General features: G+C 39.0%; 1 long non-coding RNA gene across 1 annotated transcript; it reads right to left on the reverse strand.

Annotated features, from left to right (window-relative positions):
* Window positions 1-5887: 5887 nt before the first annotated feature.
* Window positions 5888-35373, reverse strand: LOC140849056 (uncharacterized). The gene is made up of 3 exons (XR_012130539.1): window positions 35291-35373; window positions 12888-13011; window positions 5888-5947 (listed from the first exon to the last, which is right to left on the reverse strand). It is a non-coding gene; the product is annotated as an uncharacterized lncRNA (long non-coding RNA).
* Window positions 35374-72089: the final 36716 nt, after the last annotated feature.

Genomic DNA, 72089 nt, shown 5'->3' on the forward strand with positions numbered 1-72089 from the left:
TTTCATTATAGCATCATTCACAATAGCCAAAAGGTGGATACAATCCAAATATCCATCAAGAGATGAGTGGATAAACAAGGTGTGGTATATGTATATAGTGGAATATTATTCAGTCATAAAAAGGAATGAAGTTCTGTTATATGCTACAATACAGATGAATGTTGAAAACATTACACTAAGTAAAACAAGCCAGAGACACACACAAAAAATACCATATGATTGCTCACAATGAAGTTACCAAGAATAGGCAGTCATAGATTAAATTATTACCAAAGGCAAAGGGAAACAGAAATGGGAGTTATTGCTTAATGGTTATAGAATTTCTGTTTGAGGTAACGAAAAAGTTTTGGAAATAGTTAGTGGTGATGTTTTCACAACATTGTGCATGTAATTAATTTCACCTAGATAATATATGTGCTAAGGATCATGTTTTGAAGGATGTCAGCTATAAACCCACTATAAGTAGACATAAATCAAACCCTAACATAATTTAATTTGCAAAGAGAGAAAGAGTTTGAAGTTTGAGTCCCACCAAATTAAAGGAGCTTGGAAAACATGTTTCTTTTTTTATAGATCTTCCTTAATAAAGTATAATGCTAAGCCTATCCAAGTTCAAGGTTAAACAATTGGCAATCGATCCATCAAACAGAACAAGCATCAGTGCTCCTCAGAGGACATAATAGACTCTGAAGTCCTACAGCATCTACTATACAATAAAAATTAATAATATACAAAAAAAGAAGAGTGAGTATGAACCATAGCCAAGGAAAAAACAGCTGATAGAAACAAATGCAAAAATGGACCAGATATTGGACTGAGCAGATAAAACTTGAAAGCACTTACTATGTTTTAAAAATTAAGGGAAAATACATTCAAATAATTGAAGAAAATATAGTCTCAATAAGTCAGGAAATAAGGAATCTCAGTAAAGAAATGGAGATTATGAAGAAGAACCAAGTAGATACTCTAGGACAGAGAAAGTAAGATGAATAAACATTAAAAACTTTACTAGATGGGCTCAATGGTGGATTGGAGATAACAGAAGAGTCAATGGACTTGAAGATGTCAGTAGAAATTATGTAATCTGAAGGACACGGAAGATTGAAGAAAAGGACCAGTGCCTTGGAACCAGAAGGACCATATCTGTGATAGACACAAAGATGCACTACCCAGATCCCCTTTCAAGAAAGCTCTTTCAACCCAACTACGGAGAATAAAGTTGGCCTACAGTCTCCAGCTGTCAGTGCCTTGAGGGCCTGCCTTATTTGCAGAGAGCTGTCTTGTCCAATGTATTATCATGTGTAGTTTGCATTTCATGACTTAGTAAAGTAGAGGTATGAAGGCTGGTCATTACAGCTTAACATGAGAAATACTAACTCCAGGGTTTTCTTCTGTTCAGACCAAGTGTTGTCAGCCTGCATCACAGCTCAGCTTCTTCTTCTGCACATTTGAGCTTCCTTTCCTTTCACATGGATCAATCCCTAACAAACAGTTTGCATCTCAAACTCTCTCAGCATCTGCTTTCAAAGAACTCAACCTGGGGGGATTTATACTCACAGTGTTCTAAGACAGCAGTTGATAAGATGAGATTTTGGAGGTGAATCACTCATTGCTCAGACGGCAGTGAGGGTGCTAAGCTGATGTCAGTGAAGGGCTGACAACCCTAGACACAGGGAATTCTTCAAATGTTGAGCCTTCACCTATAGTAAATTGGGATGGTCTGTTGTTAGAAGGGAATGCGTGAAATGATGCAATGCATGCATCAGGCTTTTCAGATTCATGGAGAAAATTGATATAAAAATTCAAGATCAGATGGCTATTGCTAAGCGGCACTGAGGCTCTAGAGAAGTATAATCAACATTTGAGGGATCATAACAGGCAATGAGGCCTATTAGAAAGATGCGTTTACCTCCTGCGGTGGCAGGGCAGAGAACATAGAGGATCAAGGCCAGGAATTAAGAGTTCAATTGTTGAACTTTAAAGAATTTTAAACTTCCAACTAAGGTGCCTCTGATAAGCCAAGGTTAGAGCTGTGGTTGTGAAAACTTGGGATCCTGACACAGGATAAATACATCTGGTAGATACTCCCAAGGGTTTTTATTCTCTCAACTCCTTTGAAACTTCTAAATATGCATACATTATCCAGGGCTCCCTAGTTAAGAGTTAGTGCTCTGTCCCACGCTGAAAGATAATGTATAGGCCTCTCTCCTTCAACAGGTGTTTCATTCAGGATCTACCTGTACCTCACACTGTGGCCATTGAGCCTACAGGGTTACATCACAGAAAAGCCTAGCTGGGGACATACTGAGCCTGACAAAGGAAGAAATGGACTCTATTCAAAGGGGCTGAAAGATGTGGCCAGTGTGACTGGCAAGAGCAAGAAAGAGTCTGTGTGGGACTGGATTCTATGGGTGCTGAATATGACCAGGAGAGCTGGCATGGGGGAGTGTGTTGACCTAGGAGTGCCCTCCCGAGACACTGTGTCTTACCACCTGGCAAGGATCATAGGAGATGATGCAAACTGACAGGAAGGATGGCTCTCAGAAGTATGAAAGAAGCAATGGCTCTCATTGGGCAAAGTTTAAATGCCAAAATTCCCATGGAAGTTCATAGGAAAGGGAGTAAGAGAATCGGGGAAGTGGGTTTGCCAAAATGGATTTGACGGAGAGTCGGAAAAATCTCTAGATGGTTAGACCTCACAGAATACACCAGAGGACTCACCGTTCACCAAGGCCAGAAGGGATGTGCTGCTATGAGTGATACCAGTATCACTGGAAGGTCAGTGGTCACTCTCCTTTGCAGGCCAGGGCACAGAAGAACCCTGCTCACTATTGTGAAAGGTTGATAAGACTCGGAAACAGTTAGGGTCAATTGGTGGCACTTAATCACCAGACGCCAAGGGATCACAATTATTGCAATTCCAGGCAAGGTCAGAGTGGCAGCTATGCAGAATTACAGAGATGGCTAATAGGACGTGCCATACTAAGTAAGGAAATCAATAGGCATCTGTCCAGGGTACCACTCAACTTGTGTCAGCAGAAAAAATAAAGGGTGTTTGATTAGGACACTGAGGGAGGGTAGTTACCCCAACAAAACACCATAAACTCTTGCCCAGATTTCAGATTTAAGAGGGTTTTAAGACTCAGGACCCATTAACTAAAGAGGTGTCCAGGTGTCCAGAAGAAAGGGCCCTGAAACACAGTGGCAAATATACATGGTGATTGAGTCCCTAGCCCTTCCTCAAAGGGACCCGCAGTCATTTTTAGGTAAGTGTGCAATGGAAAATGACTGTAAATGGATAAATAGAGCAGCCTCAGACCAAGAAATTCACAGTGCCAGGGGCTCGGATACCCTGGGCGTGAGGAACTGCAGTGGGCAAGCCACTGAGGCCAGCAAGGAGGGAGTGGATCTGACAGGATTCTAGAGCAGAGAATGACGGAGGGGGAAGACGGCCATCAGTGACGGCCTGAGAATAACTGCTGTAGTGGGGAACTACTGTTCCTTCCACTGACTTCCTTTTGCATTTCCCCTCAGGAAGAGAGGCCCGCCAGAAAATTTGAGTAGCTGCTCCCCAAAAGAATATGGCGCATTGGATCCAGTCTTCACGAGGGGCGGACCGGGGTAGGCAAAGCAGAGCTTGCTGCCCAGATGTGGGGAGCTGCTCACAGCTGTTCCCCGGTAGTCAGCTCCTTCAGCCTCTGCCTCCATGGAGAGAGCTGCCTTGTCTAAAGCTGTGTCTTCCTGAAGATGCCTAGGTCAAGTAGCTTAAAAACTAAGGAATTAAGAATCCAACACATAAAAATACTCCTAGAACTTATAAGTTAACTTAGCAAGGTCACACAAAGAAAGTCAAAAATCAAGAAGTATATTTTTACATATTAGCCAAGAACAATTTTAAGAGGAAATTTAAAAGCAATACATTCCCACCCATCCCCATTTGGGACCTGAAAGAGAAGCACCGAGTTCTCAAGGTCTGCTAACATCTGGGGGTTCTGTTTTTGGAACCTGTTTGCTACGTCCCCACCACAGACTCCCAAAAAGAGATCAGAGGAGGAAAAGAGATGTGGAGGAAGGCCAGCAATAAACACGATTCATAAGCAAGATTTTTATCAAGATTTGTGTAGTAAAGAACAAAATAACTATCCTCTGGATTATTGCTAAGACCTTCAATAAAAACCATTTAATAGTAAAAAGCCTTCAAAGCAAATCTGTAAGGTTTTTTACTGTTAATGAGAAAAAGTGAGCAAATCCATAAGGCAGGGTCCAGGAACTGCAAAGGCTGGCCTCAGGAGATGCACGCTCATATTCAGATGGTACATCAGATGCCAAAGTAGCTCCCAGTCGTATCCTTGAGAGATGTTGAAGGCTTCCATTCAAGTAATTACTCTCCAGCCCATGTGCCCGGCTCCCGTCCCTCACTGGCCATCCCCACCAGGTTAGGAGGCTCTCTTATTCTGACCACCCCATTCAGGGGCCTCTGGCAGAAGCACCTGAAGTTTCGAGCAAGAACCTCCAGTGTCTCCCGACCCAGCACTCAGGGCATCCCTCGGCCACCTCTTGTCACTGTTTTCATCTTCTGAATTTTATCAGGGCCATGGTGGACATAGGTGTTTGTTGTTTTTTTATGCCTGACTAGCCATCTTTTTCAAAAAAGAGTATCTGTTATGGACTGAATTGTATTGCATGGCAACATGTTATTTAAATATTGGTAGCAATTACATACCTTTAAGCAAAAAAAATAAAAATTAAAAATTCATATGTTGAAGCCCCAACCCCCAGTGGAACTATATTTGGAGATGGGGCCTTTAAAGAGGTAATTAAGATTGAAAAGGTTATAAGGTTGGGACTCTAATCCTATAGGAGCAGTGGCCTTACAAAAAGAGGAAGAGACACCAAAGACGTATGCACGGAAAAAAAAAGCCTAGTGAGGCCACAGCAAGAAGGCAGCCATGTGCAGGTATAGGAGGGAGGCCTCAGGGGCAGCCACACCTGCCAGCACCTTGATCCGGAGCTTCCAGCCTCCAGAATGTACGAAGATGAATTTCTGTTGTTAAAGCCACCCAGCCTGTACTACTTTGTTATAGCAGCCATAGCAGACTAATACCCAGCTCTGCTCAGATAGGAATGATCCTAACCTTAAGCCTGCAATTCCAACTGTGGGCAGGTGGCCCTTGTCCCCCAGTCATGGGCTCCCACCCTAGCTGCCAGAGATTGGTTCCGGGTCAAGCATTCAACCTAAGCCAAGCCAAGTGGAGTGAGCCCAAGCTTGTGTTTCAGAGCTCTGAGCAAAGGGGCACTCTTTTCTCCTCTGAGCTTGCTTAGCTGACAGAAAGTGAGTCTGCAACTGCTGGACTCGTCTTGTCCACCATGAAGGGAAGGGCTGTCTGAGGATGAAGCCAAGACAGAAAAAGCAGAGTCAGGAGACAGAGAAAGGCAGGTGCCAGGTGTGGTCGTATGAGCACCTGGTGTTCGCCTTGCCTGATATTATCTGCCCCAGACTCGGTGCTGTGTGAGGCAACAACTCCCCTCCAGTGATCAAGAGACTTCACTTAAGCTCCTTTCACTCACAACTAAAAACTCCTGACAGAAGCCAGAGCCTGAGTCTTATCTTACTATGTAAATATTTAATCATGATTTGATACTCTCTAGATAAGCGGCAATGTGTTATTTGAATACTTGTAGCAATTATATGCCTTTATACAAAAAAATTTCTTGAAGATTCATTGTAAACTTTTATCTTTAAAACCCCTCATAAAATAGCAAGTTTTTGCCTAACCCCACAGGATACAATACCATACTATTTATGAAAATTTGCCACATGTAAAGGTGAGGTGCTCAATTTCCCAGAAATCTTCTGACCACATGTCAGAGTTCATCAGCTTCCAGTCCTGCCTCTGCTGCAGCTGCTTCTCTGAGAGGTGCACGGAAGGGTGGGCCACTGGGTTTTCTGAAAAGAAATGTCAAAGATGGTGTATGACTGCACAATAAAGCCATCATCATTTCTCTCTTACTAGTGCCTTAACCAGCCAGATGTTACTTCTTAGTAAAACGCTGATGCTCTTTTTCTTATTTTAAGAAAGAGATTTCATTTGGGGTTCACTTGAAACAAAGAAGGGACACATTTCCAGTAAAATGCTTCAGGGTGGCAATTAGATCCTTCTCTCCTGCTCTTTCCCGTGATGGATTGAAGACATTTCTTGGATGAAGTAAATCTTGGTAGACACCTTTTAAGCTCAACTCTACAGCATTCGGTGAGTATATTTGGGGTCTTCTCTGAGTATAGAGCATGCCCTCCCCTGGCTCATAGTAATGGGCTCCCCAGGCATTTCTTAAGGGGACTTTTGATGCAGGAATGCTTCTTGTACATACTTCATGCTATGGAAGTATAGACTTCCTGAAACAAGGAGGAGCTTGCATTATTAAAATCATTTGTGCCAAAATATGTCAATCATAAATATGTAAAGGACTCCAAAATGACCAGGAAATGTATTACCAGTTGAAGGTTGAATCCCTTAGAACATATTATATTTAAATTCTACTACATAATCTAAAACCACACTCCAAACCCAACCGAGTCATAAGCCATTAAGCAAAAGAAAGACTGGCATAGGACAATGGGGTTTATCTAATTTATTTATTTATATCCTAAAACCTCCTCAATAACTCCACTTTCATGTGTAATAGCTATCTCAGATTTAACATGTCAAAAATTGAACTCCTGATTTCCTCTTGAAAAACAAAAACAAAAACAAAAAACAAACCAAAAAAAAACTTTACATTCTTTCTCATATCAGCAAGTGAAAAATAACCTCTTTTTCCTTCATCCTTCTTTCCTCCTTCCTTCTTTCCTCACCTACTTCCTTTCTACCTGCATGCTCTTTGTCTCTCCTTATAATAATCAGTAGATATTTATCACAGAAAATATAAACAAGTATTTCAGATGTTGAGTTGTTGCATTTGTATGCTTTTAAATTTCCTGATAGTCTGGCTAGATCACTTTCTGATCTAATGTGCCACTTTATATCCCCACCAGCAGTACTCAAGATGATCTATTTTCCTGCACACAGAACAGCACCAGACACTCATTTGTCTTACCTTTTTTATGTCAATAAGCAAAGATTGAAGCAGGACTGAGACCAGAATGAAAAGTGACCTGACTCCAAGACAGGCTCTCTGCCCACTACATCAACTTAAAGGGGGCTATTATTTTGAAATTCTTACAGTGGGATAACAGCTTAGAAAATATTTGCAGTGCTAGGCAATGTGCTTACAGAGAGAGTAGCTCTTCGAGAAGCTGAACAAACGTGGATGGGTCCTCCAAGGAGCAGCACCGGGAACACACAGAAAGCTTCAGGATCATGCCAGGAGTTCAGGGGCATGGTTTTTCAGACACTCCGTAACTATGAGACATTCCTCTCCTGAAAACCTACAGGAGAAAGTCTGCCCTGCTCTGCCACTTGGCTCAGCATCCCAGGACTGTGTGATTAACAGCACGTAAGCAACCCTAGTGTGTTACTGCCCCTTTCAAGACCAGCTCCTGGGCATTTGTAATTTCCCCTCCATTACCATTTCTTTAATTCTTCCAGACAGAGGAAGGAATTCTCCACCCAAACATATCTTCCTGGCTGACTTGGCCTCCTCTTTTTCAATACATTTTCTCACTGGTTTTTATTGGTCTTTAGCAAAGTTTTACCGCGATTGCTTCTACAACAGACCAAGCAGGCACAACCTGTATCTGACAGAGACTGAGATATAAATAAACTTGACTGAAGAGTCTCATGTGTCCTCAGAGAGAGGATCTCTAAGGGATTCTGGGGTGAGACTGAGCCAGCTCACCCCAAGGGGGTACCTGGGCATTTGGCTCTGTCTATGGAGAGCCAGAGAGAGTGAGGCTCTGTCTTTCCAGAGGTTCATATTTTTCAAGATTTGCCAATAACCTTTACCACTTGGTGCTCTGGAAACGCACAGACACAAAGAAGGAGAGTAAAGGCCATTTCAAAGCCACCGACTCCAGGTGAGGCAGTCAGTCCACAGTCTGTGATGCTTTTCTGCAGGAGGCAAGAGACTACAGCAGTCTCACGTTCTTGGCTGCCTGAGATCAGCCTTCTGCAAGCCTCGCACCCATCTCCCAGGCTGCCCCTGCAATACGAGGAGCAGGCAGTCATCACAGCCAGGGCCCCGGATTCCAGGTTGAGTGGATTACCTGCCTTGCCCCAGGTGGTCTGGACAAACCCTCCTACATCTCATCAGTCAGAGAAGCCTGGGCCTCTCTACTCCCTGAACTTACCCATCTTTCTAACCTCCCCTACTTCTGGCCTTGAACTGTGCCCTCTGGGTGCTTATCTTCACGAACTCCAGCATAGTATCTTCAGCTTCTTCTCTGGAGCTTTCCCTCCCTTCCTGCCCTTCTTCTGACATTTCTGATTCCTTTGCCAGCCCCTCCAGAGGGCGCTGCTCCCTGGCTTTTCCTGCCTTACAACATGAGCTGTTCATCGTGGCTGTTAATGTCTTTCAAGGCCTGAAGGTGAGTCAGGTTTCCTCCCTGCTCTCCATTCTGTTTCCAATCATCTCACTTCTCCTTATTCCAAACCTTGTGCTGCCTGGGAAGTTCACACCCTCTGATGGTGCCACTCAGTCACGTCTACCACCATCCTCCTAGTCACACCCTTTGCTCTACGGTGATGGCTACAGCGCTGTGTCACTGCCTTTATTTCCACTCCTACTCCTTCCTCATTTTCTTTGGCTGCAGTATTTATATAAATGATCCCCCAACAGTTTGCCTCTGCCTGTGAGCTCCTCACCTCCAGGGATCTCATTCTCCACCTCCCATTAGCAATCTGAGTCAGCTGCCCAACCTCATCGTCTCTCATGATTGCATTTCTTGAAATCCTCAGGTTCAAGATTCCCGCTCAGCCGTAACCCCATTCTATTATTCCAGCTCATTACTTAATTCCATCATTTCATTCTTCTAAACAAAATGTAAAACCCTGTGATCCTATGACCCTTTCCCTATCCATATTCTGCACACTTCACCTTTCCATTCACCTAGTGTAAACTGCATGGTCCATCGTTAAAATCTTTTTCTTGATTGCAAACGTTCTTAACTCCCCTAATCCCTCCTCTTCTATACTCACATACCCCAAATGTGGCTGATTACTTCCTGAACCCTTGCAGCTGAATATTAACTAAAAATAATTTTAAAACTATGCTGTCTGGTCTAAATTTATTATCACAAATCTAAAGAAGCAATTTCCATGGCCATCATCCCTACAACTGGCCAGTGTGCTTGCATTCTCACTGCCCAGAATGGCTATTTCTCACTTTCATCTTCCTCTTCAAACAACCTTTGCCACATATCTCCATTCATGCTCTCAGATGATGACCATATCTCATGTTGTACAGAGTAACTCTAAATACTAGGCAGAAACATCCTCATTTCTCCTTCCAATGTACTAATCTACAACATGTACTTGACTTGCCTTCTGTCTTGTTAGGGTGGAAGGAAGATTTCCACTTCTATCCCAGGCTAACCCAGCCATCTACACGATTGATCCCACCATCTCTCATCTTCCCAAATATTTCAATTCTGCCCCATCAGTTTTTGCCTTGCTCCTGAATAATTCTCACCAAAGCTGATGGTCAGTGTGAAACTCATATTGGTAGTGGCATAAACAGTACTGTATACTTTTGGTGGGAATTCTCAGTGTACAGGTCAAGCCATTGTACATTTGATCTAAAAGATAGATTTTTAGATTGTATGTGAAGTTGTGTACATGTGTATTTGTGTGTGTGTTTATTTCCTTGTAGGTTGTTCATAGCTTTTATCAGATTCTCTTTGAAAGTTGGGGAAAGCTTGTTTTCTGAAGCAAACAGTTTAAGAACTATTTTATTGAGTAGAGCCGATGCCATTGTGAGTTTGTTTTTGTGGCCACTCTTTCTACCAAGTGAAATTTTCAGATTTATCAGATATGAATTTTACTATGTGTAGTTTAGTGCCTACTAACCATATTTCATTTTTATGTGCTTATATTGACTAATTATAATCAACTATATAATTAGATAAAAGGCTAATGATTTTGTTACTGCTTAGCTAACATTCCGGTGAGTTGAAAACCATTGATTTTGCATGTTATTCTTATATACAGACACCTTCTAAATTATTTTATTTATTCTAATGCATTTCCAATAATAGAAAATCATTCTTTTGGTAGAAAAATATTTATTGCTGATACTTTTGCCCAAACTGATTTTAATACATCAGGTGAATGTGTTAAAACACTTGCAAAAATATTTCCTAACTAAAATTAGAAAAGGAAATTAAAACTATGAGATTATTCTCACTCATAATCAGCATTTATTTTTAAATTTGATAATAGCTTATATTGGTAGTGGTGTAAACAGTACTGTATACTTTTGGTGGGAATGTAAATTGTGAGGGAAGAAAGAAGAGTGAATCAATATTTAAAGGCATAACTCCTTTGATCCAGTAATCATATTCAGAGGTATCTATGATATAGAATTTCTGGTAGATGTACATGAAATGGTACATGCATTCTCATGGAGTTCCTGAGACCTAAGCTGAGATCTGAAGGACAATGAATAAAATTTTGCAGGTTGAGATGTCCAAAAAAAATAAACAGGTTTTGATTTGCCCTATTTTCCATTTGGATGAATTAACATGTTTAAAAGAAAATTTAGAAACAACTGGAAAAATCCAAAGGAACACAACAAATTTGACTAAAAACTCCAAAAGCAAATGAATAGCTTATTACTGATCATAAACTATATACACATACAACATTATTTTGGTTAAAACAGCCACAAACTGATGCAGATTCAAGGAAATAAGATACAGCTATATCTCTTGATTGGATGAAATGTCAAAGAATTTGAAGCCATATTTTAAAATCACCACAGTGTCTGTTCTTATTCTTCTAGTAGAAGAGACTGACAGTAAACAAATAAGTACAAAATATATTCATTGTAGCTCATTTAGTCCTCCCAACCACCTTATATGGAAATAGTTCAGAAAGATAAGTTAACTTGTGCAGGGTCACAAGACTAGTAAATAAAAGCTAGCATCATTATGTTCTTGAAAGGGAGAATGTATGTCAGACCACAGCTCAAATCATCTTAGGCAAAAAGGGCAAGTGTTGGCTCACACCACTGGGAAAGACCAGGTAGACTTGCAGATAGCAGGAATCAGGGAGCTGAGGCTGTGGGTCACCCCTGCAACTGGCTTCCTACTGACCATCAGCTCTATATATCTTGTACCTTCTGTGGCAGACTAGCTTTCTCCAAAAGGCTGCTAGCAGCTCTTCAGCACACACCTTGGTTTTGCCACTGAGAGTGTTAGTCCTTTCTAGGGAAAGACTGATTGGACAGGTTTGTGTTGATGTCCTTCTTGGGGTCTTCCACAGACAGAGTACTACCACTGGAAAGGAATAAGCAGTGGCTCTAGAATAACGAAGCTGTTTTCAAAAAGGAAGGAATGCAATTCAATAATAAGTGCCCACTTCAAAGAAACTAGGAAAAGTGCTTCAGCCCCATGACACTTCTCCATCTCACCTACAGAAGTTCCATAAGCTGCTTCCACAAAATTTCCTTCTAAGTGCTTTGGGACTTTGAATTATTTCTGTTTCTCCTAGAGTCATTCAGGAGGGCCTTCAAAACTAAGCTAAGTATTTTTGCTACATATGGGTCTTTTAATTGAAAACAAAATATTTGCTTGGAGAATAGAATGTAATAATAATGCAGCAGTGTCAGGACTACTTTTATGGGTGGCAGAGTTTGGCAGTAGTTAGCAGCTACTATGGCATTAATTACATATTTTCTTATGACTCTGGTGTTTATTAGTATGTGGGAAGTGTTAAGAACCTAGTATAATCACCACTAATTTCTGCTATGATGTGCTCTTAATATAATGAAAATTGAGTCTGGTCTCTTGCTCAGTTGTACCAGACCCACACATATTTCATTCTAAGGTACCATGGAGCTTGAAGAGTTTTCAAGGCCACAGCAACTGGGAGCCCACTCTCCCCACTTCAGGGTTCTCCCTTTGCTTTCCAAAATTAGAATAAGTTTTATTGGTCTGATCATAAATAACATCTCTGTGCAACAAACTTACCTGAGGCGTACACCTTCTAGAAAATATATCTCCTTTACAGTCAAGGCATTTAAATAATAATCTCTCTGTCAAGGACATTTCTTGAGCCTCTTGAAACTAATTCAGAATTATGTTCTGAAAAACCTCTGATTTCAATTAAAATTTAAAACAGTTAAGCTACAAATGACCAGATTTTGTGCATGGTGCCATTCAATTATTGCTATTACAAAATAAAGATCTTAGGGAAGGACACGATCCTTGGGGACTATCAGAAATTGACTACATCATGTAATTTTTGTTCGACATATGCATTGTCAACACATAATTCTCAAATAATCGAAATAATTGATTTAATAGAATATCCAAATTTTAATATTCTGGATAAGTGAAAGTTTTGTATACTTATATTTAAATACAATTAATACCATTCTTTTCGTCATGAGTATTACACTGTCAAAATGTTATTATATAATAAGTGAATGTCTTATCAAGGACCAAAAGTATGGAAAGATCAGTATAGAGTACAGACTCCCATGTCAGTTCAACAGACCTTTTATTGGCCAACCTTGATGTGAGGTGCACATCTGATTCTATAGATCAAAAAGGGTAGATTTCACAGACACCTTCAAAGTACTTAAGAACACCTGGTTAGTGTGAAGTAAAGCAGGATTGTATGTTATGTGCCATCATTAATTTGATTCCATAAATTTTTAATTTTTCATCTACTATGTGTACTTAATTCATTTCTTTTGTGTTCTATGGGATCATCCACACCTTTTACCTTAACTTGCTCATGCCAATTTTTCTTCAAAAGCACGTCTTTTGCTTAGCCAAAGAATTTTCAGCGTAGACCCACAGATAGAGCTCTGTTCTCAGTTGCCACTCTCCTGTTCAGGAGCTCATACCTAAAACCAAGGGAAAGATTTAGGCATAAACATGGGTGTAAATCTTCATGACTTTGGATTAGGCACTGGTTTCTTAGATATGACAGCAAATACACATGAAACTAAAGTAAAAATAAATAAATTGAACTTCATCAAAAATTAAAAACTTCTGTGCTTCAAAGCATACCATCAAGAAAGTGAAAAGACAACCCACAGAATGGAAGAAAATAATTGCAAATCTTCTGTCTAATGAGGGTCTTGTATCCAGAAAACATAAAGAACTTTTACAACACAACAATAAAACCCAATAAAGAAAAAGTAATTAAAAACAGATGAAAGATTTGAAGTGACCTTTTTCCCAAGAAGACAAACAGATGATCAATAAACACATGAAAAGATGCTCAACAGCTTTAGTCATTGGTGAAATATACACCAAAACCACAATGAGATATCTCGTCACACCATTAGCATTGCTATAGCACAAAAGACAGTTAACAAGTGTTGGTGGGGTGTGGGGACATGGAAACCCTCAGACATTGCTGGTGGGAATGTAAAATGGTACAACCACTGCATGAGAAACACTTCAGCATTCCTCAAGTTCAGTGTAGAGTTACCATACCACTCAGCAATTCCACATCTAGGTATTTGCCCAAGAGAACTGAAAACATGTCCATGCAAAAACTTGCCCATGAATAGTCATAGCCGCATTATTCCTAATAGTCACAAAGTGGAAACAACTCTAATGTCTATTAGTTGGTGAATGCACAATTGAGGAATATCCACAACAAAGAAACCGTATTTGGCAATCACAAGGAATAAGGTACTGATCCATGCTGCAACATGGATGAACATAAACAGCTACATAATGTATGATTCCACTTGTATGAAATGTCCAGAATGGGCAAATCTGTATAGACAGAAAACAGATTCATGGTTGTCACAGTTTGGAGAGAGAGAAGAATGATAGTGACTACTAATAAGTCTGGAGTTTCTTTTGGGGGTAATGAAAATGTTCTGGGCTCAGTGATGTTGAAGATGGTTGCACAACTCTGTAAATATGCTAAAAAAAACACTGAACCGTAGGCTTAAAAAGGGTGAATTTTGTAATATGCAAGTTAGATCTCAAGAAAACTGTTGCAGACAAAATAAATAAAAATAGTAAAACCAAGGAAGATGTAATTATCTAGAATCAATCAGCTAATAATTCCTGGGTGCTTATGGTGAGTTATTTATAACCTTGTAGTATTAGCCCTAAAACATGTACTTGGTAACATAAAGAGAAGACATCAAGGGAATTTTTCCAGTCACCCGTTTCACATGAGCTTTGGAAGCTTGGTCCTGGTGGTTACGATGCCTTCTTTCGTGTGTGGGACTTGATCCTTTTCCCAACCAAACAGCCAACTTTCCTTTTTCTGGTTTCAGACACCTGTTTCATTTCCCAGCCAGGGTCAGTAGTCCTCCTGGGATCACTTCGCCAGCTCCCTCCCCTGAGCACATGACTCCACTTCAGGCCCAATTGAAAGATCTCTGACTCTTCCAGTGTTCCGTGTTTCCCCGGCACTACCTCCATTCCTTTCCCTGCCAATGTGCCTATTTGTTCCCACTCAGATTCCAAGTAGTGACACAATCTTAATGATTTTCAGATGATCTTTAATGATGTCATTTTATTTGAGTACATGGCAAAGAATAAAAGTGAGCTATCATATACCCATGCTTGAAATAAGCACCTAATGTGAATAAACTCCCAAATCTGTTTAACAATAAAGTATACGTTCTATTTTCTGCTGCTTTTAGTAGTACGAACTTCCCAATGTGCCCTGTACCCAAAGTAGCATTTTCAAAAGTAGTTGAGATGCAATTGAATGAGCCAAAAATTCTCTGGAAACAAACCATTTGACCATATGTCCCGTATTAGATATTTCAGGTACCAAGATCTTGCCTCCTGAAGACAGTGTCTTGTGAAATTCAATCATTTCCCATTCATGTGAGTTTCCTTCTAAAGAAGTTGATTAGCCTTGGAATTATGATTTGTTGAATTAATACGACAGCAATTTATTCAACAAATCATACCCAGAACAATAATTTGAAGTATTAACTCATTAATAGTTTGGTTTCATCAGACTTGTACCTCTTTCCATAAAACTTTAAGTCTTTTAACAAATATCACTATTATTCAACATTGTATTTCCTGCCAATGCACTAAGGAGAAGGAGGATAGAGTATTATTCTTGGAAAGTAATTGTTATTTGTAAATAATATGGCTTATCTATCTAGAAACCCAGAAAAATAATGAAAACTGTTAAAACCCCTAAGATCTATTAAGAATTATGTGTTTAATACAAGGTGAATATAACAAATTAATAGCTTTCTTTTATATTAACAATAACCAGAAAATAGAGTGAAAAAATCCATTTATATTAGCAACAGTTCATGTAAAATGTATAGAAATTAACTTTATGAGAAATGTGCAAGCTTGATAAAAAGAAAATATCTTGAACTTTATTAAACCTCATGCAAGAAAAATTTCAAAGATAGAAAAACATATTATGTTCCAACCTGGATAATCTTAATAATAAAAACCTTTACATAATAAATATTATATATCATATTTAATGTAGATAATATATAAAACTATATAAAAATAGAATTAAATGTACTCTGTAAATGTAATACAATGTCAAAGTTCCAAGGGTCTGTTCCTTTGGTAGACTGATCCTAAAGTTCATCAAAAAGATTTAATATTCAGATTCAATGGTAAGTAAATTGGTCTGGAAACATAATGACAAGATTATGAGAATTTAACTGCTCCATTTAGCCATTTATATAATAATTATATAACGAAAAACTTAAATGTCTTTGTGAGACACTCAGGAGGATTGGGAGAACAGATGTTTAAACCTGATTTTATCTTTGTCTCTTCTCAACATTCCTATTTCTGTTCCTCTAAGTAATCAATGAGTCATCCTCAGTGACGTCTTCTAGTTTTGATACCCATATTGTGGATTGCTGAATCAGCCTCTTCAAAAATCTCCAGGTCTCCATTCTCTCAATGCTCCAAAACATTCAAAAGACTGCTTTTGGAACGTTGCACAGAGCTTCAGAATTTGCAAAGACGCACACCCAGCTATTGGATCAAATTTAAATGACTGCATGCATAGTTTTTAGTTGCTATAACCATGAAGTTAGACAGACTTCGCACTAACAATGTAACCTTAGGCATAGTTCTAACACCTTGCTAAGCCTCAATTTCCTACTCCTTAACAGGCATTATTATATTATCTCGTAGGGATTTTGTAACAAATGTGCCAGGATAATCAACTGAGATACCAATCTAAGTTACTGTGCTCATAGAAGTAGAGCACTGAAAGGAATAAATTTTCGCTCATCCCAAGAAGTTAGACATTGTGTTTTGAATTCTGAGTTTCTTGTCTTGAGATTTTGAATCATATAGAAGAAAACAGACACTTCCAGGCATCTCTAATATCCCAGAGCCTGGATGGCCTCAGCATCTCGTTGGGCAGAAGTAGAGGAGCATTGAAATGAGAGATTTCGAAAGTCCTTCCATAGACCCAGAAGGTGATAAACTGGGACATTCATGAATAGTGGGAGCAGAGCCTCGTTCCCCCCAAGTGGCTGAGGAAGCCTTAATATCTTATATAGGAAAAGCTGCTAGGTGCCTCTACCTCTAAGGCTCTTTTGCCCACACTTGGCACAGAACCACTTGCCTTCAAGGAACCTCATGAACTTAGAAACCAAGCATATCAAGGTGAACTGAAGGCTGGGGGCCTTACTGAAGCTTCACTGAGACTCAGGTATGGTGTGAGGGAGAGGAACAGTATCCATTAAACACAAAGGAGAGAAAATTGCCCATCAGCTGAAAAAATAGAAATGGGAAACTAAACGGGGTGTTCTGGTACCAATTCTAGTGTGTGTGTGCTGATGGGGTGGCAGGGAGGGGACTCCCCCAGCACCACTAAGCAATTCTGAGACATCAGCTGGGTGTCCTACAATTCAACTAATTCTGACACTACACAGAGATGGCCTCAGACCCCTAAAAGAGTGCTGCCCCCTCCCCTTCCTTCAGATGCCAATTACAAGTCCAAGTAGTCACCTGTGCTTCTGGCCAAGTGGCTACAAATCAGAGGTTCCTAAGACCTCCTTCTCTGGTTTGATTAATTTGTTACAGTGGCCCACAGAACCCAAAGAAACTTTTCAATTACTAGATCATCAGTTTATTTAAAAAAAGGAGGTAACTTAGAAACAGCCAGATGGAAGAGCTGCATGGGGCAAGGTATTGGGAGAGTGTGGAGTTTCCTTGCCCACTCCACACACATGACGCTCCCTGAATCTCCATGTGGTCACTAACCCAGACACTGAGAGATCAACCTGTCCTTTTGGGTGTTTACAGAGGCTTCATTACGTAAGTGTGATTGATTACAGAATTGGCCATTAGCAGGTGATTCCCCTCGAGCCCCTCCCCCTAGGAGGGGAGGCACTGAAAATTCTAACCCTCTAACCACATGATTGGTTCTCCTGGCAACCGGTCCCCATCCTTTGGTGAGGGTCCAAAAGTCACCTGATTTACATAATAAAAGACCTTTTTTGCTCTCAACATTTGAGAAATTCCAAGGATTTTAGCTGCTCTATGATAGAAACGGGATGAAGATCAACTACACATTTCTTACAAACTATAATATCACAGGAAGAAACTTTATTTGACTTGTAGAATTTTTTTAAAATGCGGAATTTTTTAGATCAGTATGTAATGGAACTAAGTTTCATGCATGTTACATTAAAAGGATAATGAAAATGAATAAAGTGCTCAGCACATTCGTAAGGCCAGCCTGGAATCATGGGTTAAAAAATAGAATTCACCTCTCGATGGGAGGAGCTGCAAAAAAATTGTGGCCGATTCTGCAGTCTAATACACATACTGACCTTGAACTACCTAAAATTTGGACTTGTCATAACTTAACAGAAAATAAACTGTCTTGGTCAAGTCATCATTTTCTTTGGATTTTATTAATAGAATTACCATAATTCCTGACATATACACATAAGAAGCAATCAAAATAATTGCTCTTTTTCTTAGTGTAGGACCCAGGGCTGGCCTAACTTGAAGAAATGACCTATTCCAGGCTGAAAATAAGTTTCACAGGCAGTAGTATGCAAACAGTGAAGGCAGAGTGAGAAAGGCCAAGTTATCACTTGTGTTGCAATTTCGAAGAAGAAATACTAATCTTGCACACACACCCAACCACCACCATCACTACAAGTAGTATCTAGCAGAAAAAAAATGATTTCTTCTGCAGAATAAAAATTGTAGACTTTATATTGTGTCCATCTGTCAGAGTTCAGGCAGGAACATAATGGCACATTCACATGAGGGTAATTTGAAGAGAGTTCAATAAGATGACTAATTTAAGAGCTACAGGCAGGGGGAAGGGAAACAAGAAAGTTTTGTGCAATACTTTGGGCTCTAGGGAGGGGAAGAGGATGCTTTGCTACCACCTTTAGGCCTGACAATGTGAAGGGGACTGGCAGTTACTGGAACCCAGAGGCAGAGGTCTGGGTGGAAAACACCACCTGCCAAAAACTAGAGCCTTCCCTTAGAGAAAACAACCAATCCCTGGCGGCCCTGCAGGCAAATTTCTGGGTTTATCAGTACCCAGATCACCTCTCCTCTCTCTCCATCTTCTGCTGGTACTCCCAATTGGTCCAACCCAACCCAAGGGCACAGGACCTTTTTCTGTGTGGTCTGTGCAGATCAGCACTTGTGGGAAACAGCAAGATGGAGAAATGGGAAGTGGTTCTGGAGAAGCAAAAAGAGGACAACCCATGGGGTGAAGAAATAATCCTCACCTCTTAACTGAAGGACCTTCAAAAAAGTGTGGCCATTTTTGCATCTACCATGCCAGTGGGTCTCATATTAAATTCCTGCTATTTCATATATTCTTTTGAAAATCTTATAACTTGTATTAGTCTGTAAGGGCTGCTGTAACAAACTACAACAGACTGGGGGGCTTAAACAACAGGCATTTATTTTTTTCACAGTTCTGGAGGCTGGAAGTCCAAATCAAGGTTTCCACAGAAGAGATGTCTTTCCAGGTGTCTCTTCCTCTTCTTATAACAACGCCAGGATCCCACGTTATGGAACTCATTGAACCTTAATTACCTCCTTAAAGGCCCTATCTCTACATACAGTCACATTGGGGGATAGGGCTTCCATCTGTGAATTTCAGGGGTAAACGATTAAGTCCATAACATTACTCTATGTCCTTTATTTCTGGTTCAATCTGAGCAAAAGGAATCCTTGAAAATCCTTCTAAACTGCTGCGGCTAGTTAATGTAATTCTGAAATGGTAATAAGGCACTTTTATGAAAGGGGAAGAGGGTATGAAATTCCTAATAGTAAATTCATTTCAAATAACCTGTTCAAGTCTTTCTTGCCAATGGGTTTCAGCCCCGGGCAAGTTCGCTATGGATTCAGTGTGACCAAAGAAATCACATCCTTTGGGGTGAAAGGGTTTATTACCTGGCTTCTTCTCCCGGCAGTAGGTCAAGCACTAGCATCTCTGCCTCCACCCAGAGAACTGGGCCGAGCTCTCTATATAGTGCAATGATAGCTTATTGCTTAAAGGTGTGGAAGCGGTAGCCTAGCAACAGGCCAGTTACATCATCAGGTGGTTTAAGTTCAGTGAGGATCCTGGCCATAGGAACCCCAACTTCCCCACAAAGTCTAAAGCTGAAAATCTTCACAATAAAAATGTTTCATGTTTGGTAGCCAGGGAAGGATCCTTACTAGGGTGTCTTGGAATCCTCCTTGGACCCATGTGGTCCCTCAGAATGGGCCCCCTTCCACATCTCAAAGCATTACACAGTACTTAAAAGCTGTGTTCAAACTGGCATCTGTGACTCCAAAAGTTATAGAAAATTGGGTCTCTTTTGTTTAACACAAATTCTGTTTCTTCTTCCTTTGGACAACAAAAAAATGTGATAAATGGAAGATGATGACAGATATCTTATCTTAAAAGAATGGGCATAAAAGATTTAATATCCTCCCCTGCTGATATATGACATGGATAAAAAGCATCCCAAGAGGGAAAGAGGTACAAGGCGTGGAGTGCTGCATGGGTGATCTGGAAAAGTGTCCTGGGGTCAGCAGAGGTGAAACCTGCCATTCTGGCCCTGCCACCTCTCCACAGAGGTGCCCCCCATGATCCAGGAGGGTACATTTGCAGGAAGAGTGTTTCTTTGTGGTGGCCTGTGGATAAAATGAGAGTTCCTGTGGCCAGGATTCTCACCTGGCCCTGGTTGACTGGTTCACTGCACACCTGTGGGCAATACATGGCTATTGACTCTATATGAAGAGCTCCACCCAGTGCTCTGGGCATGACACAGTGGCATGGCTGCAAGGCTGCAGAAAAGCAGAGCAGAGGCTAGGGTGGTGGCAGTGCCAAGGACAGGGGCCCAGAGGACAGCTGTGCATACAGAGGGACCCAGAGGCAGAGACCAGCTTGCTGCATGCAGACTCGCTCCTAGTGAACAGGATTTTAGTGACTGACCTGCCAGCTGGAAATAAAGTTGGGTATTACCCTTTCACCCCAAGAACATTTTGCTGTCAATTTCTTTGGTTACATTGAATCCATAGCGAACTTGCCCGGGGCTGAAACTCATTGGCAAGACGAGGCCCTTTTTCTCCTGGGAGCTAGAGTTTTTCTGTTGGTGAATCTCTCTTGCCCCCTGGGCATATGCAGAACTATGCAGATCCTTGCCAGCTTACCTGGGGCTGTGCTAGTCTAACCTCCATTCACCCAGCCAGGGTTGGCTCATATGGGGCTGCCACAACTTCTCTCATTTCTCCTGCCGCTTAAACTGTTTCACTGTTGCTTTTCATTCTAGCAAATTTTTCTAAGTTGAGAGCCTTAAAGACTTCATTATGAAATTATAGACAGTCAAAACTCTTGAACAAAATATTAAGACAGTATGATTAAAAGCTTTAAAGATTTAAAGCTTTAAATGTAATTTCTCCTCTAAAGGGACTCTCAGTCATAGAAAAAACAATCTCATTTTATCAACAGTGAAAATTTCAGGGTCAATGCATAGTCTAGAATCATCATAAAACTTAAATATGAATAAAATCCCTAATAGTAAATATGCATAACATGTATATATAACACATATATATGTATTCATGTGTTCATACAGTATATGTAAATATATGCTTGAATTTTTAATAAAAAGCCAGAAATTGTTGACACATAACTAAATATAAACAAACCTTTAGTAATCTAAAACCTGCCAATATAAATTCTCAGAATTTCTAGAAAAGTGAAATATTCATTACTTCCATCTCTTCTCATAGCCAAAGTGTACTGATCTTTATGGATCTCACAAGTATTTTCCCATATGTAGCACCAGATTTCAGCTTTCGGCAAGCTCACTGGATTCAGTTGGACTGAAAAATAACAATACTGCTTTGGGAAAAGTGTTCATATCCAGCTTTATTCTTGCAGTGACCAGTTGGGCACTTAGATTACATCCGCTGTGTCACAGGGAGCAAGCCTGACATCCACAATTGGCCTAAGGCATGGGGCAGGGGTCTTTACACAGCAACACAGGCAATAATGGCTCATTGCCAACACATGTGTAAGCATGCACCTGTGCAGTCGGCCACTTATCACATAACTGTGATATGAGATAGCATTGCACATGGGCAGTGGGTCAGGCAACCATCCTGGCAATAGTAACTCCATTTTCCCCACATCATATAACGTTGCTATTTAAACTTAGTAATTGATATAAATATATCAGCAATCGGAAGACCTGATACTAATGTGATCTACTTGGAAACTGTGCCTTCTAAATGAAAAATTAAAGAACTCAGTTGAAGGATAAAATGTTTATATAAAAAGTAAATACTGGAAGAGCATGAAGTTTTCAGATGCACTACCCATAGATTGGATGAGCTTGAAATCTTCAGCAAATAAAAGTTTTGAATTCTGTCCACATCAAATTTTAATGGGTAGGTTGTTGAGATTTCCTACTATTATCTAGGGCCCTCCAGTGGCAGGACATTTGTGTTTGCATAATGTGGGGTTGCAATTATTTTAAAGTATTATTGAAATGTATCAAAGACAAATCCACTCCCTTGATTAATTCATTCAAGAAATATTTATTACATATCTACTGTATAAAAGGTACTGTCCTTGGGCTTCAGCACTGAAAAATGCAATGATCCTTGTCCTTTTGCAGCTGGAAATTGAGATAACTAGAAAATAAAATAAGTAAGAAAGGATATAGCAATTAGAAGGTATAAATGCTATGGGAAATAGAAGTATTGTAGCATGAGGAGCTAAGGAATGTGGAGGTGATGGAAAGTCAGGTTGCAATTTGTACATAAGGTAACCATGGAAAAGAGGATACTCAAGCAAAACTTTGAAGGCAATAAGACGATCATGCAATTACCTGTGAAATGAGCCATTATCTCAAAGATTTGTCAAAGAAAGATGTCACTTGAACTCCACTGCCAGAGACATTACCCAAATTCACATCCGAATTACCCAAATGATTGCTAGTGCTGTTTTCAGTAGCCAAGGCCTTCCACAGTGGGTCCAGGTGCTCTGGAGGACATCACCCCAGCCATTTAACTGCTTCTTAAATCTTGCTAACCCTGGGATTTAGGAGCTGATAAAACTACAGCTGTGCCAGTTCACAAGAACAACTTGCAGACCGAAACCACACAAACCTCACTGTTAAGTCTTGAACTTCACCTATAATTTGTAGACAATAAAATCTAACCCCTAGTTTAAGATTTATCAACCAATGTCCTTGACTCCTCCAAAGGGACTCTTGACTCCTCAGGTGATACAGAAAATAATCTCCAAAGGATCTCCACCAGACCTGTGTCAACAAGAAAACTTGAAAGAAAAAAGAAAGAAAACCTTCTTTCCACCTAAGTTTGAACTTGCCCAATGTTAAACACTGATCATTGTTATCTTAAAGTTATTTTAGAATTGGCTGCCTTTAAACAAGGTCTAGAGACAGCAAATTTGGAGACAGAACTAATGTATTGATATTCTATTCTCTGCAAGAACTGATTTAACCACTCTTCTTAATAGATAATAGATGATCCATCCCTACAGGGTGGCCTGTCACACCACCCATTGCTAAACATTGTCACAGCACCATTGCTAGTTATCTCTCATCCATTAAAGGAAGTCCATCACTAAGGACAATGTTTGGAGCAGTGAGTAAATCACCCAGGAGCCACTCATCATTCCTCTGCTCCTGAATTCTCTGATGTGGTCAAAAGTAAGGTGAAGAAGATTCATTGTCATGGGCAAATTAAAAATGGCCCCTGATGAAAATTATGGGCCTGTACTTTTCATGCAACTACATTTTTTCTACTGGAGTACAAGAACCTGTGAACAATATGGTCCTTTACCCCTTATTTCAAGATACAAAAGACAAATAGATGTCTACATGCTGCCCTTCTTTCATGTGCTGCACAATGCTGAAGGGATATCATTTCACACAAATTGAAATGTGTAACAATTAAACATCAAGGTGTGAAAATCTCCCTGAAGGACTAAAAGTGAAGGAATGGAAAAAGATATTTCATGCAAACAATAGGGAGAAAAAAACAGGTGTTGCAGTACTTGTATCAGACAAAATAAACTTGAAAACAAAGAAAGTCTCAAGAGACAAAGAAGGACATTACATAATGATAAAGGGGTCAGTCCAACAAGAGGATATAACCATTATAAATATCTATGCAACAAACACAGGAGCACCTACATATGTGAAACAAATACTAACAGAATTAAAGGAGAAAATAGAATGCAAAGCATTCATTTTAGGAGAATTCAACCACCACTCACTTCAAAGGACAGATCCACCAAACAGAAAGTAAGTAAGGAGAGAGAGGCACTGAACAACACATTAGAACACATGGACCTAACAGACATCTATAGAACATTCAACCCAAAAGCATCAGGATACACTTCCTCTAAAATGCACATGGAACATTCTCCAGAGTAGACCACATACTAGGCCACAAAAAGAGCCTCGGTAAATTCAAAAAGATTGAAATCATACCAACCAATTTTTCAGATCACAAGGGCATAAAACTAGAAATAACTTGTACAAAGGAAACAAAAAGGCTCACAAACACATGGAGGCTTAACAATATGCTCCTGAATAATCAATGGACCAATGACCAAATTAAAACAGAGATCAAGCAATCTATGAAGACAAATGAAAACAATAGCACAATGTCCAAACTTCTGTGGGACACAGAAAGGCAGTTCTAAGAGGAAAGTATATCGCAATCCAGGCCTATTTAAAGAAGGAAGAACAATCCCAAATGAATAGTCTAAATTCATAATTATTGAAACTGGAAAAAGAAGAACAAATGAGGCCCAAAATCAGCAGAAGGAGGGACATAATAAAGATCAGAGAAGTAATAAATAAAATTGAGAAAAATAAAACAATAGCAAAAATTAATGAAACCAAGAGTTGGTTCTTTGAGAAAATAAACAAAATAGATAAACCCCTATCTAGACTTATTAAGAAAAAAATAGAATCTACACACATCAACAGAATCAGAAATGAGAAAGGAAAAATCACGATGGACTGCACAGAAATACAAAGAATTATTAGAGAACACTATGAAAATCTATATGCTAACAAACTGGATAACCTAGAAGAAATAGACAACTTCCTAGAAAATACAACCTTCCAAGACTGACCAAGGAAGAAATAGAAAATGGAAACAGACCAATTACCAGCAACGAAATTGAATCAGTAATCAAAAAACTACCCAAGAACAAAACATCCAGACCAGATGGATTCACCACTGAATTTTATCAAACTTATAGAGAAGACATAATACCCATTCTCCTTAAAGTTTTCCAAAAAATAGAAGAGGATGGAATACTCCCAAACTCATTCTATGAAGCCAGCATCACTCTAATACCAAAACCAGACAAAGACACCACAAAAAAAGAAAACTACAGACCAATATCCCTGATGAACGTAGATGCAAAAATACTTAACAAAATATTAGTAAACTGAATTCAAAAATACATCAAGAGGATCATACACCATGACCAAGTGGGATTCACTCCAGGGATGCTAAGATGGTCCAACATTAGAAAATCCATCAACATCATCCACCACATCAACAAAAAGAAAGACAAAAAATACATGATCATCTCCATAGATGCTGAAAGAGCATTTGACTAAATTCAACATCCATTCATGATAAACACTCAACAAAATGGGTATAGAGGGCAAGCACCTCAATGAATCCCATACATATGACAAACCCACAGCCAACATCATACTTAACAGCAAGAAGCTGAAAGCTTTTCCTCTAAGAGCAGGAACAAGACAAGGATGCCTACTCTCCCTGCTTGTATTCAACATAGTACTGGAGGTCCTAGCCATTAGCAATCAGACAACACAACGAAATAAAAGGCATCCAGATTGGTAAGGAAGAAGCCAGCCTGTCACTGTTTGCAGATGACATGATATTGTACATAAAAAAAACCTAAAGAATCCACTCCAAAACTACTAGAACTGATATCTGAATTCAGAAAAGTTGCAAGATACAAAATTAATACACAGATATCTATTGCATTTCTATCTATTTATGATGAACTAGCAGAAAGAGAAATCAGGAAAACAATTTCTTTCACAATTCCATCAAAAAGAATAAAATACCTAGGAATAAACCTAACCAAGGAAGTGAAAGACCTATACTCTGAAAACTACAAGACATCTTAAGAGAAATTAAAGAGGACACTATAATTGGTAATTCATCCCACGCAATTGGGTAGAAAGAATTAATATCATCAAAATGGCCATCCTGCCTAAAGCAATCTATAGATTCAATGTAATCCCTATCAAAATACCAACAGCATTCTTCAATGAACTGGAAAAAATCATTCTAAAATTCATATGGAACCACAAAAGAACCTGAGAAGGAAGAATAAATCAGAGGTGATCTCACTTCCCAACTTCAAGCTCTACTACAAAGCCACAGTAATCAAGGCAGTTTGGTACTGACACAAGAACAGACCCATAGACCAGTGGAACAAAACAGAGAGTTCAGATATTAACCCAAGCACATATGGTCACTTAATATAGGATAAAGGAGCCATGGACATACAATGGGGAAATGAGAGCCTCTTCAAAACCTGGTGTTACCAAAACTGGACAGCTACATGTAAGAGAATGAAACTGAATTACTGCCTAACTCCATACACAAAAGTAAACTCAAAATGGATCAAAGACCTGAATGCAAGTCATGAAACCATAAAACTCTAAGAAGAAAACATAGGCAAAACTCTCTTGAATATAAACATGAGCAACTTCTTTATGAACATATCTCCATGTGGAAGGGAAACAAAAGCAAAAATGAACAAGAGGGACTATATCAAACTAAAAAGCTTCTGTACAGCAAAGGACACCATCGGTAGAACAAAAAAGCATCCTACAGTAAGGGAGAATATATTCATAAATGACATATCTGATAAGGAGTTGACATCCAAAATATACAAAGAGCTCATGCACCTCAACAAAGAAAAAGCATGTAAGCCAATTAAAAAATGGGTGGAGGATCTGAGCAGACAATTCTCCAAAGAAGAAATTCAGATGGCCAACAGACACATGAAAAGATGCTCCACATCGCTAATCATCAGAGAAATGCAAATTAAAACCACAATGAGATATCACCTCACACCAGTTAGGATGGCCACCATCCAAAAGACAAGAAACAACAAATGTTGGCAAGGATGTGGAGAAAGGGGAACTGCTGGTGGAAGGGTAAATTAGTTCAACCATTGTGGAAAGCAGTATGGAGGTTCCTCAAAAAACTAAAAATAGAAATACCATTTGACCCAGGAATTCCACTCCTAGGAATTTACCCTAAGAATGCAGGAGCCCAGTTTGAAAAAGACAAATGCACCCCTATGTTTATCGCAGCACTATTTACAATAGCCAAGAAATGGAGGCAACCTAAGTGTCCTTCAGTAGATGAATGGATAAAGAAGTGGTACATATACACAATGGAATATTATTCAGCCATAAGAAGAAGACAAATCCTACCATTTGCAACAACATGGATGGAGCTAGAGGGTATTATGCTCAGTGAAATAAGCTGGGTGGAGAAAAGCATCACATGATTTCACTCATCTGTGGAGCATAAGAACAAAGAAAAAACTGAATGAACAAAACAGCAGCAGACTCACAGAACCGAAGAATGGACTAACAGTTACAAAGGGAAAGGAACTGGGGAGGATGGGTGGGAAGGGAGGGATAAGGGAGAAAAAGAGGTATTACGATTAGCACACATAATGTAGTACAGGGAGCATGGGGAAGGCCATATAACACAGAGAAGACAAATAGTGATTCTATAGCATCTTTCTACACTGATGTACAATAACTGTAATGGGGTATGTGGTGGGGACTTAATAATGGAGGGAATCTAGTAACCACAATGTTGCTCATGTAATTGTATATTAATGATACCAAAAGAAAAAAAAGAAAAAAAGAAAATCTCCCTGAAGTTTTGGCATATGGCAATAACCTTACTTAAAGAAATCACTGTTTCCCTACACCCTCACAGTGAAGAAAACATAGAGGCACCCACCCTTCATTTAGCACCTCTCATCCCTAAATTATGATGCTATGCCAATAATCATACTGGCATCTTAGAAACTAATTGTATCTTTGTCTTTGCTAAAAAAGTAATACTTCTAAGATGTAGGATCACTCTATTTTGGGAAAAGAAAACGTAGCTTTACCAAAGAAGGTAGGCTAAGTATGGTACTTACTATTAAATGAAGAGATTTAAGTTGCTTAAGGAATTGTGATGACACTGAGAATTAAAATATTGTTAGATATAAGAATAATGTTATTAAATGATGTTAAAGTTGAACCTTTTAGAAATGGCAGATACCTCTCATAAGATAATAAACAAAATGTATGTATATATTTAGAAGAGAAGAGATTTAAAAGTCTGAACATGGGTCTTATGTGGATTTGAGCTTTGAAATAGTATGGTGCTAAAAAAGGTGTCAATAAGGATAAATGTAGAAGGATATTAAACTCTCTTATTCTTCTCTAAGACTGATTCCTTAAGTCTTCTATTAAGAGTCAATTTCCTTTACACTTGATATTTCTGATTCCACTCTTGCTAAATGACATTCTATCTATAAACTTGAATATTCAGGCCTTTCTTAAAAGTTACGTTTCTATAAAGAATTCTGAAAACATGGGCTGGGGTGTTTGAGAAAAGAATTCCAAAGAATAAAACCGTTAAGAAAAAAATTGTTAGACAAAGTTGAAGGCTGGGAAAATTCACTAGAATTAAGTTATCTTCAGGGCTTAATAACCAAGCAGACATTTTTTTAAGTTTGTGTATAAAAAAACCTCTTAAATCAAGATAGATTTCAAAGGTTCAATGTTGTCTCCCATGGAATGTAAAAACATTATATGCTAATTATCATGGCACCTATATTGAAATTGGCATTTATAATTCCAATTAAGTTTTGATTGGCAAAATTGTTCAGACACATTCCATCTCTTCTCCATTTGGCCAAAAAAAATCAATGTCTCTGCAAGCTAGTGTGTAGACAATTTTTATCACCCCTTTCAAAGCAGAATTACCCTTCATGGGGAAAGTTTACATATGCTCCAGATCTGTGTCTCAAGTAAAACAACAGCTAGACTTTTGTGGGCTTATCTTTAAAATGTGCATCATCCCAGGTTACATTCTCGAAGGCAGGGAATGGGGTCAGAACTTCTCTTAAGAACCCATATAGCTCGAGACCCTTTTAATTCTGTATCTTAAAAACCTCAAAATATTCCCATCAGCAGGATTCTTCATAACTTGTTCCTCCATGCACCTCCCAACTATCCATTCTTTCAGTACATCCCAACATGAAACTCTAAACCAAAAGAAAGCTTCCTCATTGCTCTGAAACATACTACGGTCATGCTTTTATGAAATGGTTCTTCTCTAGCTATCCTGTAGAGATAGTTCCACTTCTAGCTAGCTGTAATTCTGCCCAGCTGTTGGAAGAATAATGTTTCCAGTTCCTGAACACTGTGATTATGTTGCCTGACATGGTTAAAGGGGTTTTGCTGATGATGTTAAATTAATGATCTTGAGATGGCGAGGTCATCCTGGATTATCTTGGTAGGCCCATTTTATTATAAGGGTCCTTATTAGTGAAAGAAGGGGACAGGAGACACAGTGTCAGGGAAAGAGATGTAGATGTACAGACAGAAGCAGAGATCAGAGCAATGTGATTGCTGGCTTTTGAGGTGGAAGAAGGCCAGGAGCCAAGGAATGTAGGTAGTCTGTAGAGGTTTGAAAAGACAAGGAAATGGTTTCTCCCATAGAGCCTCCAGATGAAAGACAGCCCTGCTGATACCTTGATGTTAACGCATTTTGGATTTCTGACCTCCAGAACTGTAAGAATAAATTTGTGTTTTAAACCCCTAAGTTTGTGGTAATTTGCTACAGCAGCAATGGGGAACTAATACATAAGGCTACAAGGTTCAACTCAAGCCTCACTCCCTTGGAGGTTCTGCCCAAGTCATCCAACCTATCCTGCACGGTTTTCTCTAAAGTTGCCTTGTATATCTACTTGTTTTACCATTATCCCTCCAGTGTAAGATGTCTGGTAGCAATGAAACTGCATTTTGATATATACATGAGAAGCCTGGGCTGAAGATCCATATAAAGCTGATAAAAATATGGATATATCACTTGGGGTTTGTAGCATGAGATGTGTCTTCATATTCTGAAATGTTCTTAAATTATTTATTGATGATTTCTTTCCCATGTGTGTTCTTCCTTTCTAAAACTACTCTTACTCAAGTGTTAAACCTCCTTGACTAGTTGTCTCATATGCTTGACATCTCTTTCTTATTGTCCATTTCTTTGCTGTACTTTTTGTCAGAGTCCCTCAACCTGTCTTCTAACTCTTCCAAATATCTTTTATTTCTGCTGTCAATTTTTCAACTCTCAAGAGCCATATGTTGCTCTCTGATTTTTTTTCTTGATTTGTTGTTGTTTTCACAGCATCTATTCTTGTTTTGTGGATGCAATATATTCTCTCACCCCCCTAAAGATGATAATGTTAAAACTGATTTGGAAGTTTTCTTTTATATTTTCTTTTTTCCAGATTGCTTTTATTTTCTGGTTTTTCTTTTTCTTTTTTGAACTCTATCTTCAGCGGCTTTCTTTAGATGTCTGCTCACAATTGATTGTTGGCTTACGATCTATGGTGAGGAAATAAAAATGTATTTAGAAGCCCTGAATAGTGGGTGGAGTTTATTGACCTGGAGCATTATTGTAAAGTGATCTTGATGGGTCTTCACTGGGAAACTACTGATGTCAGTAAATTTGCCTATTTTCTCTTCCCAGTCTTTTACACTTATGTACAATGCATATGTATATCTGTCATGTATATATGTACTATGTATAATGTCATCTATAGGTGTCACATGAGTGCTTCCTTGTGCTGAAATAGTCTCTTTCAATTCCTGCTGTGCTGAATGTTTTTTATGTTTGTCATCATGAATGTGTGTTGAATTTTGTCACACTTCCACTGCATATATAGAATTTATTGTATGTTTCCTTTCTCTATATTTTTTAATGTGGTAAAATTGAATAATTTTTCATATGTTAAACCAATCTCGCATTCCTGGGAGTCATGATGAGTATCATTCATTTATTAAATTTGCTGGATTTAACTTGTACATTTTTGAGAATTTTTTGAATCAATGTTCAAGAGAGAGATTGGTCTAAAATTTTGTTTCCCTGTAATGCAATTTTCAGGTTTTGGTACCAGGGATACACTCTCCTCATAAAAGGCATTACTTGTTCCTCATAAGGAATATTCTTTCTCCTCCATTTTCTGAAATAATATGTGTAAAATAAGTATTATTTCTTCCTTAAATATTTGAAAGGATTAATCAGTGAAACCATAGGGGCCTGGCAATGTTTTCTGAATTAATTTTAATGAAGAATTCTATTTCCAGAATAAACATGGGGATATAGAATTTTCTATTTCTCCTTTTTTAAAAAAAAATTGAGGCACATACAATAAATCTGTGTTCAGCATGTGTATACAGTCACATAACCATCACCTAAATCAAATATCAAACATTCTTGATAATTTTTTTCCCTTCACCTTTTTCGCCCATCCCCTCACCCTCTGCCCCTACAGCAATCACCATTCTGTTCTCTGTGTCTATTTCTGTATCTCTGAGTCTATTTCTGTTTTGTTTGTTTGTTCATTTGTATTTTTGATTCCACATATAAGTGAAATCATATGGTATTTATCTTTGTCTGTCTGGCTTATTTCATTTAGCATAATACCATCTATGACCCTTTTTTTTTTTGTATTTTGGAAAATTTCCCATTTCATCTAAGCTGTTGAATTTATTTACACAAATTTATTCATTATACTCTTTTATTATTTTTGTATTGCATGTAGGATTAGTAGTGAGGAACCTCTTTCATTCCTGATAATAGCAATGTGTGTTTTGTTTCTCTTTGTTTTGTTTAGTGGGGTTCTTTTTGGGGGAAATGAAGGTAGACAGGGGATTATAACTTTTATCATTCTCATATGGAATTTATTGTTTTGCTTCATTGCCTTCACTTTTATTTATTTCTACACTTATTATTTATTTTCTCCTGTAACTTTGGGTACAATTTCTTATTTTTAAGAAAATTTTTCTTCTTTTTTATACCTTCTTTTAATAGTTTCTTAAATGTAAATTTTAGTTATGAATTGGCCTCGAAGCAGTGCTTTGGCTACCTCTCATAAATTTTGATGTGTTGTGTTTAAAAATCAGTTAATACATAATATATTCTAATTCATTCTGTGATTCTTTTTTAATCCATTAGTTATCCAGGGACATTTTGTTTATTTTCCAATATTTGGTGATTTTATGGATGTATTTTATTACTGATTCCTAACTCAGATCTCTTATCTTAATAATAATGTACTGTGTATTTCAGTCCTCAGATAGCTATCAAGATAGGCTTTATGGTCTGTCAAATGGCCTATCTTGATAAATGTTCCATGTGTATTTGGAAAAAATGTGTATTTCATGGTTGTTGGGTATAATGTTCTAGATAACTATGTTTTGGGTGATAGAATTTTTCAATAAATCTGAGTGCTTCTTTTTTTATACATGTATCCTATTTAGTGTTAATATATCCAATTATTATTGTGACCTTTTAAATTTTTCTCTTAGTTCTCTAATTTTTATTTCATGCATTTTTATATTCTGTTATAACATGTGTATACAGTTAGTATTGTTTTATGTTCTTGATAAATTGATCATTTTATCACTTTGAAATCACCCTCTTTACCTCCAGTCAATTACACCTTGCCTTGAGGTCTACTTTGTGTGATGATACACGGCACATAAGTTTCCACGGTTAGAATTTGCATGGTATGTCATTTTCCATTCAATCTGTCTGTTTAGACTTGGAATCTCTTATAAACAGCATGTGTTTGAATATTGCTTTTTCATCAAGTCTGACAATCTGCCTTCCACATAGAATTTTTAGCACATTTAGATTTAACACAATTATTGAGTTGTGTTTAATTCTATCATCTTGATATATGCTTTCAAGTTATTCCTTCCATTTGTGCTATTTTATTATTTTGAGCCTCTTCTCTATTTTCTTTTGAATTTATCAAATGTTTTTGGTATTCTGTTCTATTTCCTTTACTGGCTTTTTATTGACACCTTCACATAAATATGAAATAATTTTTAGTGATTGCTCCAGGAATCATATGTATCTTTAACATAGCACATTCAACCTTGAATTAATATTATATGACTTCCTGTCTAAGAAACCCACAGCAGAGTAATTCCATTTATACCCCCTTCCATCTTTATGCTATTGTTGTTGTATAATATGTTATAAAAGAATTTAAGTTGTTTTATATTTGAAGTAACTATAGTGAATATTTTAGAAGAAAACCAATATTCTTTTTGATAAGTTGTAATTTAAGTCAAAAATATTTTTTCTTTTTTAGTAAGTATAGTCTTAATCCAGAATATAATAGAGGTAAGGAAGGAGTTATCCTAAGAATTGCTTGGGTGTAGGTCTCATGTCATTTTTTATACCATTTTTGTCTGTTGCACAGCTGATCCTTAGGATATCATTATTACTGCAGAGTATAAAGTTTATATTGATTTTAGAGAGATGTTCCATTCCTAAGTATGGTTTCAATGTAGTGTATGAACCGCCTGTCTTGTTTCCTATGAAGCTTATTGGCCCCATTTCAATGCATCTTGTACACACAAGGGGGCAGAGTTAAACTAGTGGTGAGAACAGATCCTGAGCTTTTGGGTTTGCAAATAGTTCAGATTTCGTATTTGATTTGCAACAATCATTTCCTATATAGAACATTATTTTTCCACTGAAACTTATTTGTCTATCAGAAACAGCCTAGTTAATGAGATAATGGCTATACCTGAAAAATAAGCATTTTGTGTTTATAGGGTCATTCTTGTTCTTGAATGTTTCTCACTTAAATATTAATTAAATCTCACCATTCCTGGTCTTTGAGAAGAATGAGCACATAAGTAAAACATAATGAATTTTTCAATAAAATAAGCAACTAATGAAAATGCAGAACTTGGTTCTTTTCTATTGAAAGAATGGTAAAGTTCAAAAGAGAATAAGACCTCAGAGTAAGCTTGAGAGTGGCAATCAGAACTAAACATGCTGATTTCACAAAGATTTTTAAAGATTTCAAATAAGCCCCTGTTTCTCAAAGGAAAAATTTGTTCACATATCTCCTTTATCCCACAGGCAATTGGAACAGCAGTATTTGTTCCTGTCTGGTCATCTTAAGCTTTAAATGCATGATCATCAAAGGGCCAGAGGACACTTGCTCTTCTGCTTTAAAATACGCTTCCTCCACCTGATAAGTATGTACATGTAGGTTACCAGGAAAGAAGCATTCAATTTGATGTTTATTGCTAAGACTTAAATGCAAATAATCATGGGAGAAATAATTCACTGGCTTCGATACACATAGAGAAAAGTTGAATGAAATCAAATCCCTTCTTTAGTTCAAAATTTGGTAAAGCTACAAGAGAGGAGAGACTGAAAGTTCCACATGCCAAAGGAGAGCTGAGGAAGAAACCAAGAAAACGGGAAACAACCCAGAAATAGAAGTGGGCAGATGCTAAGACAATTTACTTATATTGCAATTTAAGTATAATTGAAGTACCTTGGGAGCAATCTACTAACCAGTCTGCTTTTTCTGTCATGTATTTCAAGCCTCCTTTTAGAAGCTATTTCATTGAAAACTGATATAGAAAAAACTGATAGAAAAAACTAATATTTACTCTTCTTAATTCAAACTTTCATGTGATATTTTTTATTAACCACCAGTAACCTGGTTTATGAAGCAATTAATTATTTTAAATTGTGAGGATTGCATATAAAAATATAATGAACATATCACTAAAACTGAAACTATCAATGTGTAGAAGTATGTTATACTACATCTTGTATTTTGTCATTTTAAACATGTTTACTTTGTTCAATTAAAATAGTATTTTCACAAGGGTAATAATCTCAAATAGTTAATATTCTGTTACTAGCTCAGAGGAACTATTAGAAAGCAAGTCTCATAATTCCATGTTGTGGGTAAAAGGGCTGAAAATCAATCGTACCTTAAAAGATGGAATAAATGAGGCAAAAATGAAGAAAATGCCTGGAGAAAATTAGAATGGAAGTCAAAAACAAGCACCATAGCTTCTAATTCCCAATTATCCACAAGTTAACAGAGATCGTTTCCTGTCTGGTTTTGTATTTTAAAATAACCATAAAGAAAATTTTCACAATTACTAGATTATTTTAGAATGTTTAATTTTAACATTAAAAAAAATCCATCTAACCACTTAAAAAAACCAATCTGATTAAACTTCAGTGTGCTAGGAAAACTACATTAATGAGTACTTCATGCTAATTATTTTAGGAAGTTCTCATTGGATACAAAATAATTTGTTAGGTCACATTCTTTAGATTTCTAATATTTGATCTTAATAGCATCTTTTTCCCTTCTTTCCACATCAAAACAAGCTGCTCTCGCTTAATTATTTCAATTAATACAGTAACCACGATGCAAGCACTGAAATTAAGATGTATTCCAATAGAAGATGTATTCATATAAGACACTTGAGAAAAGAAAAATACAGATAGGACATGGGAATAAGACTTTGTAAAAACCATGCTCACCTCCAGGACCCTTGCAGTGGCAGTTCTCAGTCCTCTGCAGATCATCTGCATGAGGTCAGCAGACAAAATCTGATGACCTAAATTTATAGTAGAGAAGCTGAAGTTACATGACTTGTCTGAGTCTCCAGGGCTAGAAGAAGAGCTAAGACATTAGCTTAGGACCTCTGACTTTATTATTAAAACCATACTACTATTAATAACTAACATTAATTATACTCTTACCACGTGCCAAGCACTGTTTGAAACATTTTGTGGTGCTGCCACACTCGGTCCTTAGAGCAACCCCATTATTTGTATCCCTGTTTTACAGAAGGGGAAACTGAGGTACAGGGAGTTAATGTGTTATGTGGTAAAGATAGGCTTTGCTTCTCATGTTTTGGCCATGTTGATCATTAAAACACTTCTCCTATCACATTCTGGAGAAACTGCCTTCTTCCATTGTTACCTGGTATTCTCTTCTTCTCTAAATCACATCTTTTCTCAGTTCTCTCACTTGGGGAATAAGTCCCCAGCCCCGGGAAGCAGACGCTGGAATTCCAGTCCCAGCCCATCCCAGACGCTGTTCCCCTGAGTAGGTCATCCAAACCCCTGTTGGCCTCAGCTTCCCTGGAGTGAAGCTCAGTTCACTCTCAAGGGAAGAGTTAAAATAGATAATTTATAAAGTGTCTTCCTATTCTCACACTCAGACAGTTATGTTTTTGAAACCTATTCTTTCCATTTTAGAAAAAGAGGTGGTGATGATTTTTTTTAATTTTGCTGTGGTGGTGTGCAGCTTTGAAAGCAGCACGATTACTGTACCAAGGTTCTGTATGAAAGGTTCAACAGAATTGCATGAAGCACCTAACTAAAAATATTTTAGAAACTGCCTAAGACAATATATAATAAGCCAGCTATAAGTTATCCATCCCTAAAATAGAAATAAGGAGATACCAAAAAAATGCCATTAGATAACACATTCAGAGTGTAACTTCATCTTAATGAAATCCAGAATTAGGTCTGTAACTAATGAAGTTTGCTTTAATTATCTCAAGTGGAAACGTATTTCCTATATTCAGGGTATGGTTGAGGTGACAATGTAGGCTATTATGGAAGGTCAGAAGAAAGACTTTCAAGTCTATAAAATGAAACTTAAATTTATTTTAGTACTTATAGTTTTCAAATGAGTACAATAAGAGAGCAGGTCAAAGCCAGTGTTTTTGATCAAACTTCCTATTTCAGAACATTTTTACATAGGAGACACTACTTGTATTATAAACAAGGAATTTAGAAGTAGGAAAACTAATGTGAAATTCTGGCATCCTAATTACTTCTCCTTGGGCAGGTTCCTTAATTTTTCTGTGTCTCAGTCTTCTTGTTGGTAATATGGGATCCCTGTCTACCCTACAAGGCCCAATTCTGGGCTCACTTTTGTTTTCTTTATGTCTTTGGCATGTGACAGATCTTACTGACTTTCATGCTTTTAACTGCCACTTACACATCTGGGGTTTCCCCTGACCCCTGAGCACATACATCTGATTCTGTGTTTGACATCTCCTTTTTGAAGTCTGCCAGATGTTGCAAATTTTAAATTCAGATTCCTGAATCAAGCCCCTCCCCACTTCCTGGAATATTCTTAATTTTAGTGAATAGTAACTCCACTGCTCAGACCAAAAACTCAGAGTCAGCCAAGACTCTAGTCCTCTCACACTTCGTCCTCCATCCATCAGCAAATCCTGTTGGTTCTGCCTTCAAACTACACACAGAATCTGACCACTTTTCACCAAGTCCATCTATAACACTCTTATGGGAGCCACCAACATCTCTCATGTGGCTTATTGCATGAGTCTGCTGACTGGCCTGCCCTCTTGTGCCCTTGCCAACTATATTAATTTCCTATGGCTGCCATGACTAAGTACCACCACCTGAGTGGCTTGAAATAACAGAACTTAGTTGGCTCATGGTTCTGGAGGCTAGAAGTTCAAAATCAACGTGTCGACAGCCATGCTCCCCCTGTGATTCTGAGCAGCCTCCTTCTTTGCCCCTTCCGGATTTCCGGTGGGGGGCCTGCAGGCTTTGGGGTCCCCGGCCTGTAGCTGTACTGCTCCTTCTCTGCCTGTGTCCTCACATGGAATTCTCCCTGTGCGTCTGTGTCCATTTTTCCCTCTTCCTTTAAAACACCAGTCATTTGGGATTAGGGTCCAATCTAATGACATTATCTTAATTTGAGTGCACCTCCAAAGACCCTGTCGCCAAATAAGGTCACATCCACAGGTACAGAGCATTCGGTCTTCAATATATTTTGGGGTGGAAGACATAATCCAACTTACAACGCCAACCTTCAGAATATCCTCGGTCCATCAGTCAGAGTGACCCTTAAAGACCTTAGTCAGACCCATCGTACCTCTGCTCAGAACTTTCTTATGATATCACCACCTCACTGAGAGCAAAACTTAAAATTCTCACAATGCCCTGCAAGGCCCACCAAGGCCCCACATGACTTTCCCCTCCCACACCCTTGGAAGGCAGTTCCTACCTCTCTCCCTTTGCCTGCTGCACCCAGCAGGACCGGATCTTGGCTATTTCTCAGAAATGTCAGATACTCCTCTACCCAGGTGGGGGCCTTTGCCCTTGCAGATTTATGTTCTAGAATTCTCCTCTCCTAAGTCCCTGTCATTTCTTTCAGGTCTTTGCTCAAATGTCCCGAATCAGTGACTCTACCCTACCCGTAACAAAGAATAACAAGCCCACCCTCAAAAAGAACAAACTCATCTGCAGGTCACCTGCCCCGGTCAGTCTCCTAATGTTTATCATCACATCATATTCTCTATTTCCTGTTTGTTTCCCTCATTTTGCTGTAAGATCAGAGGCACTGCTCTATCCACTTTTATTTGCTTAGAACATAGTAGGCACTCAATAACTATTTGTTGAATATGTAAATAAATGAATTTGAACAAATATAAAGTGATAATTTTTTTAAGTTCTAGGTTTAAAGTAATACATCTTTTTATTTCAGATATTAAGTGGTGGTCTCATTGTCCTTTGACAGTACCCATAAGAGAAAAAATACATGAGGTATCTTTGGAAAATACAAGATGTTTTATAAATGTCCTTTAACATTTTGCATTACATTAATATTGTGCCTTAAGAATCATGAATTATCAGAAAAAATAAACATCTTGTCTGCATATTAAATTATTCAGAAACTGTAGTTTTGTCAAGTGATCTTATTCTATTAACTTAATCAGGCTAGCTATTCATTTATTCCTTCATTTCTTCAACTACTTAAGTATTTCAAGTCCATACTTCCTGCAGCAACAAGTTTTATATTGTGTCTGTTTCATTTTCACAAAATGAACATCATTGAGGTGCAGGCATTTATTCTGTTTACAGCTGCAATTACTGAGTGCCTACTGTGTACCCAGTGCTGTGCTGGGTCTTGGATAAATATGGTCTCTACCTCAAGGAACTCAGAGTATAGTGGGGGAAACAGACATGAGACTGATGGCATGATACAGCTGCACGTTCACGCTGTGCACAGAGTAAGGACAGTGTACCATGAGAGAGGTGCCAAGATGCCAGCCTGAGTGGAGGGGAAGGGAAGCCTGCTGGAGTATGCGATGCCTGGGTGGAGAAGGGGGAGCAGAGCAGGGTGCCCAGTGAAGGTATTTCTTGGTGTTATCCAAGCACTTTTATGTAGAATGCCTACTAACATCCTGGGTATCAAGTGCAAATTGTCTGATTTTAAAGACACTTGACAATAAGGAGGTAAAGTCTCACAACCAGTAAGCGACAGACATTGACATAGATTCCAAGTCTCGATGTCACTTTCAGTGTGTTCTCCATGTGCCCAACCACCTAGACTTGCTGTTTTCCTAAGGAAAAACCAGCAGACATTACTCATCACCTGGGACTGTCTCAAATTTTTAATTGCATACATTCATTCTCTGAAAATAAAAATGCTGCTTACACTCCATGTATTGTGTGAATAAAGCATATATATATATATATATATATATAAATAGACATGAGCACTCCCCCCTACTCCCAGAAAAGATATATCCATGTCCCAATCCCTGGAACCAGCGAATATTACTTTATTTGGAAAAAGAGTCTTTGCAGATGTATTTAGGTTAATTATTTTGATATGAGATCATCCTGGAATGTCAGGTTGGCTCTAAATCTAATGACCAATGTCCTCATAACAGATCCACAAGGAAGAGACAGAGATGAGGAGGAGGGAGGTGACCCTGAAGGCAGCGATTGGAATGATGAGGCCACAAGCTAAGGAACACCTGGAGCTGGAAGAAGTTGGAAGAGGCAAAGAACAGAAGCTCCCCTAGAGCCTTGAGAGGGAGCACAGCCCCGTTGACCCCTTGATTTATGACTTCTGGCCTCCAGAAGTTCAGAATAAATTTCTGTTGCTTGAAACCACCCAGTTTGTGGTAATTTATTTATAGTAGCCCTAGGGAATGAATATCTATTTGTCTTTTCAAGTGATCCCAACGGATTTCAAATCAGCAATAGATAGCTACTCAAATTTATGTAACTTCACTCACTTTTTTCCCCAACTTTTTTTCATAAAATCAAAATTTTACTATCACCACTAATAAGTATAGTAATATTATATAATAAACATTAATAATTATCATTATTATTTTCTCATATTTATTAAGCAGAAACTCTACCAAGTGCATCTTTTATGTCCTCTAACCCTCTAGACAATTCTGTGGATTAGGTGCTCTGATCAGGACAGGTTTTTTCAGTTAACTAGACTGAAGCTCATTTGAATAGCCCATAATTGCCCAGTTTGTATGTGATGAAAATGGCATTTGAATTCACATCTTATTCCCAGTTTTTCCTCCCACACTGCAGTGCCTCTTTAGAAAGGAATCGACTGTTTAATTCCTCCCATGACTTCCCATTAATGATGAGGATGGCGTCTCTCTTGATGTCCAACCACTGTCTTTCTCCCTATGGTTTCTGTCTGTCTCCTTCTCCCTTTCTTTGTCTCCCTTCCTTCCTCTCTCCTTTGATTTCCTGCCAGATGAAGAGATCCGCGTCTCCTGACACTCTGTCCAGTTGAAGTACTTGGAGCTCCAATCACAAGAAACTGGCGGGTTTGATATGGCCTAAAACTGCCGAGTTCTCTAAAGGGTTGAGACCAGGCTTTGCGGAGGAGATTTCCTGGAAGAAATGTCACATCCATTATTTTCAGTTTTAGCTTTGGAAAGCTTGCCTGGAGAATGTCACTGAACACCAAACTTAACCTTTCAGTGATATTTGATATGAGAATAAATGAAACAGTCTATGAAGCTTGGACCCCCCTAAAATAAAGATGTTAAATAAATCCAGCAAATATGCTGGAACTATAGGGGAGTTTTCATGGCTGACTTAATGGGTTAGAAGCAAAAAGTTCAATTGCTCCAACTACATAATTCACTGCTGTGATATAGTTGTTGAATTTGTAGGTGGAATCAATCTGGCTACAGAGTGACTGGGAAGAGTTCTAGGTGACTTAAAAATGACCCTTGACCTTAAGTGCGCTGGCATCAGAGGGCCTGGAGAACTCACACACTTCCTGGGGCATCAGCTCACGCAGACTCTTTTCCAAGTCCCTTACAGACCTCTCCTCACTCCCTCCCATGGATGAGTTATGGGCCTCTTCTTGGGGTTACCTACCAAACATCTCATTACACTGAAATGTTCTGCCCTTTGGTCTGTCTTCCTAGAGGACTGCAAGTTTCTCACAGAAGGGGTGGGTGCATGCCTTTGCATCCCCAGTGCCTGGCCCAGCACCACTGTGAAGACTTCATAAAGGTGTGTTTTTTATGCACCTGCTAAACCTATACCATTGAGAGGCGCTGTCTTGCAGGTAAGCAGGGTAGTACGTCCCTTGGAGTAAATACAACTTCAGCTATGCTCTCTGTGTGCTTTTGCAATCCTCCATTTGGAAAAGGGAAGAGAGGTGAAAGTGGAGGTTGGAGAAAAACAAAACCAAAAACAAACACCACAGTAAATAATCTGGTGAGCACTGACCTCCTAAACTTCTACTTAATACTAACCCCAACTGATGGTCCCTTTTCCACCTGAAGATTCCCCAAGCTCTTGTCTTCCCAAGACCTGAGTTTTGGAATATTCTCCTGCTTGCCACCAACAAGAGTACTAGAGCGGCTGCTCTGAAGCCAGACTGCGTCTTGGTCAGAGGAGGCCCCAGCAAGTGAGCTGACCCTTGAGAATACCTTTGCGGGGAATCTGATGTTTCCAGAGACAGAGTGCTAACATACCTGGCCTAGAAACTTCCAGAATGAAAGCAGAGTAGAAATTAAGATTGGATGGCATAGGCTCCCTGGAACTCAAGGCCCACCCTATTTCCAAAGCATTGCTCTACAGAAGTGGCTCTCCACCAGCAGCATTTTGGAAATTACAGAGGGAGCCTTCGGCTGTGGCAGTCCTTGGGGGAAGAGATGCTACTGGCATGTAGTGGGTGGGGCCAAGGATGCTAGATGGCCTGCAGTTCATGGGACAGTCCTGCCCAATAAGATTTGTCCAAAATTGCACACGACTTTCAAAAGTCCTACCAATTCTGAGGTGCAATTCTTCCTTATTCTGATGACGTTTCCATTTCATCTATACAGTTGATTCTCATTATTTGTGATGGTTCTGTCCTCTAAAGTCGCCATGATCACTGTATTAGTTAAACTGGACCATTGCTCTTCAGGAAACTACATAGTTAGATTCCTGCCTGCCTCTGGTCATAAGATTCTCATCCATCCATCAGTACATAACCTTGTTTTATGTCTGTTTCCTCTAAAAGTCATCTTATTTGATATTTATTGCTGACTCATTACCATCAAACTCATGCCAACAGCACTATAATGTATGTCTGAACTGACCTCATTAACACAAATTTTCTCTGTAAGGCAGATCTCAGCCTTCTTGTGCCCAGGAACACTGGATAGCACTTCAGCACTATGTTCTGGGACCATTTTAAACAGCAAAACCACACCCACAAAAAAAAGCACAAAGAATGTGAAAAACACAGCCCTAATTAGACCACGAAAAGGACACTTGTTTACAGTTTGGGAGTTGTAGAAGGCAGCACCCCGTTGTTTCACTTCAGCTGGGAATGGGCACGGTGGTGAGTCAAACTTTTCACTGCTCTGCACAGACCCACAAAGACTGCAAAAGCACTACAGTATCAATTTGGGGGTTAAAATACATATTAGCTAGCAGCAAAATTGCAAAATACAGATCCACGAATATTAAGGATTGATGTATATACAAAATGTTTTTCATGTTTTTACCTTACATTTGAGCTTTTCAGAAGTGCACAAACTATGAAAACCAAAGGAAAGTTGTACTTTGGCTTGGAACTTTACCAACAGGTAGTCAATACGTTGGAACTCACATTACTGAAGACAACACTACCAATAATATCTGTGCCAACAGAACACACACTAGTGTGAGCATTACTCAAGCATTTGCAACAGGACCATTCATGAAATTCTCTGTGCAGAAGCAAGCAGCTGTTTGTATCTTCATGCTCTCTAGCACCACTGTAAGTGAGCATTAATACTGAAAAGCAGAATTTTAGTATAAGAATTTCAGTGTCCTTTCAAGTTAGTAGGTGACTCTATTTTACTCCCCATAAAATCAAGGTAAAATATGATTCACCTAGTTACTGCCTGCCTGCCTGCCATCTTATGTTTTATTTCATATCAAACTCCTTTCTATCTCTCTTTAAACATAAAATTAGTAATTGTTTTTACAGTTGAAACCTAATTTACCTAAAATTTTGTGCGCATGGGTGTTTGATTTGTTTTGCATCCCCTTCTTTTCTCTGAGTTTCCTTACGCCCTTCCTCAGGTCTCCCAGTGGAGAATCATAGCATCATACTCTAGATGCGTGGTGACATCTCCGTTTACCCTTCATACATAAACTATATTTTAATGGAGTGTAGTATTCCAGGTCAAATCAAATTTCCCCTCAGCATTCTGAGCTTATTATTCCACTATCTTTTATCATATTCTTTTAATTGTGGAGAAACTGCTGTTAGTCCAACTGTTGTTCATTTGCAGGTAAATGATATTCCTGTTTATATTTCCTATGTAAATATAAATAATATATAATAGTATATTATTATATATTACTCTTATGTAAATAATAGTGTAATAGTATGTATTATAATTATAAATAGGATACAATTATATATTGTTTCTGCAGAAATTATATATAATAATATCTTTATGTAAAAAATAAATCTACCTGATTTACTTTAAGGAACTGGCTCCCAGGTTTACGGGGGCTGGCATGTGTGAAATCTGCACAGGCTGACAACTCAGTAAGAGTTGATGTTGGAGCCTTGAGCCAGAATTGCTGTTGTTTGAGTAGAAATTCTTTTGTTTTTGGTTCGTTTTTCTCTCTGGCTCTGAGCTCACCTTTTCCCATCAGGCACTTTTGCCTCCAGCCATCTACTCAAGGTTCTGTCCCAGGGTGATATTAAAGACATTGTTGTCCCTGTCCTGGAGCCAGTGGGTTTGGCCCCTGTCCTGCTGATGAGGAAGTCTGCCCCTCCCTCCTTCCCTAAGATGTGGGCCACAGGCAGAAGATGGTCACAGCTTTTTCATCTTCCTTTCACTTGCTTTAAAGCAATAAACTGGTCGTCATGGTGAACCCCTTGCACAGAGCACTCCTCCTTCCCGATAGCCCCGGAAAGCGCACCCCGGCACCTTTGCACATTCCCTCTCCTGAGTCCCCAGCGCCACCCGGGGTAGCTCTGTGAGTGCTGCGGTGCCACTTATGCTCAGCACAGCTTCAGTTCTAGGGGTGAGTAACTTGAGGTTAGATTGTGGCTGTGACTTTGCATTTTCTTTTTAGATGCTTTTTATGTATATAAAACTACATATTTACAGTCTGTCATTGTTTTTGCTTGAAGAAGAAGAAAGAGTCAGAAAATATACACACACTGTGCCACCTTGACTAATTTGCTCAAGACAAATGCACTAAAATGCCAATTTGGTCATTGCCTATTTTCCATCAGAGCTGATTGTACTAATTAATATCTTTCAGTTATTAAGAGGCAGAAACACACTTTCTTAAAGTAATGAGTTTATTGAAATGACATTGAGCAATTTAAGAAAATAGATGCAGTATGCAAATAGCCTTCAAAAAGTGAAGTTCACGGAAGTTCATGAATGTAAACACTGTTCCTGAAAGTAAAGCCCAGCGTCCCTGCCGTGACACTCTCCTTCCACCACCTTCTTCTTCTCCCTGCTTCTCTGTGTCCTGAGGCTCTCTGCTTTCTTCTCTACCCAGTGGTTTCTGCCATAACTTTGCTACCTCATTGTTTCCCATTTATATCCTACTCTCTCTGCAACTCAAATTCTGTTTATTCTACTAGATATTTTGGTCTTTCTTAGTTTTAAACTTCTCAAGACAAAATCCTGTTAGTTCCTTAAAGTTACCACTAGGTAGAGCTCCCGTGCAGAACCACGTTCTATATAACCACTCACCTTCCTCATGCCCAAATAGCATCGCTGGTCCCATCAAGAGCAGCCAGATCTAAAGGTTTTTGGATTTAAAGCAGGGAAATCTAGGTACAAAACAGCCTATTGCTCCTTTGCACAGAAGGGGAGAGTTGGTACAGAAGACGCTGGGAAAAGAAAGAAGCTATGCAGTACAGCCTTGGACTAAGTCCTTTCTGTCCCTAGCCCAAAGCATCTACAATTATGTTCATAGTAATTGAGGGTTCTTCGCAAATGTCATTATAGGAATCTTTTTATCTATTAATAAACCTTAATTTTTTGCATAGTATTTTTTCTTATGAAATTCTATCCCTGGGAAATATTGGCATTTCTTAAGACTGCAAAATACACATAAGTATTCCTCAAAATCATGAATATTGATTCCAGAGTGAGATGCATCATGGTGAGAAAGATGAAAAAAATTAAGATAAAATTATGCCTTGGTATTTCAAATACTCTTTGAACACTGACATTCCAAAGTGAATCTCATTTCTTTACACTATTTTAAATTGTCATCTGATTTTCTTATCTGCTGGCAATTCCTATGGGTTTAAATTTAACAGATAAAATCCATCTAACAAGCCAACTGTACTTTTAATGGGCAACCCTACTATAAGTGAACAGTTGCCCTAGGCAGGATTTAGACACCTATACCAGCAAATGAACAAATGGCCACAGATGGGGACCTGTTTTTTCAATCCCTAATCAAAAGCTGAAGACCACTGAAGTCCATTCACACGGCATTTAAAGTCTGCTTTCTGATTAAACGTACCATGTGTGTAAAACAAGGCAACATAATGTGGGTTACTCTGCTAGAGACGCCCTCAAATTCCAAAATTATTTTTGCTACTTCCATTTCCTCTTTGGTGGGGTGGTGATAGAAGCAGACCCCATCTGTTCTCTCTGTCAGAACTAGGGAATGTTTAGTCCGTGTTCCATATCTGGCCTTTGGCTTAAATTCATGTTTGTAAAATGCACATGGAACAAGGCCCACAGGACCTAACTGGTGACTGAAATTGCAACATAGGAAGGCAGACTGTACTGCACAGCATGAGAGGCATTTCTGGTAATATGGTAGTCTGGATATTAGACTAACTTTTCTCATGAAAAATAACTAAAAATGCTAGTGAGAAAAAAAAGAAAATCTTCCTAAAAGCATTGATGAACTTCAAGATAGTAAGAAATCTTGAGGCCAAAATCTTAAATAAACGCTGGAGGCTATAACAGAAAGTGTGGGCTTTAGCCCCTTTTACAAGAGGGTATTTGCCAAAATGGGAACTTGAGAGGTGATTTTCAAGTTCCCATTCAGACACAAAGAACAGACACAAAGTAGGTGATCTAATAATAAACCTTCCCCAAAGGGTTAACTGGAAGGATTGAGTGGAAGACAATTTATTACACCCCTCGCTGAAGACTGTAAGGAAACTTGTGTTGTTGCTTTGGCAATAGGCAAAGCAGATGAAAAGAAACAAAGAGAAATGGTAATGACAGGCTGATTTTTGCAGAATTTTTGCCCAAATTCACATAAGCAAATTCAAGAAGTACATTGAGTTTAAAGTGTCCAGATTGGGATAGCTTCCAGAGACCTGGAAAATCCGATCTAGAAGAACTTGACTTCATTTGAGACTTTAAAATTTTCCCACAATTTTTTCTCCAAGGAATAAGGAACCATGAAGAATAACAAACTGTTCAGAGTGAAAATTAAAAGGCTTGAAAATATCTGCAAAGTAAAGGAAACTATAAAGAATGAAGACATACACTTGTGCAGGAAGCAAATAAAGCTGTTAGATATAAATGCAAAATAAATTGTAAATAAAAAGTCAATGGACAGGTTTAACATCATATTAGATACAAGTGAGGACACGTGGAGAGTAGCATATCTGGAAAAATTTCAGCCATTATCACTTGAAATATTGATGGTGCTCCACTCTCTCTCTCTTCTCCCCTGGATGTCTAAGCATTTGATTTTTATAACTAACAAGTATTCGCTAACATCCCAGAGAGGACAGAGGATGAAATACAGGTAATATTTGAAGTTTTTCCAGATACAATGAAAAATGAAAGTATAGTTTCAAGAAACCAAACAAATCCAAAGAAAGATTTAAAAAATTAATTAACACCTCGATACAACAGAATGCAATCAGAAAACATAAAGACCAAGTATACTCTTAGTAAAGGCACAAAGTGCAAGAACATCGTCATTTAGACTGACGGATGGTTACTGAATGGCAACAGTAGAAGTTAGAATAGGGCAGTATACTGTATTCACATACTCAAGGCTCAATTATTTGTTGCTGGAAAACAAACCTCAAAACCTACTGGCTTGAAACAACAATGATCATTCACTATACTATAGAATCTGTAATTTGGGAAGAATGTGGCAGGAGTGTCTCATCACCATCCCATGAAGTATCACACAGAGTCTCAACTTGGGGCTGAAAGATCTACCTCCTACAGTGTGGCTCACCCACATGGCAGGCAAGTCCTTCTCATAAGGGACATTCCACAAGCTTACTATTGCCAAATGTGTTTTTATGGCTTCCCCATTCCTTCCTTTAGATTTTACTTAGTTATTACTTTCTTAGTGAGGACTTAACCTTAGACTGAGTAAAGGCATTATCTAGATACCATATCTAAAATTAGATAAAACAAACCCATAAATTTCTCAGATGTCATATCCTTTTTCCCTACCTGGTTCTTCACTTTAACACCTAACAAGTACACACTATAGATTGATAATTCTCAAATATTAATATGCCTAAAAATTGCCTGGGGATCTTGTTAAATTGAAGATTCTGATTCAGCAAGTCTGGATGGGACTAAAGATTCTGCACTTTCAACAGGCTTCCAGCAGCTATTAAGGCTGCTAGGATGTAGACCACACATTGAATAGCCAGGGGCCATAGAAATAAAATATTAGTCACATATGGAAGATTAAATTTTCTAGTAGCCACATTTAAAAAAATAAATAGGTCAATTTAATTTTAGTAACATATTTAAGTTAATCCATATAACATTACTATTTTACCATGTTACCAATAAAAAAGTGCTAATGAGACCTTACATTATTTTTTCATGGTATATCTCCAAAACCCAGTACTTACAGCACATCTCAAACTGGACAAGCCACATCTCAAGTGCTCAATAGCCACATGCAGCTAGAAGCTACCATATTGTACAGGACAGGGATGGGCTTTACTGAATCTTCCTTTTATCTTTCTCTCCTGCTATAATGAAAGCTACATAAGGATATAGGTTTTTGTTCTGCTCACTAACACATCCACCCTGTGCCTGGAAGTGACTGGCCTTAGCAGCCCTCAAAAATATTTGTTGAATAAATGGATGCATATCTTAGTGTGCTGAGAGAAAACACTGAATTAGCTGTTTCATGTCATTTCCCAGAATCTCACAGAGAAAGTAAACTCCAGTCACCCACAGTGGTAGCTTGCCCTTATTGGCCACCTTCCCTTCTTGACCTGCATTTTTACTCCCTTCCCAAGTAAACTGATTGCACTAGAATCTTTACCTCAGGGTCTGCTTTGGAGAAAACCCAAACCAACTCATTGGCCTCAACTTCTCAGTTCATTCCTCATGGATTTAGCTGTATGTGGGTCCCTCTTAGATTCCCCAACACTGCTGGCTGAGGGCTGTGATTCATTTGCAAAACAAACATGAGACCAAGTCGAATGCTCAGCATAGTTCCACATCCAGTTTACATCACCCCATTCTCCTTTTCCACACACCACCAGACTCAAAGACATAAATTTGTTAGATAGAAATGAGCAACATACCACCCAAGGCCCATTAACAGGCCTGGAAAAGTTAAATTAGAGCTACATCCCAGAAATTCCTGAGGAGTGACAAGGATTTCTTTATATTTTGCTTTGGTGTTGACAACTGAGAAAAGAAATGCACACAAAACAATCCCCATGATAACTCAGTCTCAGGCTAGCTGGGGCTGGGCAATGCCATTTCATCTTCAGTGACAGAAACAAGAAGCCTTTTATTTAGGATTACTTCTCCAAAATCAACGGTTTTGAAATGGTGCCCATTCTCATAGCCTCCTTCTCTGAAGCATAAACATTGTATAACCACTTCTTTGAATACCAAGAGTTAGGCCACAGGGTCCGGGTACAAATGCTGTGTTCCAGTATTAAATGCTAAATCAGATATCGGCTGTAATCCCTGGGGTCTTTTAATACAGTATAGCTGTCTGAAGGGGAAACATTTTTTTTTCCAACATAGCAAATTCTGCAGCCCTGACATTCTGAGTTCTGGATCGGGTTTGTTTTGGTAATGCATACCTCAGCTTCTCCGGAGAAAGCTCCTCTCAGTAGTGAAGTGATGGCTTCAATTAGACTTGGCTACACCAGTCAAAACCTGCAGTGGTGATTCAATGGGCTGTCGATGTTTTATTCTGCCACCTTTGACATAAATTGTTTTCTGTCTTGTGGCTCAGCTCCAGCTCTGTTCCATGGAAGCCATCCATAAGGGTAAAATGTGCCCCTTGCACAATAGAACCATTGATGCCTTCTGAATGGAATGGTGCCCATGTCCTTCTTTCTACCTGCTGATTCCTCTCTTAAAGGAGAACCCTTCATCTCAATTTCTCTCTACAAAAGTAAGTCCATGTGTCATTGCAGAGTACTAGGATAGACTAGGTGACACAGAAACCCTAGGAAAAAGCAGATACAAGCTGATTTCTTATGATGGGGTGTGAAATATTAAGAAAGTTCCAAAACAGAGAAGAAACTGAACTTTAAACATGTAAGCAATTGGTATCATTTCCCTATTATTCTTCCAGCAGTAGAAAATACTCTTTGGGAAATATTTTAGATAAAAATCTGCTGTGATTCACAGAAATGATTCCTCTACTCATTTTCTCATTTCAAAAATTATCTCCCTTATTTTTTTCAAGTTTTGCTCAAATATTCAAATACTCTCTTATCTGTGAGGTTTACAATAGCCATTTGATTTAAAATTGCAAAACTAATTCATCTCCCTTACCTTGTTCTCTCTTTTGCTATATTGTTTATCACCTTTAAATGGTCTATAGAATTTACTTCTCTGTTGTACTGAAAGCAAATTCCATGAGGGGAAGAACTGTCAATTTTGTTCAAGCACCTAGAATAATGTCTGTCCAAATTGGCAACTCACTAGACATCCTTGAGAGAATGCATTAATGAATTAGTGACTTGAGTTATAACATAGCAGTCTCTAATTGAGGCCCTGTTAATACAAGGATACCACCATACTAGATCATTCTGGATCAGGAATTGCAAACACAACTACCTTCAGGGGCCACGGAGATGCAATGCCTGAGTGAACTGGCCATGCATAGAAACAGAATGGAATGGGATGGAACTGGAGGGTTGGAGAGACCAGGAGAATACCTACCCCTAGTAGAGACATCAAATTCAGCTTAGAAAAATTCTCTGCCAAATGAAACACATTTGCAGAGAGTGTGAGCTTGAACATTTTGATCTCTAATTCTATGTATTTTCCAACATATCCATCTTTTCCTCCCTCCTGCTTTTAATTCTCGCCAAACTTCCTATCTCAGTCAAACTACTATAAAAATCAGACTCAACTCTAATAAACTTGATGTTCCATCTTAAAGCTATCCCATTTCTGGTTCTAATTAAAAAGAGTTATGATCAAGTATTATTCAAGAGATCAAAATCTACTTCGTGTGTAAGAAACAGTCACCTCCCAGTATCTGCATAATTGATAATAGAGGTATGTATGGAGACCCAGACTATGCTAACTTGTTTTTTCATTTCTCTCAAAATACTTGTGTGAACTAGGACCTTTCATTAAACTTCTCTAGATCCCAGTCTACCCATCTGCATAAGAAATATTGTGTTCTTTTAATTTTATGACTCCATCTCGGTTTTACTCCCCCTCCTTTATAAAAGAATATAAAACCTAACATCTTTTAGTTTATGATGTTAAAGAAGGCTATGTAAAACTATTTGTATTAGACCATTGCATTAGTCAGCTATTGCTGTGCAAGAAACAGCCACAAAACCTCAGAGGTACACACTCGGAAACGCGCAGGTCGGCGGGGGTGGCTCCGCTCCACACATCTCATGCTGACTACCTGGGGGATGGCAATGGCAGCAATGTCACATAACAAGTCCACCAAGCAAGCATTTTTCAAGCCTGTCCACGTCACATCTAGTCTTATGTCTCTTTCCAGAGGAGGCATGAGCATGCACCACTCAGATATCCTGCTGCAGGGAAATTAACTTACTGAAGATGCCATTTGCTGCTGCTGTGCTTCCACCTCCATACTCATGGTGGGGTCCCATTTCCCTTGGGCTGCTTCCAGCAATGACTGAGTTCAGGAATAGGAGTTCATAATGCAGGTCCATTCCTGCAAGATGCTGGACTCCTTAATTGGGTGACTTTGGCTTGAGGACTTCCCATTAGTCTGGCCAAAACTTTCACTGAACTGCCCTGCAGTCTGTCTCCTCTCCAATCCTCTTCCCTGCCCCTTTCCTGCACCCATCAGGTCTGCAGCTGGGGCTGAAAATGCTTCACACCCTTTCAGCCCCATCCCATTTATCCTTCCAAGCAAGTCTCCCAGTCAAGCCCAAAACCAAAGGGTGGAAAATTACCCTCTCCCTGCCTTGGCATGGTGTGCAGATGTGTAATGCTCCTACAGTGGAGGGAAACATAGGAACCAATTGTTCAATTTACATAGTAACAAATGTAAAATAATTTATGTAAAAAAAAAAGGCAATCACAGGAAGTGAGGTAAGCAAAATCCTAAAATAACCCCAGGATTCCCACTCCCTGCTATACATTCCCAGAATCATCCCGTTCCCTTAACTGTTGTTGATTTTCCAACATGAAGGAATTTCACTTCCATGATTAGGTTGCAGATCTGTTGACTTTGTGTTAATGGAAAGAGAGATTATCCTGGGAGGGCCTGATCTAATAAGATGAACCCTAACAAGAGGAAATAAAGAGACTGTTCTGGGACTTTGGGGAAGTGACCTGCCATGTGGGAAAGGGCCATGTGACAATGACTTGAGAGTGGTCCCCATCCATCCTCCAGCTAGAAAACCAGGACCTCAGCCCTACATCTGCAAGGAACTGAGTTCTGCAAACAACTCATGAGCTTAGAAGATCCTGTGCCTCACATGAGACAGCAGCCCCAGCCAGCACCTTGACCTCACCTGTTCGGACCCTGAGCAGAGGATGCCAGTAGCCTGTACCCAGACTCCTGATGCTGGGATAATACTGTGAGACCATAAACAGGTGTTGTTTTAAGCTAAGTTTGTAATAATTCATTATGCAGGAATAGGGTATTACTACAAAAAGACATTATAAACTCAATAGTAATGGCAATATTTAGGTTAACCAAAATTAAAGCAGTCCTTCAAAATGAGTAAACGATTAGTATTTCAAAGTACCTTGGCACAAAAGGGAACAGTAAAATGTTGGTAAGTCATACCCCTGGTCTCCTTCCTCCCCGGGGCCCTCCTGTTAGCTGACTCTTCCTCACTGGTGCTCCTTCCCATTAACTTTAACAGCCCCTCCACCCTTCTCTCAAAGATACAGTCTCACCATGTCAGATGATGTCACCACCTAATTTCAGCCACATGGAACAATAAATTCCATTTGTGTTTATGCCACTTTGATTTAGGGTTTCTGTTTCTTGGAATAAAAGATTCCCAGTGAACAAATCTCTTCCAGCAATCATTTCTCTCCATTTCCTTTCATAGCCAGTGTCTTGAGCACTTTGCTCCATTTTCCCGCTTTTTCCTACACTCTGAGCTCACTGGGATCTGAGGCCCTCGCCATGACTTGAGGCACTGCTGCTGTCAAACCCCCTAAAGACCTTGTTCTTAGTGTAACCGTCACTGTTCAAAGCCTATTGTGCTTATGTCTCAGTAGCAGTTGGCACTGTTAACCACGCTCTTCTTTGAAAATACACTCCCTTGCCTTCTATTTTTCCTTATTTTTCTCCCTTGATAATTCCCTCTTAGTAAATTTTTTGGACTTCTTGCTTTCTACTCTTCCATGAAACGATATTCTGAGGTGATGGCTTGGGCCAGACACCTGAACGTCAGGCGTGAGTCCATCCTCTTCTTCCTCATTCCTTAAAACTAGCAATTTATCAATTGCTATGAAATCCCCTCCCAAAATATTTCCTGCATCTGTCCACTTCTCTCCCTTCCCAATGCTACCGCTATTGGCATCCTGCTGCATTGTCACATAACTGTCCCCTGTGAGGCCTCACAAATTCTGTCCTCACCTCACACAAATCCACTAGCCTCTCTGTAGATTGATCCATCTTTCTAAAATACAAATCTGGCTCCAACACTCTGCTGTTGAGAAACACCTCCATGCCGGTTCCTCTGCTCTCAGAAGAAACTTCCCCTGTGTCAGGGTCCCTGGTGATGTCGAGTCCACCCTCACCCCTCACCTTTCCAGTGTCACTCCTCACCTTGTCATCCTTCCCACATTCTAAGCCCCAGCCATTCTCCAGTTTCCAGAAAATACCATTCTCTCACCTGCTTATGTTTCCTCCAGGAGAAATCAGTTTCGACCCATGCTCCCCACCCCTTCCTTCCCCCAAGAACTTCTCCCTGATCCCTGCAGCCAGGCTGGGTGCCCCTCCTGTATGCCCTCACACCTGGACAACACCGTCTCCCAGCCCTTCTCACTCTGTTTTAACTGGTAAGTACTTGTGCCTGTCCTCCACCAGATGGCCCCCTCCAGGAGCACAGCACGATGAGTGTCTGCCCCTCCCCTGTCCCAGCCCCCAGCGCAGAGCCGGGCGCACAATGACCAGCAATCATTGCTGACTAAATAAACCCTGACTGAGTGAGTGTGTGCCACGTGAGCCGGGCACACCCATGGGTACTGACTTTGCTCCTCCTGTGCACCTGGTCTTCATCTCGGAAACTTCCCTGCTTATTGTGCAGTGAGGAACCATCCATCTACCCCAGGCTCCTGACAATGTCAAGACTGGACTCCTGCTCAGGTGCCAGAAGCCTTCAGGTGCCAGGTAACCATTGCCCCAGCCTGACTCCCTTCCTCAGAGCAGATGGTTCCAGACCCCCACCAGCATCTGTTTTATATAAATTGACTTTATGTCCTGCTCCATCAAAACCTTGCCCTTAGGTCAACAATTTATAGCCCAGGATCTGCACGCTATGGAATTCAGGGATTCTGTGAGCTACATGGGAAAAAAATAGATCTTCATTTTTGCAAACCTCTAAGTGGAATCTAACATTCCTACAGTATCCATGCAGGCAACAAACCACAGTAGTAGTCAGAGAATTTGTGATGCTATTACCAAAAAAATTCACATGTAGTTTCATATCACATTACAGATATTACAGATATCTCCAGATATCATCTGTGCTTGTCACTAACTTGAAATGACACTGTTACTAGGCCCTCCATTAGATCTTGTCATCTACTGCATTAAGAAAGAAACATAAATGTTTTTCTGAGATATTCCTTACTCTTTTGGCAACTGTATTTCAAGGAAGGTGTAATTTTGTAATCAATGTATTATATTTAATGCTTTTTCAAATATTCATACATGTGGTTCATTGGCTTCTGTAGGCTACCAAGAGGGTCCATGGAATTAAAAAAAAGTTAAATACCCCTACTTTATTTTCTAAAGATGAACAATAAATGAAAACCAAAGAAATACTCAGTATCCCTCTCAAATAGCTCTTGAAAACACAAGCTTTGCCTTTCTCTCTCACAACTATTGTCTCTGAAATTGGTTTTATGAGTCTTTTTTGGAATTTAAAAGTATTAACTCTTTCTCTTAGCACTTTTGCTATAAGAATGGTAGTATCTCTTGTGGAATGGAGATCTCTAGCATAACTGGGAGAGGATCAGACACAACAAAATATGAAAAATAAAAGTGTGTCAGTTAGCATCATGAAATATTATTTGACTAAAAGTGCTCAGTAAAGAAGGATAAGAAGGCCCTTAGCACTGGAGATACCACTCTGGTCCTTCCTGTGACCTATTCCCTTCTTAGTCTGGGGTAAAAAGCAACTGTGTGGCTGTGCACTGAGGTTTAGCAGGAACAGAAAAGATTCTATGGCATTAGCAACATTGCAGTCATTAGGGACCTTGAGTGGACACCACAGGTACACAACTGCCACCTTTCCAGCAGAACTCTGTCTACAAATGACCATACTTCTGCCACCGGTAGCACCCTGGAAACTCTATTTTAGATAAAAGATGTCTCCTTCCCACCTTTACTGTCCAGCTGGCCACTTGCCAAAGCTCGCCTGTCTCACTGATGGCCACGACTGAAGTGGTTAAGTGGGTCACACTCCAGCCTTAGATTCACTATGCCATACCTTCCTCTTCTGCCCTGCTTAATTAACGAGAGGAAGCCAATAGCTAGTTAGGTTTTTGAAGGAAGCCCTTGAAGAGCCAGAGTATAATGTCCTTCAAATCCATTTTACTTTTCAATTTTCTCTCTTTGTATTATTTCCCATTCAGACATCTGCAGTCATCCCAGAAACTCATGAATTTATGATGCCATTAGAGTTTTGAAAAGCAAGTACATCTCTTCCCAGATGTCATTTTGTATAATGATTTCTTCTGTACCAGTTCAAATAAACCAAGTCATGGATCTAATTTGAATGAAGGCACAGACCTCACTCTCTGTTACATGCCAGCTGTTGTGAATAAATATTATGACAGCCTGGACACATGATGTGTCTTGATGCTGGTAGAGACAAGACAGGCTTCCACCGGAGAAGGCAGCACAAACCACACTATAGCTCATGGCCTTACTCTTCTCCCCGACCTTTGCCAGGCCATTTGGGGAAACACCACAGTTTAATTTGCAATCTATCACAGGACCTCAGAATTGAAGAAGGGCTGGCTGTAAATTCCCATGATTAGGTACAATCGTTTAATTCAAAACCCTGAGGTGCACAAAAGTGTATGTAGCACACCCTGGGGATTATCGTTTTACCTAGAATTCCAGTATGTTTTCCTGGCCCCTGAAATCATAGATGGGTAGCTTGGCCATCAGGATTCATCTTAGAATTAGAAAAACTTTACTAGAAAGAAATAAATTGTTGGGGTAGAACTGAAAGTTCAAAGGGGAGGTGTTTTCCCTCAGAACTTTCCTGTCTTTCCTTGTATTGCAAAAAACAGTCCAAAGTCTGTTTTTGTTCTTTAAAAAGTTATTCCAAGAGAGGAACAAGGGGATTAAGGGGCATTATGATTAGCACACATAATGTAGGGGGAGCACAGGGAAGGCAGTATAGCGCAGAGAAGACAAGTAGTGACTCCATAGCATCTTACTATGCTGATGGACAGTGACTGCAATGGGGTGTGGTGGGGACTTGATAATAGGGTGGAATCTAGTAACCACAATGCTGCTCATGTGAAACCTTCATAAGATTGTATATCAATGACACCTTAATTTTTAAAAAAAGAGTTATTCCATCCTGTGACAAGAATGTGAACCAGTTTGTGTCAATTACTCAGCACGTATGAACACAGTTCTGCCTTGCCCAGACTGGACCTCAACATCCTTCCCAACACCATGCTCCTGGAAGCCACTACTTTTGATTCAGAGATGGCATGGGAGATAAAATTCACCTTGCCTTTTCTGCATTAGGATTTTGTAGGGAGGAGGAAACTCAAAGACGGAAAAGGTCAAAGAAGCCTTTTCCCCATCACCATCCGTCAAAGTTCTGATGATCCATAGACCATCTCAGTATTTATCCCTTCTTTAAAACTTTTCTTAAGGTTTGCAAATTAAGGATCCAGTCCCAGAATCTGTAATGTTCTATAACGTTTGGCTCATATCACTCAATGGCTGTGATAACAATGAGTTTTAAGAAATGTGTATTTGGTCATTCAGAGAACCAGATATGTATTTCCCAGGCTTTTTTGGTTTTCATCCACAGTTTTTGAAAATACTTCAGAGCCTTAAAAATGAAATGGGTGTCTTGTCACTTTAATGAGAGACTTTTACACTCCACCCACAGGCAGGGGCTGGAAAATGACTCAGCCAATGGCCAATGATTTAGTCAATCATGACTGTGCATTGAAGCCCTCTCAAAACCTGTAAGAAGAGTGTATCTCTCTTTTTTTACATCCTGCTTCCCTGGAGGAGAGAGCCTCCACACTTGGGGAGCCAGAACACATCCACATGCCACTGAGCCGGGCCTCAAGCTCTGTGAAGACAGAAGCTCCTTCACCTGGGACCTTGCCCTTTGTATCTCTTCATCTGGTTGTTAACTTGTATCTGTTAAGTTATCCTTTATTAAACTGGTAAATGTAAGTGTTTCCATGAGTTCTGTGAGCCACTCTAGCAAATTAATCGAAACTAACGGGAAGGTCATGGGAACCTCCAATCTGGAGCTGATTGGTCAGAAGCACAGGTGACCGCCTGGGGCTTGTGACCAGAGACTGGAGTCGGGGGTGGAGGGCAGTCTTGGAGCACAGAGCCCTTAACCTGGGGAATCTGGTGCTGTAGCCCAGCAGACAGAAATAGAATTGAGTTGAATTCACAGTCACCCTGCTGGTGTTCCAGAATTGTTTGGGCTTGTGCTTTGGAAGACCCCCTTCCCACACACTTGCACTGGAATCAGGTCGGGGAACGGGAAGGAGTAATGGAGTAGAATACAGTAGCATATATACAAAATACTAATTTGTAGAGTATTTATATAAGCATTTCTATTATCACCTCTACTGGTTTTTTCATTCAGCTGTTTTTTTTGGGGGGGGTATATATCTGTGCCAAGCTCTGGGGATACCAAAACTCAGTGACAAAATCCCTGTCCTTGAGTGGATCACTTAACTAATTAATTGTCAAAAAATGGCTGAAATACAATAATTTATTTTCTACATAATCCATTTCTTTAAGCTATCATAGCAATATATAATTCTATAGAGAGATAGAAATTTAAAATCAGAACTAGAGAAAAAAATATAAGTGAAAATGGGACAGTTATGACCCAGAGGTGGGGAAGGAAGAGAATAAAACAAAATAAATAACTCCACATTGTAAGCACTCAGGTTAGGTGAGAATGTAAAGGCATTTGAACAGCAAGATATTGTGTGAAGATTACATTCTGAGGACAATGAGGCACCATAGGATTTTTGATGAATGGAATTAGCAAGATCTCTTTTTATTTCCAAGACAATTTTGGTTATGCATTATAAATTCTGATTTACCCATTTCCCATCTGCCTGCTACAAAGATCAGCAAATAGTAGGAGTTTGATAAACACACAGTGAAGTCATCTGAATGTTAAATGAATCCGAGGGCTGAGGGACTGGATGAAAAGTAAAGACGTGGATTCCAGAAACCAACAGTCCACTTCACACTTTCATGTTGAGTCAGTCCTTCGGGGAACACTGTGAGACAAAGAAGTGACACGTCAATCAATCATTAAAGACTTGTCAACCGGTGAGCTTTGAGCCCCCAGACAATGAGACCCATCTGCTATTTTGTCTGAGAGTCCATGTCCTCAAGACTAGCAACCACTACTAGAGATGGCATCTTTTGAGTAAAGATGAAAGTCTGACGGAGCCCATGGACACAAATGTATTATTTCTTAGAGAAGACTCTAACGACCAGTCAAAGCACCTGCTCTTCCCCTTGCCTCTTCCTCCCTGCAGAGGTAAATCTTCCCCTTGTTCCTAAGCCTGTAGCGCTTCATCAGCCCTTTTACATTTACCATCACTATTCATATCTTGCAAATATCAACTTTATTAATCTCTCCTCAATCACCCCTTTTGAATTCCCCTTCAATTTCCTGCCAGAAGTGAGCTTTTCCGGGTATGCAAATGGTTCCCTCTGGTCAGTTACTCTGTGAAAAGCCATGACTATCCTCCCTTGGTAAGAAGGAACAAAGCATGCTTTCCAAGGGTCCCAAATCTCTCACTTCTAATAACAACACATTCTCAATAGATACACAAATGAATAAAAACCTTAGTGAAAACTAAATTGATATTTATGGATTAGGAGTACACAAAGAAGTGTGAGAGCCGCTGGGACTTTCCACCACCACCCTAGCTTTCTCCTCTGGGTATATGTAGAACTGTACCAACTCCACTTGAAGTATGTGCAGATGAATTAGTATGTACAAACTCAGGAAGAGTAAGTATTTCTGAGCCTTATCCACCAACTGGCCAGGAGTTACTGGGCAGAGCTCACACGTTGCTCTTCGGCTCAGGAAAGCTGGGATTCCTTCGTTTGCATGGTGTCCTCCCAGACTAAATATGGGCTATGCAACATCACATTCAAAGGATTTTTTTAAATGCATTCTTCAAATGACTCCGCAGCAAACCAAGTATCAATTTGCAAGCAAAGTTCACAGAGCCAAGACAATTGCAAAATACCACTGTATTAAAAGTTTCATTTAAATAAATGCTCTCATCTTAAAGCTAGGAAATGTAATTAGCATTTTCCCTTTCTTAGCAGTGAAGAAACCACCGTTCAGATTCCAAAAAAGCATAAAGCCCCTAAAAGCTGGATAAAAAATCTTTTTAATAAAAAAATTGTGCTGGACAATTCTTTCCATCAAGTCAAAAATACACTGAGAATGGTTTAACAGTGTCATCAGTTGCTCAAGTCACTTACCAAAATTTGTCTCAATATCTTATACATATACTATTGAGGAGAAATCTGTCACCCACACTCATAATCAAAGTCTCAGGTGGTGCCCAGCCTCTGGGAAAACAGAAGATTTTAGACATGCTCTCTCTTCAAAAGAGAAGAGTATAGATGCAGCGGCAGCTCACAGAATTGTCTAAACTAGTGATACGTATCACCTACATTAAATTTACTTAGTAGGGGACGTATTTTTGTTATGGATGTAACATTCAAGAGTAAGCTCTTTCATCTTGAAGATAAAAGACAATGAGTGATGTATGTTGATATCTTTATAAAAAGAAAGCAAATTATCTTGATTGCATAATGTGCCAAACACCCTTGATCTTCACAGAGACTTGTACAACCTCTGTGGGAACATTTCAAGCTACAAACACGTATCTTTTGTAACTAGGAGCTCCCTCCAAACTATAAAGCCCATTTGAATCTGAGGATATAGGAAAGCATCTAAGTGCCTTCCTAAAGTTCTTGGCTTCCACAAAAACCCAAATGCAATTGGCCAACCACTTTCACCCTTAACTTTCAAGCTCATATGTGTTTTAAGGGAAATTTAATCCATATGTTTCTGAATCATGGACACTGAACCCATTAAGATTTTGTTTGGTAAGAGCTTTCTAAATCCCAAGATGACTTATGAGAGTTTTTATAGCCTGTTTACTTTGAAGCAAAGAAGTCACGTTTTGCTGAAAGTAAACAAGATTTACAAGTAAGAAACTGTTACGCTTAGATAAAACAAGAGTTCAAGAAAGTTTATGCACATCCAACCTGTGCAAAACTCATTAGTTGATTCAACCAATTTTCTCTACCCAAAGCAGAAATAATGGCACGTTGGGTGAATAAGTAGATATTTCTATAAACATAGTCTACAATATTCTAGAACAGCATAGCTTTTTTACTTGAGGCAATAGTTAGTCATACACTAGAATCACATATTCTTTTCTTGTGGAAACTTTTTCAAAACTGAGTGTTACTGATGTTGAGTTACGATGTGTGGCTTGATTTCAGTTTGTGTGTGTGTAAATTCTGACGTGCTCTTGGCACAATCTGCATTAATTCACATGCTGTTAATTTGGAATTTGTGATTTGGGGTAAAGTTTGCTCATAATTCAACTATGGAAAAGGATTCGGAAACAAATTTACATATTAGCAGAAATTGGGTAGAGCCTTATGTCTGTCGCCTATTTATTATAGCAAACCTCTTTAAAGTATTGAATCAGCACTTTTTCACACAAATGATATATACTCATCATAAATTGCTATCTTTATTGAAGGAAGATGCTAATGAAGGATTCAGAGAAAGTGTGCCTAAAATGTGCCACTTTGGCAAGGGGGACTATGTTGAGCTGAAAACAATCGAGACCCTGAAAGCTCATGAAAAACTTTGTCCCTCCATTCACTACCCAGAAAAAGTCTCAATTAGGGTTTTCTTAGAATAACAGTTATTACCAGAGATAAATTTTATCTGAATAACCCCTCTGTATGGTAGAGCAAACATCTAATTACCAAACGGCTTCTCTTTATTTCCTTGTGACTTGCTCCCCTTCCCTCTGACAGCCAGGAACCCTACCCCATCCCTTAGCTTAGGATGCCCTGTAGGCCTCATTTCACCTTTGAACCTCTCATGTCTGTGGGGTTTCCTGTATGTATGAAATTAAATTTGATTTTCTCCTGTTAATTTTCCTCATGTCAACTTAATTCTTAGACCAACCAGGAGAACCTTTGAAGGGTGGAGGAAAATTGTTCTGCCCTAACATAGAAACATTACTTCAGTTATCAAAATTTAATATACCTAGATCTAGTAGTTGTGTCTACTTGCTAGTAACAAAATAGAATTTATTTAATTAATTGATCATTTGGGTTGGCCATTCCCCTTTTATTGAATTAGTGATATGTGTTTCCTGGTATCAGAAATATTTTAATTCAAATAATTTATCAGAGACAATGTTGAACCACTTTGTGATTCAGCCACATTACTTTGAACATATTCTGGCTCAGACTGTAACATACTCCCTAAAAGCCACCTCAATCACAATATTTCCTCAGATGGTTACAGCTTTGAGATTACTAATAGCACACATCATTAATTTTACATGTCTTGAAACAAATCAGTAAATGGCAACAACAAATATATTTTAGGCACCTGTTTTGTATAAGGCATCATGCTAGATAGTAAGGAATTACCAGTATCAATAAGAAATCATAACTTTATTGTGGGAGAAACTGATAAACAAAATATGCAATTAATCCAAACACAGACTGAGTGGTAACTGCTTTCAGAAGGCTCCCAAATGTGCTAGGGCAAAACTGGAGATAAGACATTGAAGAAAGCTTCTGAGGTCGTGAGTCGGTCCCTGAGCAAAGAAGCTCCCTGTGGCCAGTGGAGGGGTGGAGGCTGGGAGCTATTTCCAGTGGTGGAAGGAAGCGTCATACACAAGACGGGAGATGGAGATGGAGAACCAGAGCGGGCTTGGGGCATCCGAGCAATCTGACATGACTGAAGCGCAGGTGTGTGAGAGATCAGCCTAATGCTGACAGTGTCAGAAAAGCCAGTGAGAACCGTGGGATAGGAGAATACAAAATGTACCCGCCATTCCACTGTGACAGGAGAAGAGCAAAGGAAGTTAAGTGTCTTCACAACAGAGAAAACCTACTGGACAGGGACAGGACACAACAAGGAGATTATTTTTCTCTTGCAGTCAAGTGAGTTTAAGAAAGAAAAAAAGAGAGTAAGAGAGAGAAAAAAAGAGAGTAAGAGAAACCAAAAAGGAAGAAGGGAGGGATGGAAAGAAGGAGGGAAGAAAGGAAGAGAAAAGATATAGGAAGAATTCTGCCCATTTGTACAAGGTACTGTCCATTTTTTATTGAAATATCTTTGCAGTGGACATTGAGAAAATAACATCAAATTAATGTGTCATTGATTTCAACAAAAGGACTAAAATGGATTGTGCTGTTAACTGAAATCTCTGACAGAAATACACTTTTGAAAATTTTCAGAGTTCTGTTCCTCCATGGATCTAAAGAAAACACATTCCTCCAATAAATATTTCAGATGGAAATCTAACTGAAATATACATGGAGGGCGTGCCCTCCAACAAGCCCTATTTTCATCTGTTAAAACATGCAGTCCTGGCATCATGTAACTTGTTATCCCAGACAAAAGATGCAACTGCGCAGATGTATAAACTTCTGACATTCCACACAAAAAGCCAACACTGGGTATTTCCATTCTTGTTCATTTAGCTATTCTGATAGGTGCTGGAGCAGCTCATGTGATTTTAGTTTGCATCTCCTTGGGGCCAGTGGCTGAGCATATGCACACTGGCCATTCAGATATCTTCTTCTGTGATGTCTCTTACCCGTCATTGTTGTAGTGGTTGTCTCTGTTTTTCTTTTTCTTTTTTTTTTTTTTTTGGCATTCTTTATATACTCTGAATATATGCATTGCAACTATCTCTTCTCACTCTGTGCATTAAATATTTGCCCTTTCAATGAAGATTTTTGTAAGCACAAGTTTCTGATTTTAATATGGTCAAATGTATCGTTTTTTATTTGATGGTGGATACTTTTTGGATTGTTTTCAAAGAAATGTTTACTAATGCCCAGGTCATGAAAATGTACTTGTATGTTTTTCCTTTAAAAGCTTTGTTGTTTGGCCTTGCACACTTAGCTCTACAAGCCATCTGGAATTTACATTTTTTATAGTGTGAGGTAGAGGTCAAAATACATTTCTTTTTCTATATAGATATCCAATTGACTCATGCTTTCCTTGCTGCACTGCAGTTTTGAATTTGCCATAAATCAGATGAAAGTATACATCATGATCTGTTTCTGGATTCTCTTCCGTTGTTTGGTTTTTGTCTCCTTGAATCCAACACCACAAGCTTTCATTTCCATAGCTTTAGTTTAAGCGCTCCCGTTTTGTTATTCTTCAAGAGTGCTTTGTGTGTTCTCAGCCCTTTCAGTTTCCTAACAGGTTTTGTCATAAGGGTGTCAACTTACACACGGGCGGGCACACATACACACACACAAAGAAGTTCCTACTTGGATCTAGAATAGTATTGCATGAATTTAAAAACCAATTTGGAGATAATTGGTATCTCCATCATACCGAGTCTCCAGTCCATGCCTTTCCATTTATAAAGACTTTAACCTCTCCTTGTTTGTTGATGATGTACAGAAATATAATCGAGAAGGCTTATAAAATTCACTTGTTTGTGCATTCTTTAGAATTTTCTACACACACAATCATCTGGGAATAATGTCACCTTTGCTTCCTCCTTTCCATTTCTAGGATTATAATAAATAAGGATTATAATAAATGCAGAAAAAATATATAAGATGACAGATAACAGGAAATGTCAAACATATTAAAAAATACCATGTCTTTATGTTCATTTTTAATGTTAGCATCCTAAAGTGACAAACAGCATATTGCTTCCTGAAGGCAGAAAGTTTTTCTTGGCTAGTCAATCATCACCTGTCTTTAATTCAGGAGCTCCCCTCCCATCATCAAAGCTTCCCGCATGGTCACAGGATTGCCATAGTAGACTTTGGCTTAGAAATTCTTGATTTTACAAATCTGCTCCAAATTAATACAAATAATCAACCAACTGAGAAGTAAATACGAGCTGAGCAGGACTACCTGGCACAGGAAGATTGGTGGGGGGCATGGTGGGGTTAGGGTGGGTGAGAGGGCCAGTGTGTCCAAAACCCACGTCCCCAGCGCCTGGGTATTCCTCTGGGGGAAATATCCTTCTTTACAGCAAACATTGATCCTGAGCAAGTAGGGGGCTGAGAAATGGATAGTTTGAACAAAGTAATATGTCATTTTAAACAAGTAGACTGTTTTAGTTCTTTGAAAAATATCTTTCTTTGAATATGCAATAGCCATTTCTATTTCATTTTGTGTTTTATTTCCTTAAAAGCGATGAATCTGATCTACAGCAAGAGCCCAAGGGGAGAGATGATTTGATTTTTTTGCATTTCTGTTGTAATAAAACAAGTTAGAAGGAGTAAAGAAAATTATTTCTTCTGTATTTCCTCCATAGTACCCATCAGAGCCTCTGAAGATGGCCTTTGAGAATGTAAGCAAACATGAGAGGCTTGTTTCCCCTTGTCATGGCCCTGTATTGATGACTATGCTGTATGTGGGACAAGTCCCAGATCGACACCCTAGGACAGTTAGACCCACTGGGTTGCAGGAGCACAGAGGCAGAGGTGTATGAAGGTCAGAGGAAAGGATTTTAAGCCAGTAATTTGGGGAGATGTACTAGTCAGGGTTCTCCAGAAAAACAGAATGAATCAGGTATGTACAGATGTATAGAAAGACGTTTATGCTATGAGGGGTAATTCATGTGACTGTGGAGGCTGAGAAGTCTGAAGACCTTCCATCTGCCAGCTAGAGGTCCAGGAAAGCCAATGGGTGAGGCCCCAGTCCAAGCCTGGAGGGCCCGGAAGAGAGCGCTGATGTCCCAACGGCAGCAGCCAACCAATTCTCCTTCCTCTGCCTGTCAGCTCTGCCCTGGTCCCCCACAAACGGGATGATGCCCACATGCACTGGTGGGCTCTTCTTTACTCAGTCTACCAATTCAAGTATGAATCTCTTCGGGAAACACCTTTGCAGACACACCTGAAAATAATGTTTCAAGAGCTACCTGGGCATTTCTCAGCCCAGTCAAACTGACACATAAAACCAACCTCCACAGGAGGTAATCCTAGCAGTAGGAGGAGTGTGCAGGTGAGGCAGGAAAGGAGGAGAGCCAGTGAAGGTTATTAATGAGTGGGTGACCAGAGCAGGCAAACGATGCTCAATCCTGCCCAGGACCCTCAGGGACACTGTGCGCATGCACTGCCCAACACTGCAGCCACTAGCCGTGTGTGGATATTTAAATTTTTTAATTTAAATCAACTTACTCTCCAAAACTTATTCATTTCCTTATTCTCCCTAACCACATTGCAAGTGCTCAGTAGTCACATGTGGCTAATGGCTACTATATTGGACATGGCAGATGACAGAACACTTTTGGTGTAGACCCCAGCACAGAATTGTCCCATCCAATGGGCAAAGAAAAGAACAAGTAAATATCTCAGAAAACAGTCATGTGCAAAGTAAAGTGTGTGTTAAGCAGCTGTCCTACTGGGAAACCCAACCTAATGCCCACATAGCCCAGTCTGTTCTTCTCTCAAATGGAAAGCTGACCTCACTTAGACCTAGGCTCTGGCCACGGTTTACTACTTTCATTAAAGAGTATTACAAATGTGGCAGCACTTGCTGTTTAGAAGGGCAAGCAGCTGATTAACTACAATGGTGCCAAAGGTTCTGGAAAGAGAACACAATCATCCAACTCCTCCCTCCGCCCCCGGGATTGCCGGATGACCCAGGAAAATACTAAGTCCTGGCCAAGTGGCCCATCAGACTTCCTGATGGCCCAAATAATGGTGACAGGCAACAAAGCCTTCTCTTTCATGATTCCACCGTTAGCAATAAAGCTGGGGATCTACACATCCCTGGGGAGGAAACAGTATGTAAATTCTTTCTTGGTTGTATATAATTCTCTCAAATACTTTCCTGGGAGGCCTATATTGAGAAAGGGAATCATTCTCTGTCCTAAGTAAGAAGGGGGTCCTGGTGTAGATGGGGGTATAGAGAAGGCAAGGATTGAAAACAAGAGGCTGCCTGGCAGATAGGACCTGAGACACGTGGGCAAGTTTAAGGTCATCACTAATGAGTGAAGTCAGTATGAGACACTCCAATAAGATGTAAGGAGAAGGGCATTTTGCCTTGGTAGTTTTCATCACAAAAATGCACAATCAGTGTCTAAGTATGAGGAAAACATGAGACACACCCAAGCTGAAGGACATTACACCAAATCCATGAACTGACAAGGTCATGAAAAATAAGGAAAGACCAAGAAACTGTCACAGACTGAGGAGGGGATGACCACTACTTGCACTGGATATCCCTGGAAGAGAAAAGAGATGTTAGTGGAAAAACCAGTGAAACCCAAATAAAATACAGAGTTTTGTTAATAGTTATGTACTAGTACCAGTTTCCGAGTTGCAATAAAATACCAGTTATGTCGAATGTTAACAGCAGGAGAGAGTGGGTGAAAGTTCTTTGGGAACTCCCTGCCACTCTTCTGGGCATCTAAAATTGTTCTAAAATAGAAAGCTTATTTTTTAAAAGGCTGCATTACCATATAAACACCTATTGCATAGTTCTGCTTCAGGCTAGCCCTGCAAGAGGAGAAGAACAGTGAGAGAAACAAAGTGAAAACTATGAGACTTAAATGTTAGGGACATTGGAAAGTGGGTAAGTACAGACATATAACAGGGACATATACAGAATGGAAGAAAAAGAACTTCTTGTTTGCTTACCTTAAACTTCAACTATTAAAAATTCCAAGGTAAAGGCTTTATGTGCCAGAAAAAGAATAGGTTAATATATGAAAATAAGTTTTACTTAACAAAATGTAATGCAAATTGTTGCATTCAGATGAGTGATGGGCAAATTAACTGTGCTTATGTGCCTGAGCCAAACAGCATGGTCTAAAATCCAGCGGTAACAGATGGCACGCAGAAATTAAGTCCAGACCAAAGTTTTTCTGATAAGTCTGTTAAAATTAAAGGGAACAAAAATGGTGAAATGTGGATGCTTTTGATGTGTAAGTACTGCATTCCAGCCTACTGACAAAACAACAAATTGCAATTTTATTTAGGCTCAATAACAAAAATTCTAATTCAGGGAATTTCTTTGTAATTATTTTAACTGCTATTCATTAAACACACACACACACACGGTATTTTTATGACAAATGGCTGAATAGTTAACAATTCCAAGACTCGACAACTTCAATAAGGGTTCTATAAATGGAAAAAATTCTCCAAACCCACTAACAATATAACTGGAAATATGGAAAAGTTTACCACGTTTACAAAAAGAAATCCCTGAATCATGTGAACGAAACAAATAAAGAACCCAAACTGCTGATTTAAACATCAAGGGTTTAGGAGGGTGAAGATTAAGACATGGTAGGAAAAGCAGTTAAGAGAAGATGGAAAAAACAAGCAACCATGACAGAGCTGAGAATAAGACTTCCACACATGCCACCGCAATGGTATCATGTGCACCCTTGTGAACCCAAAAACATATTCCACCTGACCTGGTTAGTGTTTAAAAGTGCCAGCTTGTCTTTTCATTCATTTTTCTCCATTTCCTGCCTCATATTTCATTATGTAAAACCTGACGCTGCATGTGCTTGTAGCAGAGTGCAAACTATGACTTTCTCCTGGGCTCGGCAGAGGCTCCTGAGCACATTTTGTAGGCACCAGCCACTCTAAGTTCTTGATCATTGCCTCTCAAATTTTAAGAGGTATAAAAATCACTTGGGGATCTTTTTACAATGCAAGTTCAGTAGGTTGGAGGTGGGGCTCAAGGTTTGCATGTCTAATAAGCTCCTAGGTAAAACTAATGCCTGTTGTCCAAAGACTACACTTTGAAAGCAGAAGTGTAGAGCATGCAGAAGGGACAGGCCAAGAGATGAAACAGTTTCGCAGCCATGGCCCATTCACTTCCCTCCAGGCTGCACAACAGAAAACAGCATTCTCCAGGTTTCTGAAGAATCCAGTCATGAGGGCCTTCTTTGCAGACAGTGCTCCAATTTGCTTTCTTGTTTTCCCTTTTCTGTAAACCAGTTGGGGAGTGTTTTAACAAAACTTTGTGGATAGCCTAACTGCATCCTTTAGAGTTTGGGAGATAAAGCAATGGCTACCTGATTCCCACTTGTCTAAAGGTGAGAAAGTGGGACTATGGGGTAATTAGCTGAACTTGCAGAGTTTGCATGGACAAAGATACACACAAGAACAAGATCAGCATCTGGAAGCTACCAAACTGAATGGAACCAACACCAGATTACAGTTTGACCAGGAAAGTAAAACCTTCCTTAACTTTCCTTCTTATCCCTTTTCCAGGGCTGCGAACAGAAGCTAGTGAATGGAAAGGGGGTGGAAACTAGAAAGAGAGAAAAAGCCAGGACCATGTCAGCATTTCCCTCTGTAACACCCACTTACAGGCATCTGAGCCAAGAGAGGAGAATCTCTAAAGGAGAATTGAAAATATGGCATCATGTGACTTTTTTCTGTTGGAGTGGACTTTTAATTATCTAGGAGAAACAATATCTTCTGAGATGACCTGAACTTTATCCAAAGTAGAGAAAGAGCTATTCCATAGATAAAGTTCAGTGAGAAAAGGGAAGAAAGAATAAAGTTGCTTTGTCTTTGCAGATAGGATCCCAGTTAGTTCCATAATTGAGACTCTCAGTTATGCTCATTAGAGGAAAGAATTTCATAGACCACATACATGTGTATATACAGATTGTTGTGCACATGCCATGATAAACAAGTAGAAAGATTTAATAAGAATAGAGCATTTATATTAAATCAAAACAAATAATCCTTCAGCTAATATCTCAATGCTGATCTGCATTATAAAGACTTGGACTTTGAGAGTTTAAAGAGATCCTAAGACTCATCTTGTCAAAACCTTCATGTTTCACAGAGGCGGAAACTAAGAGCATTATCAAGTTAAGTGACTTATTAGAAGACACAATCATTTACTGGTAGCAGACTCAAACCTGAAAGCCAGGCCTCCTGACTGCTAGTACAGCATTCTTTTTAATAAGCCATGAGGGCATGCAAATAATTTCAAAGCAGCAATGTACCTAAAATAGCTAACAGATTTGTAGTTATTCATTGCCAGAAAAACAATTCCATCGTGAAACTGAATCTGGTAAGTAGGGCAGAAAAACCACTATGATAAAAATATTATAAATTCAGTATAAATTTGCTTTAAAAAAGTATTAAGTCAAAACAATCTTGATTAAGAACAAAGTTGGAATAAGAAGAACAAAGCTCACTATTCCCGATTTCAAAACATATTTCAAAGCTGTATTAATCAAAACAGTGCAGTACTGGCATAAAGACAGATATATAGAATATATATATATATATAGTGCAATAGAATAGAGAGTACATAAATAAACCTTGCATATGTAGTAAGTTGATTTTTGACAAGGATGCCAAGACATAGTTCAATGGGAAACGACAATCTCTTCCACAAATGGTGCTGGGAAAACCAGATACCCACATGTAAAAGAATGAAACTGGACCCTTACATTATACCATATACAAAAATTAACTCAGAATGGATCAAAGACCTAAATATAAGATATAACACTATAAATCTTTTAGAAGAAAACATAAGGTGAATCTTCATGATGCTGGATTGGCAATAGTTTCTTGAATATAACACCAAAAGCACTGGCAACCAAAAAAGCAAAAGTAGATCAATGGGACTACACTGAACTTTAAAAACTCTTGCTCATCAAAGAACACAATCAAAAAAGTAAAAAGGAAACCTGCTGAGTGGGAGAAAATATTTGCAAATCATATATATAATAAGTGGTTAATATCCAGACTATATAGAGAATGCTTACAACTTATCAGCAAAAAATACAAATTCAGAAATGGCATTGAATAGACATTTCTCCAAAGAAGATATTCAAATGTCCAAGATGTACATGAAAGGATGCTCAACATCACTAATCATTAGAGAAATGCAAATCAAAAGCAAAATGATATACCACCTCATACCCTTTAGGATGACTACAAACTAAACAAAAACAAAAACAAAAACAAAATAACAAGTGTTGATGAGACTGTGGCAGGAATGAAAAATGGTATAAGTCACTGTTGAAAACAGGATGATAGTTCCTCAAAAAACTAAAAAGAGAAATATCATATGATCTAGCAATCTCACTTTGGAGTATATAACAAGAATTGAAAGTAGGATCTCTAAAAAATATTTGTAAATTCACATTCATTGCAGCATTATCCACAATAGCCAAAAGTGTCCATTGATGGATGAATGAATAAACAACATTTTAAGCTTAAAAAAATAGCAATGAAAGTGATCTGAAAAACTTTAGTGAAGGTTCTTCAACCTTGCCTTCTTTCCAAAGCCAGTATATTCATGGTTTAAGAAAAGAATGGCAAAGAGAATCCAATTCATGCCCTGGACTCTGATTTCTGTTGATAATTTTCTATTGCCATATTCTAGTATTTTACATGCTGTAACAAGCAGCTCTCATATGTAATCAGAAATATACATATAATTTTTATAAGTAATATAGGACAGATAATGTAATTTTCTGTTAGAATGGTTACACTCAAAGAGTATCAGTCATCACAATAACTATTTGTCTTGTTCATTTTAATTCAACCCACTAAACAATAGGACAAAACCACATCCAGGAAGCTACAAAGAATGAGATATTGTCCCTACCCATGCCAAAAAATTGCTGGGTTGGTAACAACCTAGAATATCAGTAACACATTTTAAGGGCATCTTAAAGTTTTACCTTTATTTCCCGAACCATAAAAATCTGAAAAACAAGTTCCTATATACTAACAATGAATTAACAGAAAGAGAAATCAGGAAAACAATTCCACTTACAAATGCATCAAAAAGAATTAAATACCTAGGAATAAACTTAATCAAGGAAGTTAAAGACCTATATTCTGACAACTAAAAGTCACTCATGAGAGAAATTAAAGAAGACACAAATAAGTGGAAATCTATCTCGTACTCATGCACAGGAAGAATTAATATTATCAAAATGGCCATCTTGCCCAAAGAAATTTACAGATTCAATGCAATCCCTATCAAAACTCCAACAACATTTTTCAATGAACTAGAAAAAATAGTTCTAAAATTCATATGGAACCACAAAAGACCTGCCAAAGCAATCCAGAGAAAGAAGAACAAAGCTGGGGGTACTATGTGCCCTGACTGCAAGCTATAATACAAAGCCACAGTAATTAAAACAATATGGGGGAACCCTCCTACACTGCTGGTGGAATGTAAATTAGTTCAACCATTGTGGAAAGCAGTATGGAGGTTCCTCAAAAAACTAAAAATAGAAATACCATTTGACCCAGGAATTCTACTCCTAGGAATTTACCCTAAGAATGCAGCAGCCCAGTTTGAAAAAGACATATGCACCCCTATGTTTATCGCTGCACTATTTACAATAGCCAAGATATGGAAGCAACCTAATTGTCCATCAGTAGATGAATGGATAAAGAAGATGTGGTACATATACACAATGGATTACTCAGCCATAAGAAGAAAACAAATCCTACCATTTGCAACAACATCAATGGAGCTAGAGGGTATTATGCTCAGTGAAATTAGCCAGTTGGAAAAAGACAAGTACCAAATGATTTCACTCATCTGTGGAGTATAAGAACAAAGAAAAAAACTGAAGGAACAAAATAGCAGCAGACTCACAGAACCCAAGAATGGACTAACAGTTACCAAAGGGAAAGGGACTGGGGAGGATGGGTGGGAAAGGAGGGGTAAGGGGGGAAGAAAAGGGGGTGGGGCATTACTATTAGCAGACATAATGTAGGGGGCGGGCACGAGGAAGGCTGTACAACACAGAGAAGACAAGTAGTGATTCTACAGCATCTTACTACACTGATGGACAGTGACTGTAATGGGGCATGTGGGGGGACTTGGTGATGGGGAGAATCTAGTAAACATAATGTTGCTCAAAAAAATGAGTTAAAACTATAAAACTATTAGGGAAAAAAGGAATAA

Source organism: Manis javanica, chromosome 1 (assembly GCF_040802235.1).
Source record: "Manis javanica isolate MJ-LG chromosome 1, MJ_LKY, whole genome shotgun sequence".
NCBI lineage: Eukaryota > Metazoa > Chordata > Mammalia > Pholidota > Manidae > Manis > Manis javanica.